Source organism: Mauremys mutica, chromosome 1 (assembly GCF_020497125.1).
Source record: "Mauremys mutica isolate MM-2020 ecotype Southern chromosome 1, ASM2049712v1, whole genome shotgun sequence".
NCBI lineage: Eukaryota > Metazoa > Chordata > Testudines > Geoemydidae > Mauremys > Mauremys mutica.
The window spans coordinates 361,413,550-361,485,638 of record NC_059072.1 but is presented as its reverse complement, the minus strand read 5'-3'; the positions used below and the strand labels follow the sequence as shown (position 1 = coordinate 361,485,638).

Genomic DNA, 72,089 nt, shown 5'->3' with positions numbered 1-72,089 from the left:
GTTGAAAGCTGCCATGAGGTGGTCGATGGAGAGATCTGGCTCAGAAATGCTCAAGGTGCCTGGGAAGGGAAAGAAGCACAGCGAGGGGGGTTACACTGTTTATAACAAATAGTACAATAAATATTTTACACTTATCACCAATATAGAAAGGGGGGTGAGGAGTGAGGTGTCAACATTTACAGATGGTGTCCAATTATTCAGGTCATTGCCAAGTCCAGAGAAGTCCTCAGAGGGAGATAATCAAGTCAGGTGAATGGGCACCATAATTGCACCTGAATTTCTCTGTCAATAACTGCAACGTGTCTGCCCATTGGATGGAAAACCTAGAACTACTCAAATACCTTACAAGGTTTTAATTTAACTCTATTAACTCAGGACAGGGACCTGGACATCATGACGCATAGCTCTGTGAAATCCTCCCCACAGTGCAAGCATGGCCAGATGTTAGGCAAAACCTTGGAATCTAGGAGAAGTGGGATGGGGAATCATACACAAAATACACTGCCACGAGATCGGTCAGTCAATGTCTCACCCTCATTTAGATTTCTCTGTACAGTACTGAGTACTCTTCTCAAACCTGACATTGCAGAACTAGAGTGGTTCAGGAAAGGGTAGAGAGAATGATCAAGGCCAGGGGGTGATATGTACTGGGACTGGTATTTTTATCTCTAGAACAGAAATTATTCAGAGGGGGAATGAGGAAAGTATATAAATTACTGACTGGTGGAGAGTAGATCAAGACTATGTCCTCCCTGTCTCATAACACATGATTAAGAGGACATTCAGTTAAGCTGAAATGTGGCAAATTCAGAACAGATAAGAAAAGAGTGCTTTCTTCACTCAATGCCTAATTAGACTGAGGAACTCATTGCCACAAGAGGTAGCTGAGGCCATGAGGTAAGCAAGAATAACAAAAGGTTTGGACATTTACATGGATACTGAGACTATGCAGTTACAGTAGTTACAGCTAAATAAATGTTGTGGAAAGCCCGTACGCCCACGTGTTTCAGAGAAAAAGCCTATCGATAGCTGTCAGGCATTAGGGTGGCACCCTCATCATGGCCAACTCACCCCCTATTTATCTACTGCTGGGTTCCTTACACCTTCTTCTGTAGCTCCTGATGCTGTCACTGTCAGAGAGAGGACACTGGACTACATGGACCATGGGTCTGATTCATGATGCAATTCCTATGTTGGAAAGGAGCCCAGTTTCCCCCATGGAAACAGAGATTTTCATGCTGGGCTATGACCTTTGTTCTTAACAGAATGGGGATGAAGGGCACATGGGTCTTGGTATTTAGGGCTACAGGCCTGCACCTCTGTTACTTCCCTTGTTTCTTTTTGTGATACAGTTTCTTGTAGGCACCCAGCTTTGTCTGAGGTATAAGTTACAGGTGTTAACTGACAAGTGTAAGCAGAGACATGTGTCAGCAACTCACAGCAGCTAACCCTTTTCATGCCTGAATTTTGATTAAGTTTTCAGAAAACATGATGATTGGGGGGTCGTAAATAATGAAGAGGGCAGGTCACATATTCAGAGCAATCTGGATTGTTTGGTAAATGAGGACGAAGCAAAGAATGTGTGTTCTAAAATAGCTATGTAGATATCTACATCTAGCAACAAAGAATGTAGGTGCTGCTTACATGGTGGGGGAGTATCGTGGGAAGCGCAATGACGCTGAACAAGAATTGGGGGCATGGAGGGATAATTAGCTAAACATGAGCTTCCAGTGTGACCCTGTGGCCAAAAGAGCCAATGTGATACTGTGATGATAACCAGGGGAATCTCAAGGAGAGGTAGAGAAGTTATTTTACCTCTGAATTTGGCACTCATGCTGGAATCCTGTGTCCAGTTCTGGTGTTCCCGGTTAAAGGCAGATGTTGAAACACTGAAGAGGGTTCAGAGAAGAGTTACAAGAATTAGTAAAAGATTAGAAACCCTGCCTTCCTGTGATAGACTCTAGGAGTCGATCTATTTAGTCAAACAAAGATGGTTAATGGGTTACTTGATAACAGTCTGTAAGCACCTACATGGGGAACAAATGATTAATAATAGGCTTTTCATACAGAGGTGTAACAGGATCCAATGGCTGCAAGATGAAGTTAAAGAAACTCTGAATGGAAATATATTTTAAATGGTAAGAGTAAGTATTGGAACAATTTACCAAGGGTCATGGCGGATTCTCCATCACTGAGAATTTCTGTGAGCTGTCACTGTGGGGGAAGGGAACTCCAACAGCAGCAGCAGTTCAGCCTGTGCAGGGAAGAAGAAAGGGACAGACCCGGTAGGAGGGAAAGGCGACATGGAGACGAAAAGGAGCCAGTGTGAGTAACTCTTCCTCAAAATGACACACAGCTTTGACATACTGCAGCCTGTTAGAAACCTGGACATATCTTCCTGAGGCTGCTTTTCTGTGCTGGAAATTGCTGATGTTACCACAAGGCTGTAGTGGGGTTGCTCACGGGAGGATGAATGGTCTGGATGGGGGATGGCGTCAGAGACAATCTGCTACAGTGTGGTCCACATTCCGTTACTGTCGGAGACACCCCTCTGCCCCAGCAGGCCTCATTACACCGCCTTGGTCTGTGTATTTGGCAGGGTGTCCATTCCTTATTTCACCCAGTTTCAGGACTCTGTGCCATTATGATTTGGATACTGCATGTCCCTGCCTTCCCTCCCTGCCCCACCTCCACAAATATACACTGCATTCCTGGAACTCCCCCAAAGAGATTTCCAACAGTGCCTGGTTTCCTCGAAGCCAGAAACACATTTTTATTTTTACTGCCTTTTGGTGCTTCTCATCCTCTCCAGACCCAGAGTTGCAGGGGCATGGAGAGAGCAGACCCCTCTCCCTCCCTGAAAAAAAATGTGATCCTAACTGTTTTAAAACTTTAAACCTGTTAGTTTGAGATTTCAGCAAGTCTCCTCTCCTGTCAGTTTTCCCTTGGACCAAACGAGCTCACCCATCTTTAGAGGCCATGGGACAAGTCCAGTTGAAGTCACTGGAGGCTCTTGATTTGTGTAAATGAAGCCATTTATTTAAATCCTTATATGTAGATTTAGGGTGATCTCAATGGTGCCGATGTTGCACCCTTAGTGTTTAACCCTTTTCATCTCCCAGCTGTGAATATCACGGCTTCGGGTCCTTCTACAGAGAGCACTGTTCTGTTAGGGTGCTGAAAGAATCTGAAGTAAATCCCTAGTTTATGTGGCATGTTGAGACTGGGCCTGAAAGATGGAGATTTTAAAACATGAGGGCCCTGATTTTGCTCTCATGGAAGACAGTGTCAATCTGGAGTGACCCTCTGAAGGAAGAATGTGAGGGCAGAATCTGGCCAATGTGTGACCCATTCTTGCAGTGAACCCTCCGGAAACATAGATACCCACTGCAGAAGCTTTTGTTATTCTATCTAACAGCGAAGTGAAGTTACTGAATTGGGAAACTTGAGCGAACCAGAGGAAAACCCACACCACCCAAAAAAAGGAAGCTACTGAGACAGATAAAAGGACACAGTAAGAGACAAGGAATTGATCTTAAAAACAAATATTTCTCTAAACTATTTTCAATACATTTGTAGTTCCAATTTTACCAGGTAAAGCCCTTGCTGTTTCTGACAATACTAAAGTCGCTGTCCTGGTGAATTCTTGCTCAGATTGTTCTTGACATGAACCCTGGAATTCTTCCTGAACCCTTAGAACTAACTTTAATGCAGAAACGCGCAACTCACCGGAATCCGACTCAGCAGAGAGAAGGAGTCTCCTTACTGCGACAGGAATGCAGAGCCCTGAGAATCGGCATATGAATCTCACGTCTGGCATTCACCGCACTGGGCAGCCTTTATGATTCCCCTGTACGTTCCCTGCGGACCCTCAGGTTGGCAGGACTCCCGGACAATTCCCTTAGCTCTGTGAGCAGCAGGAAGAGCAGAAAATACACCCCAGAGAACTATATCTTGAGATCTTCCCCAGGGAGTGAAGAAATAATTCACCACTAGCAGGAACTCAGATTGTCATGGCAAAATGAGTCTTGCAGACTGTTCAGCCTCGCTGTGAAGGATGGCTGTCTTTTCTGTGTGGAATGTGCTGCCATCTGCACTCTGTGTGGAAATGCTGCCACAGGATATGTGACCAAAAACCATTTCAACTGATTGTAGCTGTATACCACCGCATACTGCCCACGCAGTTGTAATATCCAGTCCATTAGCCTCTGAAAAGTCACTGTCACTGTTGGGATTTTGTGGTTCCCAATGAGCCAGATGCTGGGCAGAATCAAGGGACTTTGAGTTGATGTGATTCGGTTCAATTCGATGCAATTCAATAAGACTTTATTCAATGTTCACAAAGGGAGAGCCCCTGGTACCAAAAATCAGGCAGAGTCCCTCCAGCAAGGAGCCCCTCCCCTTGCTGTTTTATAGCACATGGCACTTACATAACAAGTTACATAACAAGTTACATGACACAAACCTCTAACCAATCAGATTTAACCTTTTCATATATGGATTTGTTTATTACATGCTCATAGTTCTCCATTTCACATGCTGAGCTCACCCCCCTCCCGCATAAGCACCCTGCAAACCACATTTTATCCAAAATTAACACAAGCATACTCTTCACTCCCCTGTGGAGGCCAAATTATATGATCTTGAACTGATGCAGGCTGAAGCGTGTGCAAAAGGCTTTCTTCTCCTAGGAGTCTGGCATCAAAGGTATTTGCCAGTATCCCTGCGTGAGGTCTAAAGTGTATATATATCTAGCAATCTCCCACAATACTAATAGTTCATGTACTATCTGCATTTGTTCTAGAGGGGAAAGGAAACCCTCTCACAAGGGAACCCCTAAACATCTGTGCTTTATAAGAACGGCCATCATGGGCCAGATCAATGGTCCATCTAGCCCAGCATCCTGTCCTCCAACAGTGGCCAAAGCCAGGTGCTTCATTGGGAATGATAAGAACATGTAATCAGCGTGTGCCCAGCTGGATGGAAAGTGTCCTGGCAGCAGGGTCCATTCCAGGAATATGTGCTGCAGAAGCAGTGGAGGAGATAATACTGGGAATAAAGGAGTTTCCCGCTGTACGCATTAAGAATAAAGCAGAATGGGGTAAAATTGAAGCATGTGTTAAAATTGTGGGGGATGAAGTGCCACCACAGAGACAACATAAATACCCTGTGCAAGCAGAGGCAGGAATTGAGACAATAATTGAATCGTCAGAACAACAGGGAATGACTGAAAAGGGGAATCCCACATACAATAGCCCAGTTTGGCCTGTACTAAAAGCCTCAGGAGAGTGGAGACTGACAGTGGATTTTAGACAAATTAATAAATTGGCACCAATTAATTATTAATTAATTAATAAAATGGCACCGATAGTAGCAGATCTACCTCAAGCAATGGTAAGAATACAGGGAGCTCCTAAATGATTCTCTGTCATAGATTTGGCAAATTGTTTTTTGTCACCCCATTGCATCCCGACTCTTGGGCCCACTTTGCATTTACTTTTAAGGGACAACAGGACTTGTTTAAAAGAATTCCCCAGGCTCTGCTCTGCACCTCAGCTATTGCGCACCAACATGTGGCATAAATGCGGATCAATTATCCAAAGAAGATTGGGAGACTGTCACTTCATATGTACATGAGATATTAGTGTGGGGGACACACTGAAGAGGAGGTGACTGAGCGGACTAAAAAAGTGTTGAGACACATCCAGGAAACAGGTTTCCAGGCTGATAAAGAGAAAGCCCAAGTAGTGCCGAGGAGAGTGAATTATTTGGGGGTGACCCTAGGGAAACAGGGAATTCAGGTGGATCAACAAAAGGTGAAATCATTAATGAATTTACCAAGGCCAGAGGATTCTCATGTGTTGAGGGTGATGTTAGGAGGGTGTAACTATTCAAAGAAACATATCTGGAATTTTGCCACTATAACTGGACCCTTGTGGCATTTACTAAACCAGAAAGTAGACTGGGAGTGGAGGCCTAAACAAAAAAAAACCTGTCTGTCATTTAAAACAAGTCTTGATGCAAGAGGCAAGATCCAGCATTAAAATTCCCAGAAAATATGAGGCCTACCATCAGTCAAACGTAAACCCCATCATGCCCCGCCCACCTATCACACTAAGATCCACCCCCTGGGGAATTTACCTCCAGGATCAAACTGGACACATGAATGGAACCAAAGGGTGCCATGTGACCATTCTAAGAACTCTTCCCACAGCCCTCTAACAATCAGGATGGGCTTTTCCCCCTGTAAGACCATCCCAAGAGGAGATTTGACCAATCAGGGGTGTTCCAGGGAAGAGTGACCGGGCTGGGAGAGGGTCGTGTGACCCCCTCTAAGAACTCCTCCTACTACCCTCTACCAATCAGGATGGGTTTTACCCCTGTAGGACTGCCCTGGGAGAAGATTTGACCAATCGTGGGGTATTTTGGGGTGTGATCAGTCAAGAAGTGGGTCATGTGACCCCACTGATAGCTCCTCCCATGACTCTCTGCCAATCAGGATGGGTTTCTGCCACAGAAAACCTCCCGTAGAGCAGATTTGACCAATTGGGGGGAGTTCCAGGGTGGGCTGACCCGCCCAGAAGAGAGTCATGTGACCCCCTGCAAGACCTCCTGGTACTACCCTCTACCAATAAGAGTACAGCACTGCCCCAGGAAGTCCCAGCGCCGTGCAGAAGAGGCCATTTTGTTCCAAGAAAGCATGTTTTAGAAATTGTGAATACACTGAGAGGAAACATGGAGTGCTTCACCACCCCCGTAAGAACTTTCTTTTAGTTCTGAAGGCATTTGACACCTGCGGAGAAAGCACTGCATCAGCGACAGTTACGAGCAGGAGGAGGGAGTGACCAACAGAAGCCCTTTGGCCCAGCCGTTGATGGATACACCGGAACCGACCACAAAACACAACTGCTTGTGAGGAAGACCGACGCGCATGATGGCCTCTTCGCGTCCACACACCCCCCCCAGAGGAGGAAAGTGACCGTGGCTTCTGGGAGTCATCGGTGGAAAAGGTGAACGGAAAAGACATCACTCAGGTAAATGAATGATGGTCGAGAATGGGGTGTAATGGGGTTAGGAACCGACCCAGGGTTGCATAAATCTAAAAACAAGCAGTGGGGGCTTACAGTTGTTGACTTTCTGAAAATCTCTTGACATCTCGACAATGCCAAATTCTTGATGAGGATGCTTAGGATGATGGCTATATTGATTTAAGGAGGAACTAACGGAGCCAGTGCCACGTTGTGAGCATAAAAAAGTCATGCATTCTATTGTACGTGTTTCTGTTTATGCTGTCCTTAATCACTGCCTGAGGGAAAAGATTTTCAAAGATTGTGAGGGCAGTGTCCTAGATACATCAGCCCAACGACACCATAACTGTGCGAGTTGGACTTCGGAAGATTTTTCGGGACCCTGACTGTGTAGTAAAGAAAATGACCAAACTGGAAGATGCCTGCTTACATCTGTCTGGTTATACTGACTGTCTGGTCCGCACAAAAAATTACAGAACCCGACTTAAGAAAATGATTATTTTTAAGAAATCTAAAAGGCTTAAGTTAGAGAATGGTCAGGGGACAAACATGATATAAAACTTGGTAGCTGTGTAGGGTGACCAGACAGCAAATGTGAAAAACTGGGACAAGGAGTGGGGGATAATAGGAGCCTATATAAGAAAAAGACCCAAAAATCGGGAAAGTCCCAATAAAACTGGGACATCTGGTCACCCTGTAGCTGTAAATAAAAATATCTATTGCAAAGGGCCTTATGACTATCTGTATTTCAGTTAGAAGTTCTGTGTGGCCCTTAAGATAGATACAAGTTTTGATGGGTCATCTTAGTTTGTTTTCAAGGGGCTGTATGTCTTTTAAATTAAAAAAAAATTGTGTGTGAAAAACTAGCTCTTGTGTCTTTGTGTAAAAGAGACCCATTTACAGCAAAAAGCTGAAATGTGTGGAGTAGAATCTTGTGGGGCCCTCCAAAAAATGTGTTTAAAATAAAAGCCAAAAAAAAAAAGGCTTCTATATAAAACAGAGACATTTGAGACAGGGGTCTGAATACAAGAGAGCTGACTCCTCCCGTTGAGCTGATGGTTTAACCACGCCCTCACTGAATAGCCAGGGTGACTCCATTGTGTCTCTAGGTCTAGATGTGATTAGCCATCAGGGTTAAACATATTAGTGATCAGTAATTAAGTTTGGTGGGTGAACACCCACAGTAAAGGAGATAGGATGGTGAGCTCTGATTAATAGTAAATGAATTAAAACCTCAGGAGTTTATAGACACTATTGGACAGTTTAAATATAACCCATTACTTGGTAGAACTCTATTGGACAGCTTAAATAAAGTTGGTTGAACACTATGGGTCACTCTTTCTAGCAACTCAAAGTCATTAAAATAACATATATGCAAAATTAAAAAGGGTCTAACCCAAACTTGAAAGGTTTCAAGGGTTCACAAACCTCCACCATACTTTTATAGGACAGGCATTTGCTGTAAAAACATTGAAAAGCGGTGGGGATTTGTAGGGTGTTTACTATGGTTGTGATACACCCATTTTAATTCAAAACAACCCAAAACACTAAGCATGAAAGAAACATGTTTAAAACCAAAACCAAGACATTGATTGATATCCGTAGCACTAAGAAATGTTGTGTATGGTGATGTACTGTTTAATACTGTAAGAAGGCTCTACAGTGCTCTGCTTTTTCATTGAAAAAGAAAAAAATTTATTTTAACTTTTAAAAAATAGCCCAAAGCAGCCCAGTTTTGCAGACAACTTAATTCCCCCACCCCTAGATCACACAGGGAACTTGGGGAGGGGTGCTTAATTTCCTTCAGTAGCTCTTAATCCGGAGTTGTAAGTGATCGAATCAACCTGCTACCTACAGACTCTAAAACAAAGGGTTGCAATGGTATAAAAACCTCATGTTTTTTTCAGACTGTCCTCTTTCAACAGAAACTATCTTGAGCAGAATAGCTGCTGGACTGCAAGACTGAGGTATGCTGTTTGTTTTTAATTCTGAAAATATATATTATGTAATGTCACTCTTTGTCCATGCTGCATAGTGATTTGATGCAATTGGGGAATAATACTAACTAGAATTTTACTTGTTCTTTAATCCAAAGGCCCAAATACACAGTACGGCCAAAACATGAGAGATCCATACACTCAGACAAGCTCAAATGGAAAAGGAAAGAGACAGCTGAAAAGGAAAATTCACCAGCATCAATAGCTGATGGATAGATGAAGCCCAGTAAATATATTTTGTTTATTGGTTTTGTTGTTTATCAGGTTTTGTATTTTAAGCAAATACACAGGTGTGGATGAGAAAGATGGTAAAGTTAAGTTTTGTAAAATGTTTATTAGATGCTAAATTGAAACACCTCTGTTTTTCTTAATCAGGCATGGGTGCCTCTCCTGACAATTCTCTAGTCAGAGCTACAGGGACACCTCTGCCAGAACCGCCCAAAACCTGAAATCTGTTCGGACACCTTTAACAACAACTGCCCCAATGCAAAACAGCACAAGAGCCCAGACAAAGCATCAGCGCAGTCAAGAACTTGTATACATCAAACTCAAGGACAAAACAAAATACTGCAGTAAAGAGCAACCATGCAAACATAACTCCAGTTCCTCAGCAAGTAGCAGCGTGCTCCCAAGACACGCACGGTGTTTTGTCATCAATAAACTTGCAGGATGTAAGCTCGTAATTGGGGGAAACAGGTACTGAAAGAGTTTGTCAGGGTCTTTCACGATGCTGGTATTGGGTAGGCTTGTTCTTTGGCCTAATTTACCTCACAGAGAATTTAAAATCAGTGTAGCAATTTGGCTCTTAGCGGGGTTCAACGTGATCTCCTGTTGGCATAAACGCATGCCTTTTTTCTGGTAGAAATTGTTAACATACTTATTTTGGTTTTCTTCATCTGTGCACCAGTTGGGATACCCTGAAGCCTCTTATTTTTCATGGCGGTATAATATTATGTACTCTGAAAAGAGTTTGTCAGATTTTTCTTCAAATGCCAGTTTTCAAGATTTTAGCCACCGCATACCTCTTCACTATGGCCGTGTTTAATTGCAGCGACGGCCCTCTCCTCGTCAGTATGGGTGCATGTCTCCTGCTGCTCGGTTTCTGCGCAGATTCATTATAGCGGGAACATACGTTTGCCACCCAATCTGACAGGTACCAATGGGAAAAAGAGGCCTCGTGGGGGCTACACTTTTACTTCCGCAATTCCAAAATAATTTGCAAGAGGTCCAAATTTGTCATGAACTATATTGGGTGTCCAATGGGAGATTCTTTGGTTTTGTTTATGAAAGGGTGCAGGCTGGTAAAATTATAATAGTGGATTTCTTCATGGGGGTTAGGTCTGTAATACAGGCGGATAGTGTTAGTTCCCCCCGCCCCCGAAAAAAAGCATCCCTAGGCACAAGGGGCTGAGGCAGCTGGGCTTCATTTAAGAAGTCTGCAATCTCCCTGTCTGTTTCTATCATCACCTCCCACTTGTGCTCCCAGAGGCTCCTCACTGCAAAACCAAGTCGTTTCAGATAGTCATGAGCTACATCTTGTAATAAAGAAACTCAAAAATAGTTCCCATCATAGGGTTCTGTGCTTTTTCACAGTAACAGGTGACAGAGCCATGGAAAAAACACCTATAAATCTCAAAGGCTGTGCATACCCCATGAACGATGGCATAACTGTCTAAAAGGTAGGGGCCTACCTTTAATTCCCCACCTCGTAAAGCATGCCATATCTGAATATTTTCTTTGTGAGCGATATACAACTACCACTGAATAGAGGAGGTTGAATATCTCTTTTTCTGCCTGTGATAGTTGTCTGGAGGAAGAAGAGCTACTGTGTTAGGCTGCAAAAACATGAACCTGTACATAGCCTTGCAGACAGATTCCAGCGTTATGTACCGGAAAGGATCTCAACACAATTTTATCTCTCTGACTCTACCAGGTCCTCTCTCTACGATATCCCCCGTCTCTGTCATTTTCATGATCTCGTCTCTGTACAGGATACAGCCCCGTCTCAAAATTTTGACATCTTGCTGACAATAGTGGGTGAGTTCTTTCTGCAAGTTAAACTGTCCCGATACCAGTCAAGAAATTCGGCTTTCCCTCTGGGCCTCATGCTCTCTACGTCATAGTGCTCCATCCTGGGCATAGGCCCCATGTAATTTTGGTTTTCTAAAGTGTTAAAGAAATGTGGAAAATACGCTTTGTAACCTTCAAACCACATCGCCTTCAGGCACTTGCTAAGCGTCATAGGCAAGAAGTTTAAAGAGTCTAAAAAAAGAATAGTATCAGAGTGGTAGCCGTGTTAGTCTGGATCTTTAAAAGCAGCAAAGAGTCCTGTGGCACCTTATACACTAACAGACGTATTGGAGTATGAGCTTTCATGGGTGAATACCCACTTCGTCGGATGCATGCATCCGACAAAGTGGGTATTCACCCACGAAGCAGCCGACGCAGTGGGTATTCACGCACGAAAGCTCATGCTCCAATACGTCTGTTAGTGTATAAGGTGCCACAGGACTCTTTGCTGCTTTTAAAAAAAGAATGCCTAGGGTCATAACTTCCACACACATTACACTGCTCTACAGCCGAAATGCTTCTGAAATAAATGTAGTCAAACTTTACTAATTCTGGGTCACTGAGAACGAAAATGATGCTTAAAATTGTTGATTGGCTCTAGTTTTCAAGATATGCTATTGGGTCAGTATATACGACCCTTGACTTGGGAATAGCGGAGGATAAGTGAGTTATAAAGGGAAGGGATCTCAATTTAAACCAGAAATGATTAAAATACATCTTTGACTGGATCTATGAATAAATCTATAACTGGGTTTGGACAGTACTTGCTTTTTAGGCAAAACAATGAATGATACAATCTGAAGCTGGTATTGCGTCATACATGATATGAATTGCATCATGTTATTCCTAGAAGTCATGGATGATGCAATCATAAGGAAGCTTACATCACTCTGCTGAACAAATTGCCCTATATCAGCTCTAGAAATCATACAGTGTCGTGCTCTCTTATTTGTCAGTGTTTGATTTTGCAAAGGGACACATTTCTGTTTAGCCAAAGTGAGCAGAGATGCCTCGTACTTGTGTGAACAGTGCAGATAACTTCTGCTATGTTTGTGGTGAAGTGACTTTTGCATCACAAAAGCGCAGTATAACCACTATGGTTAAGAAAGCCTATCACCTTTATTTTGGCTGCAAAATTGGAGATCAGGACAAGAGGTGGGCCCCACACATATGCTGCAACACTTGTGCAACAAATCTTCGCCAGTGGTTGAACAGGAAAAGGAAATCTATGCCTTTTGCAGTGCCAATGATTTGGAGAGAGCCAACAGATCATACCAGCAATTGTTACTTCTGCATAGTGCCTCCAGTTGGGAAAGGTGTGTCAAAGAAGAAAAAGTGGACTGGGCATTATCCAAACATTCCATCAGCTATACGCCCAGTACCCCACGGAGAAAGACTGCCGGTTCCTGATGCACCAGAATCATTCTCACTTGAGTCAGACGAGGAAGAGGAAGAGGATGAAACTTCTGGTCCTGAACCATCAATGTCACAGGACCCACATTTTCTCCCATCCTCCTCCTCTGAACCATACCTCATAACACAAGGTGAACTGAATGACCTTGTCAGGGATTTGGAACTACCCAAGAGTAAGGCAGAGCTGTTGGGCTCCAGACTACAGCTTCACCATTCTTTTAAAGACTGAGATCAGGGTATTTGCATGCAATGCCACACAGATGGCAGCATCTTTAGCCTCCAGCATCTTCATGCTCACACTGAAGCAATCAACTTGCTTGCTAGGGAGTTCCTATTCACAGATGGCTGTGCAATGAACACATACAGCTTCTATTCGACTGTTTTTCTCGATTGGCAGAGCAATTTGGACTGTCTGTCAGCCTCAATAAAACTGAAGTGTTTTACCAGCATGCTCCAGGAAAAATGTAGTATTCCCCTGAAATTGCAGTTGATGGCCCAGTGCTCAATGGGGTTGACAAATTTTGCTATCTTGCCAGCACTTTAATGACGCCAGGATCAACAATGGAATCGTGCACCACATTTCTAGAGCCAGCTCTGCCTGTAGTTGGCTTTTTGGCCACCTGTGAAATGTAAGAGGCAATTGACTTCATCCCAAGATTAGTGTCTGTTGTGGTAAACTCTAATTTCTATGGCTATGAAGCAGGCATTTGAAGCAACTAGTGTTTTCACATGTGATATCTGCATCTCATCTGTAGCATCAAGTGGTCAGACAGCATATCAAACATCAAAGTCCTGGACCGGTATTGTATGACTGGTCACCTCATATGTATAGATGATATGTGACTCTCCACAGCCATATTATATGGACAGTTGAAAATGGAAGCATGCATGGTGGGAGGCCAATGAAAATGATACATGGACACTCAAAGCTGTAGACTAAATAAAGTTCCCAGGAGACTGGATAGTGGTTATCAGCAGGAGCTGTGGGGAAGGGGAGGGAGAGAATAGGGGTGCAGTACTCCATGCCCTTGTTCCTGCATTGACTGGGGGAGATCCAGGAACACACAGTGTGTGGGGCAGGATGTGCAGTATCCAGATCACCATGAAGCGGAGTCCTGAAATAGGCAGGAATTCTGCTTGAGATTGACAAGAAAGCCTGGGGCCTCATATGGTCCTCATCCCTCTTGGTCCCCATCTGGGCATCTTACAATTAAAGGTTTTTTATCCTCCCAACCCCATGAGAAAGGGAAGTGGTGTCCCTATTTTACAGAGGGGAACCTGAGGTCACACAGGACGTCTGTGGCTCAGTGAGGAATTTGCCGCATCTCCTGAGTTCCAGCCCAGAGCATGATCCACTAGACCATAGCGAAAGCTTGTCAAAGGCACAAAGGCATCAGCGTCCCACTGAATGCAGATGCACATTGGACACCTAACTCACATCTGTGTCTCTGAACATCTCCCTCCACCCTCCCTATGCTAATTACAGCCTGTGCAGTGACTCTAGCAGTGCACAGGTTTCAGGGCACATGCTGATCACTGAAGGGGGCTCAGGAAACTGCTCCTGCCCATGGCACGATACTGCAGTATGGCAGGTTTATGACTGAGCAGGGGCAATCTGTGCTGCCCTAGGTCAGAGAGAGGCTATCAGATAGGAGGCACTATTATTCTGTGTTTGAAACAAGGATGTGCGAGAGCCTTTTCATTGCATGTAGCATTATCAGGGATTCAGCGCAGGGCACGTCAGTTGGGAGAGGAAGGGAAGATACACAGAATCTACGACTTTGAGCAACAGCACGGAAATGCTGATAGATAAATGAATACGTCTAAACTTTGGCTCTTCTTTTCCGCTCTGGTGATTCAGTAATGCCGGACCACTCTATCAAGTTTGCAAGACTCAGTTTGTCTTAACAATCTGGCCCTCTGTTACCAGTGAATCATGTCTTCACTCCCGGGGGAGTCTCTCATGCACTGCTCATTGAGCTGAGCAAATTGTCTGGAACTCCTGGCCAACCAGAGAGTCCACAGGGACTGTACAGGAGAATCATAAAGGTCGCTCTCCAGCACAGCGAGTGTCAGACATCTGAGATTCATGCGCTGATTCTCAGGGCTCTGCCTTCCTGTCGCCGTAAGGAGATTTCCTCTCTCTGCTGAGCGGGAGTTCGGTGAGTTGCCTCTTTCTGCATTAAAGTTAGTGCTAAGGGCCAGGAGCGGCACCAGGGTTTTTGCTGCCCTAGGCGGCAGTGCTCCTCCTCTGAGCATTCGGTATTGGGGGTCCTTCTGCTACGCGTCTTCAGGGCACTTCAGCGGCGGGTCCCGGAGCAAGTGAAGAACCTGCCACCGAATTTCTGCTGAAGACCAGGAGTGGAAGGAGCCCCCTCCGCCGAATATCCGCCCAGGGCGGCAAAATGCTTCCCCCCAAATCCTGCTGCCCTAGGCGACTGCCTAGGGTCGCCTAGTGGAAGCGCTGGCCCTGCTAAGGGCTCAGGAAGGGTTCCAGGGTTTAAGTCAAGAACCATCTGGGCAAGAATTCACTTGTGCAGCGACTTGAACTGTTTAGTATTGTCAGAAACACCAAGGCATTTACCTGGTAAAATTGGAACTACAGATTTATTGCAAATAGTTTAGACAAATATTTGTTTTTAAGATCAGTTCCTTGTCTCTTACTGTGTCCTTCTGTCTGTCTCAGTAGCTTCCTTTTTTTCATGGTGTGTTTTTTTCCTCTGGTTCACTCAAGTGTTCCAATTCAACAAGTTCACTGTCCTGTTTAGAAGTGCAGCCAAAGCCTCTGCAGTGAGTATCTCTGTTACCAGAGGGTTCACAACAAGAATGGGCCACACACTGGCCAGATTCTGCTCTCACATTCTGCCTTCACTCCAGATTGACACTGGCCTCCCTGAGAGCAAAATGAAGGTCCTCATCTTTACTCCCCGGTCTCAGAGTGCCACATAAACTTCAGACTCTTTCAGCACCCCTTTGTAGCAGGACCTGAACTCATGATTTTCACAGCTGGGAGCCGAAAGTTAAACACTAAGGATGAAATCTTGGTCCTACTGAAATCAATGGCAAAACTCTGAGCACGGCCAGGAGTTCACCCTAAATCCACATGTAGGGATTTAGATAAATGGCCTGATTTACACCAGCCACGAGCCTCCAGTGACTTCAACTGGAGTCGTCCCGTGGCCTTTAAGGACGGGTGAGCTCATTTGGACCAAAGAAGAACTGACAGGAGAGTTGCTGACATCTCACACTCACAGGCTTTGAGGTTCAGAACAATCAGGATACCAATTTTTTGTGGGTGGAGGGGACAGGGTTCTGCTCTTTCTGAGCCCCTGCATCTCTGGTTCTGAAGAGCACAAGAAGCACCAAAAGGCAGTAAAAAGAGAAGCATGTTTCTATCTTAGAGGAAACCAGGTGGTGTTGCAAATCTCACTGGGGGAGGGTCAGGAAAGCACTGTGTGTGTGTGTGTGTGTGTGTGAGGGGAGGAACATGCAGTATCCAGATTACAGTGGCACAGAGTCCTGAAACCGGGTGAAAGGCTGGAATGGATGGTGGATCATAATGTAGCAAATGGTCTCTGACACCATCCCCCACCCGGACCATCCCGCCTCCCGTGAGCAGCCCCACTACAGCCTCGTGGTAACATCAGCAGTTGCTGACATGGGAAAGCAGCTTCAGGAAGGGGTGTCTGGGTTTCTAACGGGCTGCAATACGTTAAAGCTTTGTGTCCTTGTGAGGGAGAGTTACTCACACTGGCTCCTTTTAGTCTCCATGTCCCTGCTCCCTCCCACCGGCTCTGTCCCTCTCTCCTTCCCTGCACAGGCTGAGCTGCTGCTGGGTTCCCTTTGCCCCTAGAGAGGCAGTTCAGGCTGATCTCCCCCTTTACCCAGGTGCAGGCAGCCACTGAGTTTAACCTCTTCGGCGGAGGTGTTGCTGTGAGCTGTTGCTGTAGGGTCTGGCACCTGGGTGAGGGGTATCGCTGTGTGGCAGGGCTGGAAGTTCTTTGGATGGGGGGCCTACATGGCCAAAGAGCCAGTACTGGGGGTTATGGAGGCAGGGAGTGGGGTGTACATGGACAGGTGGGCATCACGGGGGGTTGTGGGGCAGGCAGGCAGTGTACACCAATAAGCAGGCAGTGTTGGGATTTCTGGGGGCAGGCATGGGGTGTACATGGACTGGCTGATAAACCCTTGGGATTTTGGGGGCAGAGAGTAGCACATACACGGACAGCAAATCAGCGCTGGGGGTTGTGGGGCAGGCAGGGAAGTGTACACAGAGAAGCAGGCAGTGCTGGAGGTTGTGGAAGGTGTAAACCAGGGGTCGGCAACTTTTCAGAAGTGGTGTGCCGAGTCTTCATTTATTCACTCTAATTTAAGGTTTCGCGTGCCAGTCGTATATTTTAACGTTTTTAGAAGATCTCTTTCTATAAGTCTATAATATATAACTAAACTATTGTTGTATGTAAAGTAAATAAGGTTTTAAAAATGTTTAAGAAGAATCATTTAAAATTAAATTAAAATGCAGAGCCCCCCGGACTGGTGGCCAGGACCCAGGCAGTGTGAGTGCCGCTGAAAATCAGCTTGCATGCCGCCTTCAGCACCCGTACCATAGGTTGCCTACCCCGATGTAAACAAAGAAGCTGGCAGAATTGAAGGTTGTGGGGATAGACAGGGGTCTACAGGGGCTTGTAATCAGCACTGCGGATTGTGGGGCAGGAGGGCAGACATGGACAGGTTGGAAGCGCCTCTGAAATTAATTTTTTTTTTAGTGATTGCTGATCCAAGATTCTGTGTCCATTTGGATGGGTCTCGGGGTCATTTTCCCCTGGCAAACTACAGAAATGCAGCCTGGTTGTCACAACCTTTACTCAGTTTTGTTTCCAGTTGTTGTTGCTGAATGTTAATTATGTAACTTCAGTGCTTCTTTCCACTAGTAAAAAGTCTGATCTTTGCTCCTCAGTTGGTTCAATCTCCCCTCATACTCTGACCCCCTGTCTGTACTCTCGTTCCCCATCCCAGGCTGCCCCGATTACCAGTGACATCTCCATGCTCCCCAGTCATCCCTGACTCTCTGAACCTCCAAACTCCCCACACTCCCCACAGCTCTTCCTCTGCGGGGGGTGAGGTGACTCCCGTCACACCTGCTCCCTTGGCTGGGGGGAGATCAGTGACTGTCTACCGGTGAGAAATCTCACACAGAGAGAGGCAAATGCAAGAGCATCCATGCTGCTGCTCTTGGTGCACCCACACACTGCATGAAGCTTTGACGGCTGCTACACAGGAACAACTTGCAAGCTGAGAAGTTTGCACATTATATAATGAGAGTGGGCAACTCTGGGACATGTGAGGGCTGAGATAAATACAGCTGCCAGGTGCAAAAGCTACTGGCAACTGCCTGAAACAGTCAACACTGCGAAACAGACATTAAACACAGAATGCTCTGGGACCATTTGTTAGTCAACACTATTAACCATTAATGGCAAGGGTTATATATGGGGTCAAGTCATTATTTTTCTTACCTAAAACATTCATCCATGCAGTGCCTCCCGGGATCCCTCAGCCTCGTGAAATACACACCTAGTGTAATACTTTCAAGGCACCACAGTTACATGAGAATGTCTGCCCATGAGGCTAAATTCACCACAGTCATGAACAGAAAAAATGCTTTGGTAAGCTGAGGCATGAGCTTTCAGGCAAAATGCCTCGAGCTGACTCCTGGGGACATATTTGTAGATTCCAAGGTCAGAAGGGAACATTGTGATCATTTAGTCTATATAACACAAGCCTGAGAATTTCCCCAAAATTAATCCTCAAGCAGATCGTTTAGAGAAACGTCCAATCTTGATTTAAAAATTCTCAGTGATGAAGACTCTGCCAAAACCCTTGATAAATTGTTCCAATGGTTAATTATTCTCACTGATTAAAACAAGTATGCCTTATTTCCAGTAAGAATTTCTTTACCTTCAACTTCCAGCTATTGGATTGTGGTACGCCTCTGTATGCTAGGCTGAAAAGCCTATTATAAAATATTTGTTCCCCATATAGATACTTACAGACTGTTATTAAGTCATCCCTTAACCATCATTGTTAAACTAAATAGATGGAGATCTTTGAATCTGTAACTATAAAGCAGGTTTTCTAATCTTTTAATAATTATTGTGACTCTTCTCTGAACCATCTTCAATGTATCAACACCCATCTTTACTCAAGGACACCATAGCTACATTACAACACACACTGTTTGTTTTGCCCTAGTTTACCAAGCAATCCAGATTGCTCTGAATCAGTGACCCATCTTCTTCATTATTTATGACCCCCCCAATTTTCATGGCATCTGTAAACTTCATCAAAATTCAGGCATGAGAAGGGTTAGCAGCTGAGTTGCTGACGTGTGTCTGCTTACACTTGTCAGTTAACACCTGTAACTTATGTCTCAGGTGAAGCTGGGTGCCTGCAAGAAAGTGTCTCACCAAAAAAAACCAGGGAAGCAACAGAGGTGCAGGCCTGTAGCCCTAAATACCAAGACCCTTGTCTCCTTCATAGACATTCTGTTGAGCACAAAGTCATAGCCCAGCAAGATAATGTCTGTTTCCATGGGGAAAATTGGCTCCTTTCCAACATAGGAATTGAATCATGGATCAGACCTATGGTTCATCTAGTCCAGTGTCCTCTCTCTGACAGTGACAGCCCCAGGGGCTGCAGAAGAAGGTGTAAGAAACCGAGCAATGGGTGGATGGGGTGAAGACCTGCCTGTCATGAGGGTGTCACCCTAATGCCTAACAGCTAGAGATTGGCTTGTGCCTTGAAACACATGGGCATATCACCCGCCCACTTCCTGGATACCAACAGGAACACATGGGCATATCGGCTTTCCAAAATATGTATTTAGTTGTAACTTTTGTAACCGGATAGTCTCATTATCCATGTAAATATCCAAACAGTTCTTCATCCTTACTTAGCTCATGGCCTCAACTACATCTTGTGGTAATGAGATCCTCAGTCTAATTAGGCACTGAGCGAAGAAAGCATTCTTTTCTTATCTGTTTTGAATTCACCATATTTCAGTGTCATTGAATGTCCTCTTGATCTTGTGTTATGAGACAGGGAAAATACATTCTCCATGTACTGCCTATCAGTCGTTAATAGACTTTTCTCATATCCCCTCTTATTCATCTCCTTTCTAAGGAAACAAACCCATCCTGAGTATATATAATAGTTTTCCCAGGCCCTGGATCATTCTCATTGCTCATCCCTGAACTCCTCTAGTTCTTCACTGTCCTGTTTGAGAAGAGTGCTCAGTAGTGTACAGAGAAGTCTCGAGTAGGATGAAACATAGGTTGACTGATCTTATGGCATTGAATGATTCCCCACCCCACTCATCCTGGATCCCAAGGTTTTGCTTAGTTTCTGCCCATGCTTGCACTGTGAGCAGGGTTTCACAGAACTGTGCACCATGATGCCCAGGTCCCTGTCCTGAGTTCATACAGTTAAACTAGAACCTTGTGAGGTGTTTGAGGAGAACAAGCTTTCCACTCCAATGGACATACACATTGCTGTTATTGACATCAACGTTTATCTGCCATCATGCTGCCCATTTACCTGGCTTGGTTAGCTCCTGCTGAGGACTTCTCTGGACTTGATTATCATCTAAAGGGTCTGGTGACATCTGCAAATGTTGCCACCTCACTGCTCACCCCTACTTCTATAGTGTTAATAACTTTAAAATATTTACTGTACTATTTGTTATAATGTGTGTAACCCCCTCGCTGTGCTTCTCTCCATTCACAGACACCTTGAGCATTCCTGAGCCTGATCGACGCATCAAACACCTCATGGCAGCTTTCAACCTCACCCCCTCTGACCTTTCAACATTCATCCTGACAGGCATCCCTGGCCTGGAAGCTGCCCATATCTGGATTTCCATCCCTTTCTCTACGTTCTACATCATCAGTCTGTTGGGAAATTTCATGGTTCTGTTTGTTGTAGGCAAAGAGGAGACCCTGCACAAGCCGATGTACCTGCTGCTTTGCATGCTGGCGCTTACAGACATCAGCACATCTACCTCCGTCGTGCCAAAGGCACTGTGTATATTTTGGTTCAATTTGAGGGGCATTACTGTGAGTGGTTGCCTCACTCAGATGTTCTTCCTTCACACGGTTTCTGCTATGCACTCAGCTGTCCTTGTGACAATGGCCTTTGATCGCTACATTGCCATATGTAACCCTCTGAGATATGCAACCATCCTCACCAATACACGAATAGCTAAGCTAGGGCTAGTGGGTTTGATAAGATCTGTTCTCTTTATTCTACCAACACCCCTGCTCCTGAGCAGGCTACCATTCTGTTCCAACTACATTATCCCCCACACATACTGTGACCACATAGCTGTGGCAAAGATATCATGTGGGGACATCACAGACAACAGGATGTATGGCTTGGTGATAGCACTTGTAGTCATCGGGTTGGACCTGACGCTTATTGCCCTGTCATATGCTCTGATCATCAGGGCTGTCCTCAGAATCTCCTCCAAGAAAGCCCACCAGAAAGCCCTCAATACCTGCACAGCTCACATCTGTGTGATACTGACATCTTACACTCCATTCCTCTTCTCCAACCTGACACACCGGTTTGGTCAGGGCATTGCTCCCCACATTCAGATCATCATGGCCAACCTCTATTTCCTCATCCCCCCCATGCTCAACCCTATCATTTATGGTGTCAAAACCAAAGAGCTTCGTGAAAAAGTAGGCAAATACACTTGCAGAAGGTGATCGCTGGGGGCCAATGACTTTAAACCTGTGTGACAAGAGGAGGAAAATATATCTCCTCCTTAATCAAGGGTGCTCTGTCCCAGATTGCCTGAACGTGGCATTGTGGGAGTTCAAACTCTGAGAAGTTCCTCACACCTAACATCTTATCTCTCCATAACCGAGTACAACTCTCTCTGTTGCTGTGTTCCCTCTCTCTGTCTGTCACCTCCTCTTTCAGCATCACCCGTCAACACCTACCCCCACACACCCTGTCAGTCGACCTTTCCATAACTTCCAGACCGCCAGAACATACTGCACTTTTCTGACAGAAGGTGGGGTTCCATTAGTTCCTGTGTGAACAGGATTCTTGATCAGTTCAACGAAGTGAAGCTACACTTTCAGATAGCCAAAGACGAAGAAATAAACTACAATTCCAAACTTCGTAAGTGTGAAAGATTATGTTTATTGGGGTTAGACTGAAACAAGCATATCCATAGCTCTACACGCCAGCAGAGTCTGTTACCCAGTTTTCCATTCCCAGCTCTGATGCTGCAGAGTGCTTACCTCATTTCCCCCTTCCTAGCTTTGACCCTACAGACTCTTTCCTGTGTCCCCTTCCCATAAGCCCTATTCCCACCTCCTCCTTCTTAACAGGTCAAAATATACCTGCAGTGCATGCCCACAGTCCCACCCCTTTTGCACCCCATGGGAGACGTAAGGAGTGAGGTTGTGCTACGATCAGGGACAGACATTTCTTTAATCATTTAGTGTTTTATACCTTCCTCCCAATCCCCCTTTGCCCCTCCCAACTGGTTTTTTTGACCTTGCCTTGCGATAGGGGTGGAGGCAATCTTAAAGTGTGCATTCCAGTAACATTTTAACTGCTCTTTTCTGTTCCATTGTACTAACAAACCTCACTGGATAAGCAACATACACAATGTCTTTGTCCTTTGTTTACACGTTAGTAAGAATGCATGTGTATCAAAAATCAAACAGGCATGCATAACCCAAAAATACTATCGCAGGTGGAAATACAAGCCTGAGTCCTAAATTGGCACTAGCGCGCCTAGGAACCATATGCACGGTGATCCGGTGAACAAAATTAGCCTGATTTTCTTCCAGTTTTTCAGAAAGTCTGGAGGATAAACCAAATATTTTAGTTGAAAAGGGATAATACAGGAAAGCTGCTGCAGGAATTGAAGCCATTTTACTAGAGCTTGTGTTTTTGAGAATGAGACTGCTCTGTTAAACTACAAAATCACTTTTGAGTCAAATTACTTATCACTTTGTGCAGTAAATTTTCAACTGAGACCCTCAAAATACACACTAACTGGTCAAATGGTCGAAGACGTCAAAAGTAGGTGTCAAGATTTCATGTGGGAGTTTGTGAAACACATGAAACAGAGATTGCCAGGTGATTGAATCACTTTCAGTACTAAGTCCTACGACACTCAGCCCTGCACGACCTAGATTTGCTGATATCCCATTATTTTGTGGAGACCTTGGACTGTTGGAGGAGCAGGGTGTTCTTCTGGCGTTCACCCTTGTGCTTTATTTTACAGTGCCACTGTGCAATCCCCTATATCCCCCGACAGTTATCCCCTTTCCAACCCGTTCCAGGGTCTCTTGGCCCTTGAGGCTCCCTTCCTGTGGTGAGGAGACAGCACTGTAGCCTCCCATCCCCTCCCAGGCTCATCTCCTGACTGAGTTTGGTTCAGGGCTTTTATAGACCTCCCAGCCTTCAGCCCAGCTGTCACTGCTTAGCTCAGTCTATTGCAGTGAGCCAGCCCTCGTTAGGGCCCGCAGCTGGGCCTCTCTGCCTGAAAGCAGGGCTTAGCCAGCATTTTAGCAGGGCAGTCAAGGGGTTTTACCCCTGCCCTGCCACACAAGGGTACAAAAAGTGGTTCCCTCAGCAACCTGGAATCATTGTATGATGCACAGACAGGCATTGGCTGCCAAGAAGATGGTAGTGGAGCACAGCTGTATTCATTCAGGTGCAGTAAATATAAGCTTTATAAGGTTACTGCAGAGAAACTAAATGAATTCTTTGCAGTTGTCTTCACTGCAGAGGATGTGAGGGAGATTCCCAAACCTGAGCCATCCTTTTAAGTGACAGATCTGAAGAACGGTCCAATACTGAGGTGTCTTTAGAAGAGGTTTTTGAAACAATGGATAAATTAAACAGTGATAAGCCACCAGGACCAGATGGTATACTGGGACCACTACTGCTCAACATATTCCTAAATGATCTGGAGAAAGGGATAAACAGTGAGCTGGCAAAGTTTTCAGATGATACAAAACTACTCAAGATAGTTAAGTCCAAAGCAGACTGCAAAGAGCTACAAAGGGATCCCACAAAACTAGGTAACTGGACAGCAAAATGGCAGATGAAATAAAATGTTGAGAAATGCAAAGTAACATACATTGGAAAACATAATCTCAAGCATACATATAACAGAGAGACGGGCAGCAGGAATGCTATGTAAAGTTTGAACCAGATATGAAAACCATCAGATCATATCTAGAACTACTTTTAATAACCCAAATATATAAGTAAATTAGGAATGTTTAGGAAGACACGCTTAGGTTTATTTCTGTTTATTTTTTTAAGGCTTATGTACTCTTCTGTGCTAACTCGAGATGCTTTTGTTTGCTTGTAACCTTAAAGCTGAACCCCCAAGAAAGCTAGTTTGGGTGCTTAATTTTTGGAATTGCTCATTTAAAATCTAGCGAAAGCCTAAGTTCCAGATGCATTTGCTTCCTTTTTTTTTTTTTTTAATAAAATTTACCTTTTTTAAGAACAGGGTTGGATTTTTTGTGTCCTAAGAGGTTTGTGCATGTTGTTTGATTAGCTGGTAGCAACAGCTAACTTCCTTTGTTTTCTTTCTCAGCTCTTCCCTGGAGGGGGGTGAAAGGGCTTGAGGGTACCCCACAGGGAGGAATTCCCAAGGTCCAAGGGGTTCTTTTGCATTTGGGTGGTGGCAGCATTTACCAAGCCAAGGTCAGAGAGAAGCTGGGACCTTGGAAGTTTAATAGAAGCCTGGAGTGGCAAGTATTAATTTTTAAATTCCTCGTGGCCCCCCACCTTCTGTACTCAAAGTGACAGAGTGGGGATTCAGACTTGACAGTATTACACTGGTGAGCAGCAGGCAGTAGTGGCCTCAGGGGAGGGGAATGGAGGAGAGGCAGGACTCACTGAGCAGTGGGAGGGTGGGTGGAGGAGAGGAAGGACTTAGTGAGTGACAGGTGGTGGGGACCACAGGGTAGAGGGGTGGAGGAGAGGAGGGACTCAGCAAGCTGTGGGTGTGGGGGGCCAAGGTGGGTGGGGTGGAGAAGAGGAGGGAGTCAGGACTCAGGAAATGCCGTGGTGACCAAAGGCATCATGGGAGGCGGTGGAGGAGGGGAAACACTTGGCGAGGGGTGGAGCAGGGACAGGAACAGGTTAAGTGCCGGTTGGGCCACAGGGGGGAAAGCAGGAGGGGCATTGGGAATGGAGCGCAGGCCGGGACACCACGGCCCAGCCATATACTCTCTCTAAGGTGGTGGGTTGGCAGCTGGACCGCAGTGGAAGATCAGCCTCCCCTCGCCTATTATATGCACCACCTATATAAGGTGACCTATTCTCGGCCATTTTCTGCAGACATCCCTGTGAAAGTCTCAAGGTCTCCATCTGGAGTAAGGCAGCGTGAAAGGTGTCTGCTAACCAAAGGCAACTTCTGGTGGCTGCATGAAGCGAGGTCATTCTCCTTTCCTCTCCGGCAGAAACTGTTTCCTCCTGTGGTTTGGCCCAGCCTCTGAGAGCCATCTCAGTCCAAGGGCTCACCCCTGCTGGGGTAGTCCAAACAGCAAATAAATGGGAATCAATCAAATCCAGCATTCAGATGAGAGATGAAGGCTTCCCCCTCAGTCTGTCCCTGCAGCAGGCCCACCCTTCCCTCAGGAAAGGACCTTTAGGCAGATGTTCAGGGTGAGATTCTGCCTTTCCTAAGCTCATCTCCCCGGGAGCTGCCAGTCTCACTGTCTTCTCTCCTCCCTGATCTGCCACAAAACGAGCTGCTCCCCTGCCTTTTTGCCTTTCTCAAGCACTTCTCTTCAGAGTTGATTTGTCTGCCCCATTTTCCTGATAATTTACTTGCTGAACGTTTGGCTTCTTTGAACTCAATTTGAAATGTAGCTACAAGTTCAGTGGCTTTTGGAACTAGTACTGCTGCCTTGTATAGGTCTGTGTCTTTGGATTGTAGCAGTTTTGAAACAGCATTTACCTTTTTCCAGGATCTTTAATTGAAGCACAATGAAAAACACAAAACTAAACTTTTCCATTAATTTATTTAATGCTGAAGGCTCGTAAATATCATCAACATTTTTGCTCAGGAGAATTATTTCTGTGGGTGCCTTCCTGGTGTCTAACTACTGAATCTGAGAGGAAGGAGTGATTTATACTAGATGTATAAATGTATTGATCAATTGTGTAGTCAATTACTTGACCAAGCTGTCATTTGTTATTAAATATGTTCAAGAGGCCAAATAAACAATGTCACGTTTACTGCGCTAACCCCATAATAAAATAGTACAGGAAAAAGGTTTTATATGGCACCAGTCTCTGGGAAGCCATCTCGTGTGGTGATGTTACATTCACCTTACGGAGAAACTATGCTCCCCAAAGTTACACATTTCAGCTTTTATCATTTATGTGAAGGTTTCACAAGTTACAAGTCTCTTTACATGTCACTTAAAACCAACCCATCTGTTAGTCCCAGATCCCCAATGTAAGTGGGGAACTATTGTGGGGAACTTTCCTGGTTTCTGCTTTACCCCAGAGGAATTGTCTAGCAAAAGTGTCTGAGTCCTCACTCCCACTCCCTTTACCCAGAAGCCTACCTGAGCTAACGGACTCCCCTTCACTGTCCTTTGTGGCAGAGTCCTCATAATGGTGACACGGCTGGACCCAGGGTTCCTGGGAGCAGGGGCGGCTCTACAAATTTGGCCTCCCCAAGCAGTCATGCCCGGGAGGCGGCCCCGAGCCGCGGGAGCAGCGGACCTCCCACGGGCATGACTGCAGAGGGTCCGCTGGTCGCGCGGCTCGGCTGGACCTCCCGCAGCTGCGGGCGGTTCGTAGGTCCGGCGGCTCCGGTTGAGCTGCCGCCGGCATGCCTGCGGGAGGTCCAGCCGAGCCGCGGGACCAGCGAACCGTCCGCAGTCATGCCTGCGGGACGGCCACTGGAGCCGCCGGCCGAGCGTCCCCTCCGCAGTCATGCCTGCGGCAGGTCCGCTGCTCTCGGGGCTCCGGTGGACCTCCCGCAGGCATGACTGCGGCAGGTCCGCCGGCTCAGCCTGCCGCCCCCCCGGGAAAGGGCTGCCCCACGCGGGTGCTTGCCCCGCTGGGCTCTGGAGCCGGCCCTGCCTGGGAGGCTGAACCCCCAGTCTCACCATGGTCACTTAGGACAGGGGCTAGGGTGTCCCCACTCTGTGGTACTATCTTCACACCGGACACTTCCCTGACCCACTGATCACTACATTAAATTCAACCCAAATATTATTTATTAAACAGCAACTGTAAGAAAAATAAGGAAAAAATGGGAAAGGTTCAAGGAAACAAGGGAGCTGCTCTGTGGACATGGGAATATCACAAACAGCATCTCTGGGACATAAGAAAAGTTCACAGTCTGTTCCTCACACATCCCAGGCTCCTGCTCTGGCCCTGGCTGTGCAGTGGTGATACCCCACATACAGTACCTGCTCATGCCATAGCCAGGTGCCCTCAGGCTCTAGGTGGCAGGATCTTTCTCCCTCCCCCCTACATCAGATTCACGTCAGATTCAAGTCAGTGGATGCAGGCTAGCAGCTTCTGCAGGTGTATATCCCCACTTTGTCACGAAGCTCTTTGGTTTTGATCCCATAAATGATAGGGTTGAACATGGGGGGAAGGAGAAAATAGAGACTGGCCAAGATGATGAGAATATGGGGAGCGATATCCTGACCGAACCGGTGTGTCAGAATGGAGAAGAGGAAGGGAGGATAGGACGTCAGCATCACAAAGATGTGGGCTGTGCAGGTGCTGAGGGCTTTCTGGTGGGCTTTCTTGGAAGAGATTCTGAGGAGAGCCCTAATGATCAGACCGTAGGACAGGGCAATGAGCGTCAAGTCTAACCCGATGACTACAATTGCTACCACCAAGCCGTACATCCTGTTGATTGTGATGTCCCCACAGGACGTCTTTGCCACGGCTATGTGGTCACAGTACATATGGGGGATAATGCGGTTGGCACAGAACGGCTGCCTGCTCAGGAGCAGGGGCAGAGGCAGAGTGCAGAGAACTGCTCTCATCAAACCAATTAGCCCCAGCTTAGCTATTCGTACATTGGTGAGGATGGTGGTGTATCTCAGAGGGTTACAAATGGCAACATAGCGATCAAAGGCCATTGTCACAAGGATAGCTGAGTGCATCACAGAAGACGTGTGAAGGAAGAACATCTGGGTGAGGCAGCCACTCACAGTAATGCCTTTCAAATCAAACCAAAATATACACAGTGCCTTCGGCACAATGAAGGTGGGCGTGGCGATGTCTGTGAGCGCCAGCATGCAGAGCAACAGGTACATCGGCTTGTGCAGAGTCTTCTCTTTGCCTACAACAAACAGAATCATGGAATGTCCAAAAAGGCCAATAATGTAGACCATAGATAAAGGGATGGAAATCCAGATGTGGGAAGCTTCCAGGCCAGGAATGCCTGCTAGGATGAGTGTTGAAGGGTCAAAGGGGGTGAGGTTAAGAGCTGCCATGAGGTGGTCGATGCATCGATTGGGATCAGAAGTGCTCAAGGTGCCTGTAAAGTGAAAGAAGCACAGAGAGGGGAAGTTACATGCTTTATAACGAACAGTACGGTGAATATTTTATAGTTATTACCAATCTAGAAAGGGGGGTAAGCAGTGAGGTGACAACATCTGCAGAAGGCACCAGATTATTTAGAGCATAGTCAAGTACAGAGAAGTCGTCAGAGGGAGCTAACCAAGTGACGTGAATGGGCAGCATGATGGCAGATGAACTATGATAGCAATAACTGAAACGTGAATGCTAATTGGATGGAAAATCTTGATCTCCTCAAACACCTAACAAGGTTCTAACTTAAAGGTATGAATTCAGGACCGGGACCTGTGAGTCATGGTACACAGCTTTGTGAAACCCTGCTCAAAGTTCAAGCATGGACAGTAACTTAGCATTGGGATCCAGAAGGAGGGGAATGGGAAATCATAGAGAAAATACAATGCCATGAGATCAGTCAGTCAATGGTTCACCCACCTCTGGACTCCTCTGTGTAATACTGGGCACCCTTCTCACACAGGATATTGCAGAACTAGAGGGGTTCAGGGAAGGGCAATGAAAATGATCAAGGGCCCGGGGAAACAATCATACAGAGAGAGATTGAAAAGCCTGAGATTGTTACCTTACAAAGGAGATGAATTAGAGGGGACATGAGAAAAGTCTGTAAAATACTGACTGTTAGAGAGTAGATTGAGAATGTGTTTTCCCTGTTTCATGACATAGGATCAAGAGGACAATTAAATACACTGAAATGTGGCAAATTTAAAACAGAAAAAAGAGTGATTTCTTAGCTCAATTCCTAATTAGAGTGAGAAACTCATTGCCACAAGTGGTAGCTGAGGCCATGAGCTAAGTAAGAATCAGGAAGGGTTTGGAAATTTGCATGGACAGTGAGACTATCCAGTTACAATAGTTACAGCTAAATAAATATTTTGGAAAGCCTAGATACCAAAGTGTTTCAGGGCACAAGCCAATCTGTAGCTGTAAGGCATTAAGATGACAGCCTCTTCATGGTTAGGTTATCCCCCCATCCTCCTAGTGCTGGGTTTCTTATATCTTCTTCTGCAGCACCAGGGGCTGTCACTGTTAGAGAGAGGACACTGGACTAGATGGACCATAGGTCTGCTCCACAAGGCCATTCCTATGTTGGAAAGGAGCCACATTTCCCCTATGGAAACAGACATTATCATGCTGTACTCAACAAATGTGTATGAAGGGCACAGGGGTCTTGGTATTTAAGGCTACAGACCTGCACCTGTGGTAATTCCCTTGTTTCTTTTGGTGAGACGCTTTGTGGTAGGCACCCAGATATGTGTGACACTATGTCTGCACTACTGCAGTAAATCAACCTAAATTACGCTACTCCAGCTTGGTGAATAATGTAGCTGTAGTCGACATAACTTAGGTCAACTTACTGCAGTGCCTACACTGTGCTGGGTCAACAGAAGACACTCTCCCATCTACGTACCTTATTCTCCTCCTCTGGAGATTCATACTTCATACTCTTTGGCGTTTGGACCAGGGCAGGATGGTCCAGCTCTGGGTCCTAGGGTAGGGAGCTGGGAGACACCTCACTCATGCAGAGGAAGAGCTGTGGTGAGCATGGGGCAGCTCAGAGGTTGTGGGATCCAGGGATGACTGAGGAGCATGGAGAAGACACTGGTGACCAGCGTGCTGTTGGAATAAGGGCAGCCTGGGATGAGGAAGGCGAGTATGGAAAGGGGGTCAGAATATGATAGGAGTTTGAATCAGCTGAGGAGCAAAGTGTTACAGGTTCCCCATTGAGTGTCTCCTGGAACTGGGGTACCACTGAGCCTCTGACTCACCAGACTGGTGTCCCTCTTTCTATGTGCTGCCATGACAAGCTGCAGACCCGCTCCCCTCCTGCATCTCTACCAGCATTCAAACAGGCAGGACTCCCTGCCTTATATAGCTTTAGCATATGGTGGGAACCTTCAAACAGCTGCTCTCTGGCCAGCCACTGCATGAGACCACAATACAGAGGCTACAACCAAAATAACTACTAACTCCCTGGGCTAGGACCCAGAGTGGGACCATCCTTCCCTGGTCCAGACTCCGAACAGTATGAATTTGTTACCTGGTTCACCCCTGCCTCAATGTGGGGAGGACAGTTCACACTTGTGGTAACCAAACTGAAATTTGCCCCCCAGACACTTGTCTTAAAGACACACTGGTTTAGATTAAAATATAAAACAAGTGTATTAACTACAACATATAGATTTTAAGTTATTATTAGGGATAGCAAACAGATCAAAGCAGATTACCAAGAAAATATACAAAAACGCGAACTAAGCTTAAGACACTAATTGAATTAGCAGTTTCTCACCCTGATTGATGATACAAGCCGTCTGGCAGATTCTCAAGGCACAGATTCTCAAGGCACAATCTTCATTTGCTTTGCAGCCTGGGTTTATCTGGTTTGAATACACAGGCTAGAAATCCCTGTAGCCTGGGTACAACACTTCTTCCAATTCATTCTTTTTTCCTAACTTGTTTCCAGGAGTTGTCTACTGTGGGGAGTGAAGAACCACTGATGATGTCACTCCCTGCCTTATACAGCTTTAGCGGGAACCTTATGTTTCAACACTTGGTTCTCAGACCAGTTTGTTGGAAATGTACAGACTCCCCAAGGCGAAGTCCAGAGTTATGTGGCCTGGTCACATGCCCTTGTAGAGTCGTAGCTTCCACGACTTTTAGGTAAGGCAGTGAGTCTGTCACGGATGTCACGGTAGTCACAGATTCTGTGATTTTCCAGGACATCCATTGGCTTCTGCAGTCAGCAGGTGTGACTGACCCCATGGCCACCCGAGCAGCTCAAGCAGCCCCGGGGCCAACTGTACCACCCCCCACCCCACAACAGTGGCCGTCCTGGGCCCCCTCCGGCCAGCAGTGGTGGCAGCCCCAGCCCGCCCCATGCTAGCAGAAGCATGGTGGTCCTGGGCTGCCCCCTGCCAGCAGTGGCTGCTGTGATCAGGCCATCCCACCCCAAGCACCAGTGGGCACCCTGGAGCACCCCCCAGCACCAGTGGGTGACTTGGAGTCCCCTCCCAGTACCAGCGGCCTCCACAGAGCCCCTCCAGCACCAGCAGGTACCCCAGAGCCCACCCTCAAGAGCAGCAGCTATGCCCCCCAGAACACCAAATCTTAGCCTTACTTATAGGCTGTCGCAAGTGTTCTCAGGAAGCCTCATCAGGTGGGAGATCAGTTTTTTCCTAAGGCCTATTGTTTTCCCTAATGAGTCATTGCGCTGAGTAGGCCCTTCCCAACCAGCTATCTAGACTGAGAGCATCTTGCCTATTGAGCCTTACCCAGGTGTAACTACATGTGAAATACAGATATGAACTAAATATTCATAATTTCAGCTACTTCTTTCCACCAGTGAAATAACAACAACAGTAGGAAACAGAGTAAAGGTTGTGACATCCAGGCTGTATTTCTGTGGCAAATAGACCCTGAGATCCACCCAAACACACTCGGGGCTAGGAAAGGTCCCAGCATTGGCCTTGCACCAACAATCACAAAGAAAATTTTAATTTCAGTATCGCGGCCCATGCGTCCATGCACATGCTACTCCCCACCTCCACCACCCCAGTGGTGCTTGCCTACCCTGTACAACCCAGGCCTGTCCCCACCACCCTCAGCGCTGCCTGCTTCTCTTGGTACACCTCATTCCCTGCCCTAACAACCCTCAGCATTGCCCTCCTGTCTTTGTACACACCACTCCTCTCCCCCACAACCCTCAGTGCTGCCCACGTGCCCGTGTACAACCCGCTTTCTTTCCCAGAACCCACAGGGCTGGCCTCTTGTCCATGTAGTTCCTCGACCCCCACAACTTCCAGCCCTACCACACAGTGATACCCCTCACCCAGGTCCCAAAACAGGTGCCAGACCCCACAGCGACAGTGACAGCTCACAGAAGCATTTCCTCAAACTATGTTAAACTCAGTGTCTGACGGCACCAGGGAAAAGGGGGAGAGCCACCTGAACTGCCTTTCTGGGGGCAAAGGGAATCCCAGGGAAGGATTCCTGTGCAGGGAAGGAGAGAGGGACAGACCCAGAAGAAGGGAGAGAAGATGTGGACACTAAAAAGAGCCAGTGTGAGCAACTCTTCCTCAAAATGCCAAAACTTTAATTTATTGCAGCCTGCTAGAAACCCAGACACCCCTTCCTGAGGCTGCTTTTCCATGCTGGCAATTGCTGACATTGCCACTAAACTTTAGCGGGGTTGCTCCTGGGAGGCGGGATGATATGGATGGGGGACAGCGTCAGAGACCATCTGAATGAAAAATGTCCACATTATAGAATCATAGAATCATAGAATTCAAGATCAGAAGGGACCATTATGATCATCTAGTCTGACCTCCTGCAAGATGCAGGCCACATTAGCCGATCTACCCACTCTTTTAGCAAGCGACCCCTGCCCCATGCTTCGGAGGAAGGCGAAAAACCTCCAGGGACACTGCCAATCTGCCCTGGAGGAAAATTCCTTCCCGACCCCAAATATGGCGGTCAGCTGAACCCCGAGCATGCGGGCAAGACTCTCCAGCCATACCCTCTGAAAGAGGTTAAGAATATCATATCATTGACCCAATTTGACCCAATTAAGTACCAGTTTGGCACTTAATTGACCTATTGACTAAGCCCGTTATCCTATTATACCATCTCCTCCATAAACTTATCTAGCTTGAGCTTAAAGTCATGGAGGTCCTTCGCCCCTACTGTTTCCCTCGGTAGGCTGTTCCAGTATTGCACTCCCCTGATGGTTAGAAACCTTCGTCTAATTTCAAGCCTAAATTTCCTGACTGACAATTTATATCCGTTTGTCCTCGTGTCTACATTAGCACTGAGCTGAAATAATTCCTCTCCTTCCCTGGTATTTATCCCTCTGATATATTTAAAGAGTGCAATCATATCTCCCCTTATCCTTCTTTTGGTTAAGGAAAACAAACCGAGCTCCTCAAGTCTCCTGTCATACGACAGGCCTTCCATTCCTCGGATCATTCTAGTGGCCCTTCTTTGTACCCGTTCCAGTTTTAACTCATCCTTCTTAAACATGGGAGACCAAAACTGCACACAATACTCCAAATGAGGTCTCACCAACGCCTTATATAACGGGACTAGCACTTCCTTATCCCTACTAGAAATACCCCGCCTAATGCAACCCAAGACCGCATTAGCGGCCTTGTTACACCTCTTTGGTCTGTGCACTAGGCAGGATGTCCAGTCCCTATTTCACCTGGCTTGAGGACTCCACGCCACTGTGACCGGATACTGCATATCACACCTCCCCCCCCGCCAAACACACACACACACTGTGTGTTCCTGGACCTCCCCCACTGAGATTTCCATCACTGGCTGGTTTCCTCTAAGCCAGAAACATACTTTTGTTTTACTGCCTTTTGGTGCTTCTCGTCCTCTCCGGAACCAGAGATGCAGGGGCACAGAGAGAGACCACTCTGCTCCATCCCTGAAAAAAATTGTTATCCTAATTGTTCTGAACCTCTAAGCCTGTGAATTCGAGATTTCAGCATCTCTCCTGCCAGTTCTTCTTTGGTCCAAACGAGCTCACCCGTCCTTAGAGCCTACAGGACAACGCCAGTTGAAGTCACTGGAAGCTCATGACCAGAGTAAAGCAGACCATATTTTTAAGTCCCTACATGTAGATTTAGAGTGAAATCCTGGCCATATTGGAAGTTTTGCCATTGATCTCGAAGGGACCAGATTCACCTTTGGTGTTTAAGTTTAGGCTGTGAAAATCTCGGCTTCGGGTCCTATTATAGAAAGTGCTATTCTGTTAGGGAGCTGAAAGATTTTGAAGGAAATCCCAAGTTTATGAGGGGTTCTGAGAGAGTGCTACTGAGACAGATAGAAGGAGAAAGTAAGAGACAAGGAACTGATTTAAATATTTGTCTAAACTATTTCCAATACATTTGTAGTTCCAGTTTTACCGTGGAAATCCCTTGGTATTGCTGACAATACTAAACAGTTTAAGTCGCTGTCCTAGTCAATTCCTGCCCAGATGGTTCTTGACCTAAACCCTGGAACCCTTCCTGAGCCCTTAGCACTAACTTTAATGCAGAAACAGACAGCTCACCAAAATCCCACTCAGCAGAGTGAGGAAATCTCCTTACTGCGACAGGAATGCAGAGCCCTGAGAATCAGTGTATGAATCTCACATGTCTGACACTTGGCGTGCTGAACAGTAACCTTTATGATTCCCATGTGTAGTCCCTGTGGACTCTCAGGTTAATCAGCACTCCCTGACAATTCCCTCGGCTCCGTGAGCAGCAGGACCCTGGAGAACTTCAGCTGGAGAGCCTCCCTGGGGAGTGAAGAAATGATTTGCCGATACCAGGGACTCAGATTCTCAGGGGAAACTCAGTCTTGCAGACTGTTCAGCCTAGCAATTGATGATGGCTGTCTCTTCTGTGTGTAATATGTACTATGTGTGGGAATGTGGTCAAAAGATACGGGACCAAAAACCATTTTCAATTGATCGTAGTAGTGTACCACTTCATCTCACCCAGGCAGTCATAAAACCCAATCAATTAGCCTCTGGAAAGTCACTGCCATGTTGTGGAAGCCAAATGACATGATCCTGAATCAATGCAAGCTGAAGGGGGTGGAAAAGGCTTTCTTCTCTCAAGATTCTAGCATCAAATGTATTTGCCAGTATCCCTTTGTGAGGTCAAAAGTGGATATATATCTGGCAGCTCCCAACTGTTATAATAGTTCATCTACTCTCTGCATTGTGTAAGTATCAAATTTCAATTCTGTGTTGATCATTCAGAAATCAATGCAGAAATAAGGTTGTTCTATCCTGCATCAGAAGTAGCACCATGGGAATTCTCCACTCACTGTGTGACGTGGAGTTTATCTCATATGATATCCCACATTTTACAAGGGAACAGCCTCAAAGTTCCCCTGGTCGTTGCCCGCGGGATGCAGTCTGGGAGCCGTCAAAACTGTTGTGCCCCTCTAACTACCCAGCTGGGCTGGCTCCTTTTCACACTTCTTTGCTGGTGATTGTATCTCTCCAGGCCCTGTTATCTCCCAACACAACAGCAGATGACACCACACACAAACTGAGTTACCAGAGGGCTTTCCTAAACCATGAAAGTACAAACAATAGACATAAACCAATTTCCCAGTTCCAAAGGCTCATACCCCCCAACTGGGGTATAAACCCAAATTTATACTGTATTTCAATGCACAGGGATCTGTACAATGTAAGCTCCTTAATACTGTTCACCCTCCCCTCCATGCAACAAACCTGTGTTAACCAAGCTGAGATTTTCCCCAGATATTTCTCTCAAAGGCGCACTGGTTTAGATAAAGCAAAAAACAAGTTTAATAATAGCCCTGTTCTGTTCTTTCCGTCTGAAGCACCTGACATTGGCCCCTTTCGGAAGACAGAAACTGGACTTGATGGACCATCAGTCTGACCCAGTCTGGCCGTTCTTATCTGAGTCCCCTTTTTCTAATCTGGACACTGAATTTATTAGTCAACAGGACCCACATGCCTCACTACCTCAAATGGTCCTTACCATTGATTCAGTAATTTGAACAGCAAACTTGGTAGTAGCAATAACACTCAGTGATCCAGTTTGAACACTCGCAGCTCAACCCCTTTGTTATGGGCCTTCTCTGTACATTGAGAAAAATTCTTCTAGCAAATGCCCACAATGTCTTGAAGCGATATCTTAATTGAAGAATGTATAGGACTATGTTCATTGCCTAGAGTCTTTCCTCTTCCATGTTCCTCTAACAAGGTCTGGAAAGCAATTCAAAAGGAGAAAACTTGGAGACATGAGACACCTTCCTGATAACAAATAGGAGTTGGTCCCACTATTTGGAATCTGAGGCTACAAACTTCTTTAACATCACCATCAAAGTTCTGTGAAATCACTCTATCAACCCATCAGTTTGGAGATGGTAGATCGGCCTTCTTATCTTCTTTACCCTCAGTAGATCGCACAGTCCTTTCATTAATTGCAAAGTGAAGTTAGGTCCTTGATTAGAAAGGATTTCTTGGGGGATTACACCTGGGAATGTAATTCCATAAACTCATTTGCCCCTTTGGCTTACAGCCATGGTGCGAAGAGTAAGCCTTGGGGGCTATAAACATGGTCCAGTGCCTTCATCACCGAACCGTTCCTGTTGTCTTTCCTTATGAGTAACATCAAATTAGAAGGTTGCCTTATCTGTGAATACTGATAACTCTGGCGCTCCAATAAGAGAAGGACTGAGCAGCCAGAACAGCGTTCCCGAGGCAACAACATTCCAGTCTTCAGCACTTAACAACAGCCAGATGATACTCTTAGCCCAGGAGCGACCAACTCTACTGTCTGAAGCAAGTCAGCGACTGTTGTGACTCCCGCCCAAAAGTGTGGCCACTGCCTCAGTCGCTGGGGTTCCTCCACTTCCCCATTCACGACAATGAGTTGTTGATAGGTATCGCTAAGGATAAGATTATGTTACGGAAGTCACAATTTCCGTGACTTTCAGAGACCTCTGTGACATTTTCCACTCAGCCCCGGGGTGGCGGAATCAGAGCTGTTAGCTGGTGGGGGAGAGGGGGCCAAGCTCTCAGCTCTCATGGGTTTCCAAGGACCCAGCAGCTCTCAGCCACCAGAGACGGAGGGGGGATCTGGAGCTCCAAGTTGTCATGGGCTCTGGGGAGACCCAGAGGTCTGAGCCGCTGTGAGTGGCGGGGACCCCTGTAGCTCTGTAATGCTGGGGCTGTGGTAGGGTCTCCAGAGTGATGGCCACAGAGCTGTTAGCTGCAGCAGCAGCAGGCTCCCCTCATCCTCCTGACTTTGCTTTAATTGTCCCCCTGTCATTCTCACCCTGTTATTTTTAGTAAAAGTCACAGACAGGTCACAGGCTTCCGTGAATTTTTGTTTACTGCCTGTGATGCTCACTAAAAATAACCATGTCAAAATCTTAACCTTATGTTACCCGCTCACGCTTATGTTACCCGCCCACTTGCCTGGGCCCGATCCTGTTTTTCTTGCAGGATTGTTCTGACAGCTGCCTGAGCATTCCTCAATTTCAAACCTTTTGCATGCATGTTCCAATGCATTTTTCCTTGAAAAGACATAGGCTCACGGACCTCCATCTGCTACCCACTTTGCAAGGAGGGTTGGTTCCTCCTCCAGTTTCCACCCCTCCTGTTACCCAGGGTTCTTTCAACCCAAAGCTCTTCATAATTTTTTACTCTGTGCAAGGTGGTGTCTGGAAATGAATCAGGGGAGACACAGCCGTCTGACTGATGGATGGCTGCACAAACAGGATAACACAAGAGTGCTTTCACTTAAAGCTAAACTTTACTAGCCTCAAGCACTTACACACGTCCACAACAGGTTAGTAACACACCCCCAACCCTCGATAATTACTGAAACTGAGTGTGGCTCTCGAGTGGCACAGTGGCAGCCCATCTGCCAGTGGTGAATACAAGATGCATCCAGTGGGAGAGAGACCAGTCCAGACTTGAAGAGTCCCCCCTCCTTCAAACTTTTTCCTCTTATTTATAATACAACAACATGTCCCTTAAAGAAAACTTGTTACAAGTACTTACAATGGGCCAGCAAGAGGTCTCCTTCTGATTATTAATTAACCAGATGTGGGTTTTTCCCAGAGTTTGCAGCCTTGAGGCCCCAACAGACACATTCCTGAGGGCACATCCTGCTCTTCTAAAATGCATGCATCAGCAACTTCAACACAATTCTTATCAGGAAGGACACAAGGTCAAGCTGCCCTTTCTGTGGCCCAAAACCCCCTCCCCTCCTGCCTTGGTCAAGCTGAGGCCGCTGCATGGCCACCTTATGGCCTGCTGACTTGGCTGATTTTAGCAGTAAGCAATATTGGTTTCAAGCACTTTACTGATTTGCCAAAATCTCCCGTACAGTTCCCCTCCATAAATGTTACTTTTCACAAAATAGGGCCTTTATATGGTCACTGCCACACCTTTTCTGGATGCACCTGAGTTGAGATCCAATGAAAGCTCAAGGCTCTCAGCCAAGACTGAGCAAATGATCTTCTTGTTGGCATCCCATAGTTAGCACACCAGCACAGCAATTGACAAGTGATTGTTTTAGCCTCCTTTCCCATTTAAGGGATGGCCGACAAGTTGGCAGCCTGTATCAAGCGGAGTGCCCCAGGGTTCGGTCCTGGGGCTGGTTTTGTTCAACATCTTAATTAATTATCTGGATGATGGGATGGATTGCACCCTCAGCAAGTTCGCGGATGAGACTAAGTGGTGGGAGAGGTAGAGATGCTCTAGGGGGGTAGGGCACATGACTTATGAGGAGAAGCTGGGGGAACTGGGCGTATTTAGTTTGCAGAAGAGAAGAGTGAGGGGAGATTTGATAGCAGCCTTCAACTACCTGAAGGGAGGTTCCAAAGAGGATGGAGCTCGGCTGTTCTCAGTGGTGGCAGATGACAGAACAAGGAGCAATGATCTCAAGTTGCAGTGGGGGAGGTCTAGGTTGGATATTAGGAAAAAACTATTTCACTAGGAGGGTACTCAAGGAGCTAACAGAGGAGGTATCTGAGCCTCTAGCAATTGTCTTTGGAAAATCAGGGGAAATGGGAGAGATTCCAGAAGACTGGAAAAGAGTAAATATAGGGCCCATCTACAAAAAGGGAAATAAAAACAACCCAGGAAACTACAGACCAGTTAGTTTAACTTCTGTGCCAGGGAAGATAATGGAGCAAGTACTTAAGGAAATCATCTGCAAACACTTGGAAGGTGGTAAGGCGATAGGGAATAGCCAGCATGGATTTGTAAAGAACAAATCATGTCAAACCAATCTGGTAGCTTTCTTTGATAGTATAACAAGTCTTGTGGATAAGGGAGAAGCTGTGGATGTGGTATACCTAGACTTTAGTAAGGAATTTGATATGGTCTCGCATGATATTCTTATCAATAAACTAGGCAAATACAACTTAGATGGGGCTACTATAAGGTGGGTGCATAACTGACTGGATAACTGTACTCAGAGAGTAGTTATTAATGGTTCCCAATCCTGCTGGAAAGGTATAATGAGTGGGGTTCCACAGGGGTCTGTTTTGGGACTGGCTCTGTTCAATACTGTACCTCCCCCACTGCAACTTGAGACCATTGCTCCTTGTTCTGTCATCTTATTAATTTTGCAGATGATACCAAACTGGGAAGGATTGCAATTGCTTAGGAGGATAGGGTCAAAATTCAAAATGATCTGGACAAATTGGAGAAATGGTCTGAGGTAAACAGGTTGAAGTTTAATAAAGACAAATGCAAAGTGCTCCACTTAGGAAGGAACAATCAGTTTCACACGGACAGAATGGGAAGAGACTGTCTAGAAAGGAGTATGGCAGGAAGGGATCTAGGGGTTATAATGGACCACATGTTAAATATGAGTCAGCAGTGTGATGCTGTTGCAAAAAAAGCAAACGTGATTCTGGGATGCATTAACAGGTGTGTTGTGAGCAAGACACGAGAAGTCATTCTTCCGCTCTACTCTGCGCTGGTCAGGCCTCAGCTGGAGTATTGTGTCCAGTTCTGGGAACCGCATTTCAAGAAAGATGTGGAGAAATTGGAGAGGGTCCAGAGAAGAGCAACAAGAATGATTAAAGATCTAGAGAACATGACCCATGAAGGAAGGCTGAAAGAATTGGGTTTGTTTAGTTTGGAAAAGAGAAGGCTGAGAGGGGACATGATAGCAGTTTTCAGGTATCTAAAATGATGTCATAAGAAGGAGGGAGAAAACTTGTTCACCTTAGCCTCTAAGGATAGAACAAGAAGCAATGGGCTTAAACTGTAGCAAGGAAGGTTTAGGTTGGACATTAGGAAAAAGTTCCTAACTGTCAGAGTGGTTAAACATTGGAATAAATTGCCTAGGGAGGTTGTGGAATCTCCATCTCTGGAGATATTTAAGAGTAGGTTAGATAAATGTCTATCCAGGATGGTCTAGACAGTATTTGATCCTGCCGTGAGGATAGGGGACTGGACTCGATGACCTCTCAAGGTCCCATCCAGTCCTTGAGTCTACGAATCTATGTATAGTTCCACTTCGCCACCAGGACAACCTATTCTGTACTTCCGATATATTTTGAACCCTGGTATTACTGTGTTCCATTGATCATCCTCATTCCACCAAGTTTCTGTGCTGCCTAATATATCAATATCCTCATTTAATACTAAATACCCATCTTATTAGTTAGACTTCTAGCATTTTAATAGAAGCACTCTAAGAATGGTCACTTTTTAGTTTTGTCATTACACGGTGTAAATTAATGGGACTCTTTTTTATTTGACTGTTTCTCATCAGATCATACCCATATTTTATCATCTTCCATCCTCTCCTCCTTACAAAGACAGAGAATCTCCATTACGAGATGTATGGCTTTCTTTCCTTGAAACTGACTGGGAACTATTAACATCTGTTCGTCACGGCTTTACAGACAATAGCCCCAAGATTTCACGCTGTGAAACGCTTTCTGAAAAGTCCTAGAAAGACAGAGCTCTGTTGTAGGCTACAGCAAAGAGAGAAGCTGAGGTGCAGGACAAGGGGGAGCATAAGAGAGTTATACATAACATTGCCTCCGAATCCCCTGTCCAGTACAGTGGCCCAGCACGGCATCCACCTGAGATGGCAGCGCATGGTCCAAACGCTATGAAAATTCACCAAGCTCTGTTCTAACAATGTGGGATCCGTCTCACTGGCTCAAAGTCTCCGCAGAGAGTCTCAGACCGCAGGGTGGTTCTCCAAGTCTCTCTGATGCTCTAATGGGTGTTTCTTTGCTGATGAGGAATAAAACATGGAGCAAGACATTTGTGCTCCTTCCGTGGTAGCTCTGCCTAAACTGCACAAGGTGAATTGCTGGTGCGGATCAGCGGTGACAATCTTGGCTGCCTCTTTCACACACCAGCTCCAGCCCCATCCATCCTATGGGTGAAACCATTGTTGCTACCAGGGTTTAGGTATAATGTGGAAATGACACTTCCCCCAATCCTGGCCTGCAGCAGCCCCTGTGGGCACAATTCCCTCTGCCCATTGGGCACATGTGCATTCGCTGTGTATGGGATTGTGGGTTTGGCTGGGGTTTGTGCTTAGGTTCCCAGTTCTGGGAGCAAGATACACAGGCATGAAGGTGGAAGTTGAGGAGGGATTTGATGCTTTGTTGAGGTTTGGATGTTTTGATGAGGTTCTGAGCCATGCTCATCCTGGACACTGATTCCAGGTTCTAAAGAACAAGACTCCAATTGCTCCCATTTGACATGCCTCAGTGAGCTGCTCTGATTTTCTGGGAGTTACATCTTGTGCGCCACAATCCCAGCTTTAATTTAGAAAAGAACATCCCTGTAAATTCTTTTGCGTTTCTGTTTGCAAAGTGCACCAAGTGGAACATGTGCAACATTGTACCTTGACTGACCCTGCGCCTAACACACATACCACTATTGAGATCATTGGACATTTGGCCTTCAGTCATTTGCACGCAGCCTGAGACAATTTCTGTGCCGCTGTGCATCCTATCGGGGTGTTACCATGGAAGCCCAGTGATGAGCATTGAAGCAGTGACCCTGTGAAATATTCCACAGTTAAAGATGGGTGGGGGGGGGGAGTTTTTATAATGAAGATATCCACAAGCTACTGTGAGTGGCATCCAAGCACTGCAGAAGGGTGGTAGAGCCAAAAGCGATCAGAGGCAGCATCTGATCCTTCTGAAGCATCTGGTGCTGTTCACCATCAGAAGCACGGACTCTGATGTGACCAGCACCTAACACACATACCACTACTGATATCATTTCCACCTTTGGCCTTCAGTCATTTGCAGGCAGCCTGGGACAATTGCTGTGCCCCTGTGCGTCCTATCGGGATGTTACCACAGAAGCCCAGCGATGAGCATTGAAACAGTGACCTTGTGCGCTATTCCACTGTTAAAGATAGCAGGGGGGAGAGTTAGTATAATGAAGATATCCACCCACTACTGTGAGTGGCACCCAAGCACTACAGAGGGGCATCAGAGCCCACAGAGGGCCCTTTTTCCCAGCATCCACCCTCCCATTGGGTTCATGACCCCCACCCTTGAGTCCAACTTCAAGGCCCTGATCTCAGGCGATGTCTTTCTGCACTGGCCCCTCTTCCCATGGCCCCACCTTGCTCTCCACAGCTGCTCATCATGCTCAGAAGCCATGTTACCAATGGCATGGCCGGTGTCCACTATAGTGGTTCTTGCCCAACAGCTTCCTGCTGTAGCTCATCCCTGGCCCCCCATCAGCACAGCTGGTTTGTGCTGCCCCAGCTCTCGGCTCTGGTCTGCTTCAGCTCCCCAGCTGTGCCTCACTGCTGCTGCTCTGCCTCTGGCCGTGCTCTGGCTCTTCTGGCTCAGCTGCTGCTCATCTGTCTCTGGCCCAGCTCTGCCTTCTGGGCTGCTTCTCTGGCCCCTCTGGTCTGGCTGGCACGGCCAGATTTCTACTGCATTAATAGCCCAAAGTCACTTAAAACTAACCTAAAAGTAGCTCAATATATTTCCTGAAACAAAGTTTTGTTTAATTATTTTTTTTTATTCACACATTGGTCTTTCCATCAAGTAAAAAATGAAAGCTTTCTTTACATACCTAGTACAGATCTGATTTTTTTTAAAGAAAATTTCATACCCCAGTAGGAGTTCGTCCACATTAGCAACAAACCTTTGAGATGACAACCAAATTCAAAATTAAAACACCAGTACTGATACTTGTGTCCTGATTGAGGGTTGACAGGTGTTTCAAACAAAAATGATGGTGTTAAAAATAGCCCCAAAGTAGCGCAAAACATATGTAGTGACAAAACAACAATAATGTTGTGATATTATTTATTTCTAATTCCATTCAGTGATGTAAGTCAATTTCTACATTTTGTGTTGAATTCTTTTGTTACTGTTAGTCATTATTTGGTTTATCCTCCAAGTTTCCTGAAGGATTGGATGTAAAAAATTCAGGTAAATTTTGCTCACCGGGTCACTGTACATATGATAAAGAAGTTCATCATTGTAAAGTTTCTTTCTTTTCTTTTTGGCTATCTGAATGTGTAGCTCCTGTTCGTCAAACTGATCAAGAACCCTGTTCTCACAGGGACTAATCTTCCATCAGAAAGCTGCAGTCTAGGAGGTACAGAAATGCTGAGTGACAGGGTGTGTGGGGGTGGGGGTTGACAGGTGACAATGAAAGAGATCAGGTGATGGTCAGAGAGAGGGAACTCAGCAAGGGAGATGTTAGTATATAGACTTGTTTGTCAGCCTGAGATCAAATTTTGGGTTTGACTCTTTGATACTCTTCTATCTTACATTAATATGTGTGAACAAAGGACAAAGACACTCTGTGTGTTGCATCTGCCTGACCAGATGGGTTTGTTAGTATAATAGGAAGAGATAAGGGATAGAACTAAGAATGTTACAGGGTCTGGTGGGAGTGTCATATATGACTATACACTGAAAGGCTGCCTGGCTCCTTTCTCAAGCCAAGGTCAAGCAACCTGTTAGGAGGGGCAAGAGAGGATGCGGGGGGAGGCATAATAAACACTAAAAGCCAAAGAACAGACTGGCCTTGGCCAGAACACAACCTCACTACTTACCGCTCCCATGGGGTACAAAAGGGGTGGGATGAAGACCGCAAACTCACGAACCTCCAAAATGGAACATGGCCATAAGTTGTAAGGGGTGGGACTTGGGGTGTGCACAGCAGGTATATTTGGGCCTGCTAAGAATGAAGAGATGGATAAATGAGAATGGAAAATGGGAACACAGGCAACGTTCTGTGGCATTAGCGCTCGGAATGGAACACTGGGTAACATACTCTACCAGCATATAGAGCTATGGATATGCTTGCTTGGAACTAACCTCCACAAACATTGCATTGCCTGCACTTTGGACTTCTGGTCTTCTGCTTCCTGTCCGCGTGACAAGAACCAGGGGAGGGGTGAAGGAAAAGCCCTCTATGGGAAAGACCAGTGCTTGGTGATGGAGTGATAAGCCATTAGGTGTGAGGAACTTCTCAGACTGTGAATTCCACAATGATCGATCAGACAACATGGGACAGAGCACCCTTGATAAACAAGGAGATATCCTTTCCTCTTCTTGCCACACAGGTTTAAAATCAGTGGCTCCTAGCAATTACCTTCTGCAGGTGTATTTGCCCACTTTCTCACGAAGGTCTTTGGTTTTTACCCCATAAATGATAGGGTTGACCATGGGGGGAACAGTGAGATAGATGTTGGCCAAGATTATGTGAATGTGTGGAGCGATGTTCTGACCGAACCGATATGTCAGAGTGGAAAAGAAGAAGGGAGGATAAGAAATCAGCATCACAATGAGGTGGGCTGTGCAGGTGTTGAGGGCTTTCTGGTGGGCTGTCTTGGAGGAGATTCTGAGGACAGCCCTGATGATCAGAGCGTAGGACAGGGCAATGAGAATCAGGTCTAACCCGATGACTACAAATGCTGCCACCAAGCCATATGTTCTGCTGACTGTGATGTCCCCACACGACATCTTTGCCACAGCCATGTGGTCACAGTACATATGGGGGATAACGTTGTTGGCACAGAACGGCTGCCTGCTCAGGAGCAGGGGCATGGGGAGAACAAAGAGAACAGGTCTTATCAAACCCACTAGCCCTAGCTTAGCTATTCGTGCGTTGGTGAGGATGGTGGTGTATCTCAGAGGGTTACATATGGCAATGTAGCGATCGAAGGCCATTGTCACAAGGACGGCTGAGTGCATCATAGTACCAGCATAAAGGAAGAACATCTGGGTGAGGCAGCCACCCACAGTAATGCCTTTCAAATTAAACCAAAAAATACACAGTGCCTTTGGCATGATGGAGGTAGTTGTGCTGATTTCTATGAATGCCAGAATGCAAAGCAGCAGGTACATTGGCTTATGCAGGGTCTGCTCTCTGCCTACAACAAACAGAATAGTGAAATTTCCCAACAGGCCGATAATGTAGAACATGGAGAAAGGGATGGCAATCCAGACATGGGAAGCTTCCAGGCCAGGGATACCTGTTAGGATGAATGTTGAAGTCTCAGAAGAGGTGAGGTTGAAAACTGCCATGATGTAGTCGATGTGTCGATTGGGCTCAGAAATGTGCAAGGTGCCTGTGAAGGGAGAGAAGCACAGTGAGGGGTGGGGAGGTTACACACTTTATAACAAATGATATATATTTTATAGATTTCCGAGTGGTAGCCGTGTTAGTCTGTATCAGCAAAAACAATGAGGAGACCTTGTGGCACCTTATGAGAGCCAGGAATGACTGAGGAGCCTGGGACTCCCCCAAACACGCTCATGACCAGGGAAGGTCCCGGCCCTGGTCTTGGATCAACAATCACAAAGAAAAATGTAATTTCAACAACACTGCCCGCCTGTCCGTGTACTTGCCGCTCCACAGCCCATACCCCCCAGTGCTGCCCACCTGTCCCTATAGCTTCTTCCTGTCCTACAGCCACAGGAGCTGCCCGCTTGTCTGTGTACATGCTACTCTGTGCCCTCACAACCCTCAGCGCTGCTCGCCTGTCCCTGTACAGCACCAGCCTGCCCCACAACCCTCAGCCCTGCCCGTCTGTCCCTGTACGCCCCAGTCCCGACCCCACAACCCCCAGTGCTGCTTGCATGTCCCCGTACACAGCCTGCATGCCTCACAATCCTTAGCATTATCCCCTGTCCCTTTACATCCCCTCCCGTCCCGCCACAAACCCCAGCATTGCCCTCCTGTCCATGTACACACCATCCCTACCCCCCACAGCCCCCAGCACTGCCCCCTCCCCTAAACCCCCCTGCTGCCCCACAACCCCTTGTGCTGGCCACTTGTCCATGTAGGTCCCCCACCCTGACAATTTCCAGCCTGGTCACACAGTGATACCCTTCACCCAGGACCAAAACCAGGTGCCAGACCCCACAGCGACAGGTCAAAGAAACACCTCCACAGACTAGGTTAAACTCAGTGTCTGTCTGCACTCGGGGAAAGGCGGAGATCAGCCTAAACTGCCTTTTTGGGGGTGCAGGGAAGGAGAGAGAGACAGACTCAGGGTGAGGGAAAGAGCACATGGAGACTAAAAGGGGCCAGTGTCAGTGACTCTTCCTCAAAACTACGCAAAGTTTTTATACGTTGCAGCACATTAGAAACCCGGCCATCTCTTCCTGCGGCTGCTTTTCTGCGTTGACAACTGCTGATGTTACCACGACGTTCTAGTGGGGTTGCTCACAGAAGGAGGGATTGTCCAAATGGGGGACACTGTCAGAGATAATCTGCCACAGTGTGGTCCACATTCCTTTAATGTCTGAGACACCCCTACCCCAGAAGGCCTCGTTATGGCTCCTGGGTCTGTGCATTAGGCAGGATGTTCATTCCCTATTTCATCCAGTTTCAGGACTTCACGCCACTGGGATCTGGATACTGCATGTCCCTCCTCCCTCCCTCCCTCCCACCCCACCACACACACACACACACACACACACACACACACACACACACACACACACACACTGTGTGTTCCTGAACCTCTCCCAGTGACATCTCAAACACTGCTTGCCTTTTGGAGCTTCTAGTCCTCTCCAGACTCAGAGGCATGGAGAGAGCAGACCCCTCGCCGCTCTGAAAAAAATGGTTATCCTCATTGTTCTGACCCTCTAAGCCTGTGAGCTTGAGATTTCAGCAACTCTCCTGTCAGTTCTTCTTTGGTCCAAATGAGCTCACCCGTCCTTAGAGGCCACGGGACGACTCCAGTTGAAGTTGCTGGAGCATCCTGGCCGGTATAAATCAGACCATTTATTTAAATCCCTACATGTGGATTTAGGATGAACTCCTGGCCATTTTTGGAGCTTTCCCATTGATCTCAATGGGACCATATTCATAGAATCATAGAATCTCAGGGTTGGAAGGGACCTCAGGAGGTCATCTAGTCCAACCCCCTGCTCAAAACAGGACCAAACCCAACTAAAGCATCCCAGCCAGGGCTTTGTCAAGCCTGACCTTAAAAACCTCTAAGGATGGAGATTCCACCACCTCCCTAGGTAACCAATTCCAGTGCTTCACCACCCTACTAGTGAAAAAGTTTTTCCTATTGTCAAACCTAAACCTCCCCCTCTGCAACTTGAGACCATTGCTCCTTGTTCTGTCATCTTCTACCATTGAGAACAGTCTAGATCCATCCTCTTTGGAAACCCCTTTCAGGTAGTTGAAAGCAGCTATCAAATCCCCCCTCATTCTTCTCTTCTGCAGACTAAACAATCCCAGTTCCCTCAGCCTCTCCTCATGTCATGTGCTCCAGCCTCCTAATCATTTTTGTTGCCCTCCGCTGGACTCTCTCCAATTTATCCACATCCTTCTTGTAGTGTGGGGCCCAAAACTGGACACAGTACTCCAAATGAGGCCTCACCAGTGCTGAATAGAGGGGAATGATCACATCCCTCGATCTGCTGGAAATGCCCCTACTTATACAACCCAAAATGCCATTAGCCTTCTTGGCAACAAGGGCACACTGTTGACTCATATTTAGCTTTTCGTCCACCGTAACCCCTAGGTCCTTTTCTGCAGAACTGCTGCCCAGCCATTCGGTCCCTAGTCTGTAGCAGTGCATGGGATTCTTCCGTCCTAAGTGCAGGACTCTGCACTTGTCCTCGTTGAACCTCATCATATTTCTTTTGGCCCAATCCTCTAATTTGTCTAGGTCCCTCTGTATCCTATCCCTACCCTCCAACGTATCAACCACTCCTCCCAGTTTAGTGTCATCTGCAAACTTGCTAAGGGTGCAGTCCACACCATCCTCCAGATCGCTAATGATTCACCTTTATTGTTTAACTTTTGGCTCCAAACTGTTAAAATTACGGCTTTGGGTCCTGCTCTTCTCAGGGTGCTGAAAGTGTCTGAAGGAAAACCCCAGTTTATTTGGCATTCTGAGATCGGGTATGAAAGATGGGGATTCCAAAACACATGGGCTTTGATTTTGCTCTCAAGGAGGCCAGTTTCATTCTGGAGTGACCCACTGTAGGCAGAATGTGAGAGCAGAATCTGGCCTGTGTGTGACCCATTATTGTTGGGAACCCTCTGGTAACACAGATACCCACTGCAGAGGCTTTCACTTTACTACCTAACAGGGCAGTGAAGTTGCTGAACTGGAAAACTTGAGCAAACCAGAGGAAAAAACCACACCACCAAAAAAAGAAGCTACTGAAACCGATAAAAGAACAAAGTGTGATGAAAGGAACTGATCTTAAAAACAAATATTTGTCTAAACTATTTACAGGAAATTTTTAGTTCCCATTTTACCAGGTAAATCCCTTGTTGTTTCTGACAATATTAAACAGTTCAAGTCGCTGCACAAGTGAATTCCTGCCCAGATGGTTCTTGACTTGAACCCTGGAACTCTCAGAAACAGGCAACTCACCAGAATCCCATTCAGCAGAGCAAGGAAAGCTCCTTTCTGTGACAGGAATGCAGAGCCATGAGAATCAGTGTATGAATCTCACATATCTGAGACTTGGCGCACTAGACAGCAAGCTTTATGATTCCCCTGTACAGTCCATGTGGACTCTCAAGTTGGCCAGGGCTCCCAGACAATTCCCTCGGGTCTCTGAGCAGCAAGAAGAGTAGAAAATAGACGTGAGAGCCTCCCCTGGGAGCGTAGAAGTGATTCACCAATACCAGAGGCTCCGATTTTCAGTGCAAACTGAGTCTTGCAATCTGTTCAGCCTAGCAACTAGCAATTGCTTTCTTTTGTGTGTGTAATATACTGTTACATGCACTACATGTGGGAATGCTACCAAAATATATGGATCCAAAAACAATTTTCAGTTGATTGTAGCAGCACAGTGCTGCATACCGGCCAGGCAGATATAATATCCAGTCCATTAGCCTCTGAAAAGTCACTGCCACCTGTGGAGGCCAAATGACATGATCCTGAATTAATGCAGGCCAAAGGGCATGGAAAAGGCTTTCTTCTCCCAGGACTCTGGCATTAAATTTTTTTGCCAGTATCCCTTTGTGAGGTCTAAAGAAGATACATATCTGGCAGCTCCCAACTGTTATAATAGTTCATCTGCTCTCTGCATCGGGCAACCATCAAATGTCAATACTGTGTTCATCTTTCAGAAATTGATGCAGAAATGGGTTCTGCTATCCTGCATCAGAGATACTACATGTGGACTTCTCCACTGAGCCATGGAGTTTGCCTGGTCTGTTGCCCCGGGGCCATTTCAGCATGTTGGTATTTTAGGTGGCTGTGTCCTGGTTGGGTGAGAACACAGTGGGAAAGGAATCAAACAACTGCTCCCCCTGGATATTTTGTTCAGGCTACAGTCCCTCTCCCATGCTTGCGTCATAGGTGCCTGGGGTCCTAATTTGGGTTCCAGGGGGGTATGAGTGTGCTGGGTTGTCACCCCCGGGGTGCAGTCTGGGAGCCGTGGGAACTGCTGAGCCCCTCTCACCACCCAGCTAGGCTCGTCCTTTTTGACACTGCTTTGCTAGTGATTCAAATTCTTCAGGCTCTGTTATCACCCAAACCGACAGCAGATGGAGAAGCACACCCACAATGAGCAAGCCGAGGAGTTACATAAGGGGGCAAAGTACGATAAGCAGACATGAGCCAATTTCCCCTCTCTCCAGGCTCACACAGCCCACTGGAGTCTAAACCCCAAAGTATACTGCTTTGCACTGCACAGGGATTTATACAATATATGTTCTTTAAAAGAGATCACCCTCCCCTCGACGTGGGAAGGACATGCAACAAGCTGCTCTTAACCACGCTGAGATTTTCCCCAGGCACTTCATTCAAAGGCAAGCAGGGTTAGAGAAAACAAAAAAAACAAGTTTAACTACAAAAAAGATTTAAGTGATTATAAGTGATAGCAAACAGGTCAAAGCAGATTACCTAGCAAATAAACAAAACCACAAACAAAGCCTAAGGTACTAGATAGATTGGATACGAATTTCCAATTTCTCACCCTGACTGGTGATATAAACAGTCCACCAGGTTTCCATATACAGGATGTGATTGCAGAGCCATTGCCCATTATCTTTGAAAACTCCTGGGGATCTAGGGAGGTCCTGGACTATTGGAAAAAGGCAAATACATTGCCCATCTTTTAAAAAGAGAAGAAAGAGAATCTGGGAAACTACAGACTGGTCAGCCTCACCTCAGTCCCTGGAAAAATCACGGCGCAGGTCCTCAAGGAATCCATTTTGAAGCACTTGGAGGAGAGGAAGGTGATCAGGGACAGTCAATATGGATTCACCACGGGCAAGCCATGCCTGACCAACCCAATTACATTCTATGATGAGATAACTGGGTCTGTGGAAATGGGGAAAGTGGTTTACATGATATACCTTGACTTTAGCAAAGCTTTTGATACTGTCTCCCACAGTATTCTTGCCAGCAAGTTAAAAACATATAGACTAGATGAATGGACTATAAGGTGAATAGAAAGCTGGCTAGATCATCAGGCTCAACGGGAGGTGATCAATGGCTTAATGTCTAGTTGACAGCTGGCATCAAGCGGAGTGCCCCAGGGGTCGGTCCTGGGGCCAGTTTTCTTCACAATCTTCATTAACTATCTGGATGATGACATTAAGCAGGGGGAGAGGTAGATATGCCAGAGGGGGCTGGGGCACATAATTTATGAGGAAAGGCTGAGGGAACTGGGGTTATTTAGTGTGAAAAAGACAAGAGTGAGGGGGGATTTGATAGTAGCCTTCAGTCACCTGAAGGAGGGTTCTAAAGAGGATGGAGTTAGGCTGTTCTCAGCAGTGGCAGAAGACAGAACAAGGAGCAATGGTCTCAAGTTACAGTGTGGGAGGTCTAGGTTGGATATTAGGAAACACTATTTCATTAGGAGGGTGGTGAAGCACTGGAATGGGTTACCTAGGAAGGTGGTGGAATCTCCATCCTTACAGGCTTTTAATCCTTGACAAAGCCCTGGCTGGGATTATTTAGTTGGGGTTAGTCCTGCTTTGAGCAGGGGGTTGGACTAGATGACTTCCTGAGGTCTCTTCCAACCCTAATCTTCTATGATTCTATGATTCCATATCTCTAATCATTTTTGTTGCCCTTTTCTGAACTTTTTCCAAATCGAGTAGATCTTTTTAAAGATGAGGTGATCATATCCGATTGCAGTAGTCAAGAGATGGGCTTACTATAGATTTATATAGAGATAATATCATATTTTCTCTCATATTATCTATCCTTTTCCTAATGATTCCCAAAAGTCTATTACCTTTTTTCACTGCCGCTACACACTGATTGGATGTTTCAGAAAACTATCCACAATGACTCCACCATCTCTTTCTTGAGTGGTAACAGCTAATTTAGGCCCCATCATTTTATAGGTATACTTGAGATTATGTTTTCCAATGGCCTTTACTTTCCATTTGTCAACATTGAATTTCACCTTCCATTTTGTTGCTCTGTCACCCTGTTTTGTGGGATCCCTTTTTCACTTTTCATAGTCTGCTTTGGCCTTAACTATTGTGATAAACTCAGAAAAGATGCTGTTGAGGGGATGGAAAACAGTGCCAGAAGGTTAATAGGCAATCCTTCCTGTCAACTGAGGAGGGGTGACTACAGGTCAATCAGGTTCAGCTGAGAAGGGGTTACCAGAGATGAATTAGGATCAGATGAGAGGGAGTTACCTGCGGTCAATTAGTATCAGCTGATTCCAAATAAGGGCTGCCTGACACCTTTTAAAACCCTCCCGTGTTGGGAGAAGGAAAAGGAGAGAAAGAGAGAGAGAGAGAAAGAGAGAGAGAGGGAGGGAGGGAGTCAAGCTAACAGTTGGTGAGTAGCAGCAAGGGAGTAAGCCTCTCCAGGAGGGGAGGCTGCATTCCCTCCCATAAGGGAGAAAAACAAGGCCAAAACACTGGCTGAGAGAAGATGGACTGCCCCTGTGCAGCCAAGAGGGACTGTTTTACCCCCAAGCCTGTCTCACCAAGGCAAAAAACAGTTGAGGCTGGTGAGACCAAGAAGGTTCTTGGCCACTCTATCCTGAGTAGTTTTGGATCATCTGCAAACTATGCCACCTCACTGTTTACCCCTTTCTGCAGATTACTTATGAATATATTGAACAGGAGTGGTCCCAGTATACCATCTGGTGCTGGTGACTTATTACTGTTTAATTTATCCATTTGTTGCAAACCTCTTCTACTGACACCTCAATCTGGGATAGTTCCTCAGCTTCATCACCTAAAAAGAATGATTCAGGGTTGGGAATCTTCCTCACATCCTCAGCCATGAGGACTGATACAAAGAATTCATTTCATTGCTCTGCAGTAGCGTTATCATTTCTGAGTGTTCCTTAGCATCTCAGTCAGACAGTGGCCTCACTTGTTGTTTAGCAGGCTTCTGACTTCTGATCTACTTGAAGCCTGTGGGTGTTGGAAGCTTGGGCCCGCTGGTCCTGTTCAGTGATTCCCTCTATGTGGTGGAGGGCATCCGTAATTGGATATGGCAATGGGAGCGGGATGGTTTGTGCTCCATAGATGGCAAGGCATTGGTCCATGCTGAGGAGTGGAAGCAAATGTTCCAATATGTCACCAACAACTCTGGGCTGATATACATAGGTCATGTGCTTGGGCATCACCTCCCCTGATGCCCTCTGGAATTGTAAATGAGACACCTTGAGCAAAACTAATGTTGTCAGTGTGGCGGAGACACAGGGGGCCATGCGGCAACGGTTGCAGTCAAGCTACTCTGAAAGGACCCCGGTAGTCATGCCGGGTATATGGGACAGAATAGACCTACTCTGCTGGGCCCATAGCTTTGCTCATGAGGGGGTAGAGAACACTCTTGTTTGCCGTAAGACTGTCTCCCAGTGGCCACAAATGAAAAAGGATGTAACCCATTGGGTACAAAACTGTTTGGTGTGCGCGGGCAACAACGCCCGAAAAACAGGAGAATCTGACAAAGCCCTACTGCTGCTCCATCAGTGGTCTGAGGGCAGTCCATGGTCCCACAAAAAAGTGGATTTCATAGAGGGCCTACCCAGAGGTCCCCAGGGACAGACTAGTCTGTTCGTGGTCTTCGATTCCTTTAGTGGGTGGGTGGAGGCTTTCCGCATACCGCTGCTCAAGCAGCCAAAAGGTTGTTTCAGGAAATTATGTGCCGGTATGGGACTCCTGTGGTTATTGACTCCAACAGAGGGCCCCAGTTCGTGGGAGAAATGTGGGAAGCATTGGGCATCAAGGGGTGGCTGAATATTCCCCGCCACCTGCAGAGCTCAGCACTCACAAATTAAGGAGGCTCTTAGGAAGGTCCTTCAAGACCAAGGGGGATCATGGGTGGATAAATTAACAATAATCTTGGCAGCCATCCACAGCAGACAACAGCTGAACTCCCAAATCACTCCCTATCAGTTGCTTTTTGGAATTTTAATGATGCTTATGTGGACCCCGGAAGAGAGCCCCTCACCACCTGCCCCAGAGAAGCTACACCGATTGCAGTGGTACAGACTCCTCCAAGAGGAGCTGCCACAGCTGCAGTCACAGATAACTGAACAAATCCTGAAGGCCCAAAATAAAATGGACAAGGATCGACCCACTACTCCAGCCCTTTTAAGTGTGGCTGACCAAGTTATGTATCAGAAGTTCACCACTTCCTCACTGGGGGCCCTGTGGGAGGCCCCTACTTCATTACCAACATGGGAAGCCTGAAGGTGATTTAATTAAACAAGGGGCCCCATGGCAAGTGGGTCCACAGGGGCCAGCTTAAGGCTATAGGAACTCCTGCCCCCATAAACGGACTCTGGTGAGGGAGGCAGAAGAAAGGGGGAGAGAACTAAAATATTGCTTTTCTGTCTCCCCTCCACAGATCACTATAGGAGGCCTTCTGGGATTGACCATGGGAGGGTGGAAACTCCGTCTGTACCCACCACCTTGCGAGAGAATGCCGTTGCTGGATATGACCACTGCTCAATGAATTTACCACCCTAAACTCAACAGGTTTTTCATGTGTCAAGATGCAAAATCCTATCCGAAACAACCAGAGGCCCACTTCCTCCATTTCCAATTGCTTACACCCAGTGGAAATCCCTTGCCAATCCATGACCCATGTAATATGTTGGCCTCACATTCTGGGGGTGACTCATGGATCCTTCCTCTGCAATGTACATTGGCCAAACTGGACAGTCTCTACGTAAAAGAATAAATGGACACAAATCAGACATCAAGAATTATAACATTCAAAAATCAGTTGGAGAACACTTCAATCTCCCTGGTCACTCGATCACAGACCAAAAAGTCACAATATTACAATAAAAACATTTCAAAGACAGACTCCAATGAGAGACTGCTGAATTGGAATTAATTTGCAAAATGGACACCATTAAATTAGGCTTGAATAAAGACTGGGAGTGGATGGGTCATTACACACAGTAAAACTATTTCCCCATGTTTATTTCCCCCCACACACTATTCCTCACAACTTCTTGTCAACTGCTGCAAATGGACCATTTTGATTACCACTACAAAAGGTTCTTTTTTCTCTCCTGCTGGTAATAGCTCACCTTAACTGATCACTCTCGTTAGAGTGTGTATGGTAACACCTATTGTTTCATGTTCTGTGTGTGTGTGTATATATATATCTATAGATCTTCCTACTGTATTTTCCACTGCATGCATCCGATGAAGTGGGCTGTAGCCCACAAAAGCTTATGTTCAAATAAATGTGTTAGTCTCTAAGGTGCCACAAGTACCCAGTTCTTTTTGTGGATACAGACTAACACGGCTGCTACTCTGAAACCTATTATATAAATAGCCTCTTTTAATAAAAGGTACTCAAGTTCACCAATCATATTATTTAGACTTCCAGCATTTTAATATGAGCCCTCTAAGAAATAGTGATTTTTAGTTGTCTGTCATTACACAGTGTATTTAATGGGACTCTTTTTCATTTGATTGTTTCTCATCAGATCCTACCTGTATTTGATCGTCTGCCATCCTCTCCCCCTTACAAAGACAAAGAGAATCTCCATTACGAGATGTATGGCTTTCTTTCCTTGAAACTGACTGGGAACTATTAACATCTGTTTGTCATGGCTTTACAGACAATAGCCCCAAGATTTCACTCTGTGAAATGCTTTGTGAAAAGTCCTGGAAACACAGAGCTCTGCCCTGGGCTCCAGCAAAGAGCGAAGCTGAGGTGCAGGACAAGGGGGAGTGTAAGAGAGTTATACATAACATTGCCTCCGAATCCCCTGTCCAGTACAGTCGCGCAGCACAGCATCCACCTGAGATGGGCAGCGCATGGTCCAAGAGCTATGAAAATTCAACAAGCTCTGTTCTAACAATCCGTCTCACTGGCTCAAAGTCTCCGCAGAGAGTCTCAAACCCCAGGGTGGTTCTCCAAGTCTCTCTCATGCTTTGCCGGGTGTTTCTTAGCTGATGAGGAATAAAACATGGAGCAAGACATTTGGGCTCCCTCCATAGTAGCTCTACCTAAACCGCACAAGGTGAGTTGCCAGTGGGGGTGAGCAGTGACAGTGCTGGCTGCCTCTTTGACGCACTGGCTCCAGCCCCATCCATCCTACGGGTGAAACCGCTGTTGCTACCAGGGTTTAGGTATAATGTGGAAATGACACTTCCCCCAATCCTGGCCTGCAGCAGCCCCTGTGGGCACAATTCCCTCTGCCCATTGGGCACATGTGCATTCGCTGTGTATGGGATTGTGGGTTTGGCTGGGGTTTGTGCTTAGGTTCCCAGTTCTGGGAACAAGATGCACAGGCATGAAGGTGGCAGTTGAGGAGGGATTTGATGCTTTGTTGAGGTTTGGATGCTTTGATGAGGTTCTGAGCCATGCTCATCCCGCCACTGATTCCAGGTTCTGAAGAAAAAGACTCCAAATGGACCCATTTGACGTGCCTCAGTGAGCTGGTCTGACTTTCTGGAAGTTGCATCTTGTGTGCCACAATCCCAGCTTTAATTTAGGAAAAAACCCAACCCTGTAAAGTCTTTTAGTGTTTCTGTTTGCAATGGAACTCCCCCCATCATGAACCAAGTGGAACATGTGCAGTGATGTACCTTGACTGACTCCGCGCCTAACCCACATACCACTACTGATATCATTTCCACCTTGGGCCTTCAGTCATTTGCAGACAGCCTGAGACAATCGCTGTGCCCCTGTGCGTCCTATCGGGGTGTTACCACAGAAGCCCAGCGATGATCATGGAAACAGTGACCTTGTGAGCTATTCTACTGTTAAAGATGGTGGTGATGGGGGGGAATTTTTACAATGAAGATATCCACACGCCACTGCCAGTGGCACCCAAGCCCAACAGAGGGGTGGTAGAGCCAACAGCGATCAGAGGCAGCATCTGATCCCTCTCAAGCATCTGGTGCTGTTCACTGTCAGATACAGGCTACTGGGCTAGACAGACTCTGATCTGAGCAGTTCCTAACACACATACCACTATTGATATCATTTCTGCATTACCCCTCAGTCATTTTCAGACAGCCTGAGACAATTGCTGTGCCCCTGTGCGTCCTATCGGGGTGTTACCACAGAAGCCCAGTGATGAGCATTGAAACAGTGACCTATGAAATACTCCACTGTTAAAGATGGCAGGAGGGGAATTTGTATAATGAAGATATCCACACACTACTGCGAGTGGCACCCAAGCACAACAAGGGGGCAGCAGAGCCACAGACGCTATGGGGTAGGGCCCTTTTTCCAAGAAGCTGCCCTTCCCTTGAGTTCATGCTCCCGACCCCCGAGTCCAACTTCAAGGCCCTGACGTCAGGTGATGTCTTTCTTCACTGGGCCGTCTTCCCATCGCCCCACCTTGCTCTCCGCAGCTGCTCATCACACTTGGATGCCGTGTTACTTGTGGCACGGGTCGCGTGCACTATCTTAGCTCTTGCCCAGCAGGAACCTGTGGTACTTCATCCCTGGCTCCCCACTGGCACAGCTCGTTTGTGCTGTCCCAGATCCCAGCTCTGGTCTTCTCCAGCTCCCCACCTGGGCCTCAGCACTGCTGCTCTTCCTCCGGCCCAGCTCTGGCTCTTCTGGCTCAGCTGCTGCTCTGCCTCTGGCCTTCTAGGCTGCTTCTCTGGCCCCTCGGGTTCTGGCTGGGGTGGACAGATTTCTACTGCATTAATAGCCCAATGTCACTGAAAAACCACTTAAAAGTAGCCCCATCTATTGCTTGAAACAAAGGGGTTTTTATTCATACATTGGTCTTTATGAGATGATAATCAAATTCAGCCCCCCACAACTGGTACTTGTGTCCCTATTGAGGGTTGGCAGGTGTTTCAAACAAAAAATGGCAAAGGATGGCGTTAAAAGTAGCCCCAAAGTATCCCCAAAAATATGTAGTGACAAAACAACAATACCGTTATTGTATTATTTATTTCTAATTGCATTCAGTGATGTAAGTCAATGCCCACATTTAGTGTTGAATTGTCTTGTTACTGTTAGTCGTAACTCGGTTTATCCTCCAGGTTTCCTGAAGGATTGGACGTAAAAAAATCAGGTAAATTTTGCTCACCAAATCATTGTACACATGATAAAGAAGCTCATCTTTGTACAGTTTCTTTCTTTCCTCTTTGGCTATCTGAATGTGTAGCTTCTGTTGGTCAAACTGATCAAGAACCCTGTTCTCTCAGGGACTAATGGAAAGCCACCTTGCATCAGAAAGCTGCAGTATCTTCTGTAGTCGAGAAGTTATGGAAATGCTGAATGACAGGGAGTGTGGGGGTGGGGGCTGATGGGAGACAATGAAAGAGATCAAGTGATGGTCAGAGAGAGGGAACTCAGGAAGGGAGATGTTAGTATATAGACTTGTTTGGCAGCCTGAGATTGAATTTTGGGGTTGACGTTTTGATTCTCTTACATCTTACATTAATATGTGTGAATAAGGGACAAAGACACTGTGTGTGTTGCTTCTGCCTGGCCAGATGGGTTTGTTAGTATAACAGGAAGAGATAAGGGTTAGAACTAAGAATGTTACAGGGTCTGGTGGGAGTGTCATATCTGAGTATACACTGAAAGGCTGCCTGGCTGCTTTCTCAAGCCAAGGTGAAGCAACTAGTTAGGAGGGGCAAAAGAGGATGTGGGGAGACATAATAACACTAACACCCAAAGAAAAGACTGGGTTGGCCAGAACACAACCTCATTCCTTCCCCCTCCCATGGGTATAAAAGGGGTGGGATGAAGGCCCCAGACTCACGACCCTCTAAAATGGAACATGGCCATAAGATGTATGGGGTGGGACTAGGGGTGTGTATGGCAGGTATATTTGGGCCTGCTAAGAAGGAGGAGGTGGAAAAATGGGAATGGGAAATGGGGACACAGGCAACGTTCTGTGTTAGAGCGAGGAAGGGGGACACGTGAAAAAGGCTCTGGAGAATAAGACCTGGGAATGGAAAACTGGGTAACAGATTCTACCAGCATGTTGAGCTATGGAGATGCTTGCTTACAACTAACCTCCATATATATCTCACTGCCTGCACTTCGGACTTATGGTCTTCTGCTTTCTGTCCACGTGACAAGAACCAGGGGATGGGAGAAGGAAAAGCCCTCTATAGGAGAGAGCAGTGCTTGGTGATGGAGTGATAAGCCATTAGGTGTCAGGAACTACTCAGAGTATCAACTTCCACAATGATCAGATCAGACAAACTGGGACAGAGCAATCTTCATAAACAAGGAAATATCCTTTCCTCCTCTTGTCACACAGGTTTAAAGTCACTCGCCCCTGGTGATCACCTTCTGCAGAAGGTGTATTTGCCCACTTTCTCACGGAGGTCTTTGGTTTTGACCCCATAAATTATAGGATTGAGCACAGGTGGGACAACAAAACCGACATTGGCCAAGAAGATGTGAATATGGGGAGCGATGCCTTCACCGAACCGGTATGTCAACGTGGAAAAGAAGAAGGGAGGATAAGAAATCAGCATCACAATGAGGTGGGCTGTGCAGGTGTTGAGGGCTTTCTGGTGGGCTTCCTTGGAGGAGATTCTGAGGACAGCCCTGATGATCAGAGCGTAGGACAGGGCAATGAGAATCAGGTCTGACCCAACAATTACAAATGCTGCCATGAAGCCGTACAGCCTGCTGACTGTGATGTCCCCACACGACATTTTCACTACAGACATGTGGTCACAGTACATATGGGGGATAATGCGGTTGGCACAGAACGGCAGCTTGCTCAGGAGCAGGGGCAGGGGCAGAACAAAGAGAACAGCTCTTATCAAACCCACTAGCCCAAGCTTAGCTATTCGTGCGTTGGTGAGGATGGTGGTGTATCTCAGAGGGTTACATATGGCAACGTAGCGATCAAAGGCCATTGTCACGAGGATGGATGAGTGTACCATGAGACCAGAGTAAAGGAAGAACATCTGGGTAAGGCAGCCACTCAGAATAATGCCTTTCAAATTAAACCAAAATATACACAGTGCCTTTGGCAGGACGGAGGTAGTTGTGCTGATTTCTGTGAATGACAAAATGCAAAGCAGCAGGTACATCGGCTTGTGCAGGCTCTCCTCTTTGCCTACAACAAACAGAATCGTGAAATTTCCCAACAGACCCATAATGTAGAACATAGCGAAAGGGATGGAAATCCAGAGGTCAGCATCTTCCAGGCCAGGGATGCCCGTTAGGATGAATGTTGAAGTCTCCGAGGGGGTGAGGTTAAAAACTGCCATCATGTGGTTGATGAGTCGATTGGGCTCAGAAATGCTGAAGGTGCCTGTGAAGGGAGGGAAGCACAGTGAGCCGGGCGGGGGTTACACACATTGTAACAAATAGAATGGTAAATATTTTATACTTATCACCAATCTAGAAAGGGGGGTGAGCAGTGAGGTGACAACGTTTGCAGATGGCACCCGTTTATTTAAGTCACAGTCAAGTCCAGAAAAGTCCTCACAGGGAGCTAACCAGCCAGGTGAATGGGAAGCATGATAGCAGATGAACTTCGATGTCAATAACTGCAACGTGTCCCCCCATTGGGGGGAAAAGCATGAACTCCTCAACCACATTACCAGGTTCTAATTTAACTGTATGAACTCAGGTCAGGAATCTGGGCTCCATGGTACACAGCTGTGTGAAACCCTGCTCACAATGCAAGCATGGACATAAACTAAGCAAAACACTGGGATCCAAGAAGAGTGGGATGGGGAATCCTGTAGATAATACAATGCCATGAGAACATCCAGTCAATGTTTCACCCTCCTGTGGACTCCAATGTGTAGTACTGGGCACTCTTCTCACCAAGGATATTGCAGTACTAGAGGGGTTCAGGGCAGAATAATCAAGGGCCCAAGACAACTCTCATACAGAGAGAGGTGGAAAAGACTGGGATTGATACCTTAAAGGGAGATAACTGAGAGGGGTTATGAGAAAAGTCCGTATAAAAAGTACTGACTGGCAGAGAGCAGATCGACAATGTGTTCTACCTGTCTCCGAACACAAGATCAAGAGGACATTCAATAAACTGAAATATGGCAAATTCAAAACAGATACAAAACAGATGCTTTCTTCACTCAGTGCCTAATTAGACTGAGGAATTCATTGCTAAAAGAGATAGTTGAGGCCATGAGCTAAGGGAGAATCAGGAAGGGTTTGAACATTTACATGGATAGTGAGACTGGCCAGTTACAATAGTTGCAGCTAAATAAATATTTTGGAAAGTCTATATACCATTGTGTATATGGGCACAAGACAATCTCTAGCTGTTTTGCATCAGGGTGACACCCTCAGAACGGTCAAGTCACGATCGCCCCATCCACCTATTGCTTGGTTTCTTATGCCTTGTTTTGCAGCACCTGCAGCTGTCACTGTCAGAGAGAGGACACTGGAGTAGATGGACCATAGGTCTGCTCCACAAGGCCATTCCTATCTTGGAAAGGAGCCAGTTTCCCCCATAGAAACAGACATTATCATGCTGGTCTATGACTTTGTGCTTAACAGAATGGGCAGGAAGGGCACAAGGGTCTTGTTATTTAGGGCTACAGGCCTGCACCTCTGTTACTTCCCTTGTTTCTTTTGGTGAGACACTTTCTTGCAGACACCCAGCTTTGTCTGAGACATAAGTTACAGGTGTTAACTGACAAGTGTAAGCAGAGACGTGTGTCAGCAATGCAGCTGCTAACCCTTTTCATGTCTGAATATCGATGAAGTTTGAAGATGACACAAAAATTGGGAGACTGTAAATAATGAAGAGGACAGGACAGAAATTTAGAGCAATCTGGATTGGTTGGAAAATGGGGTCAAAGCAAACAACATATGTTCTAATATAGCTCTGTAGATATCTACATATAAGAACAAAGAATGTAGATGATACATACATGATGGGGGACTCACACGGATAGCACAATGACTCTGAGTAAAATTTGGGGTTTGACGGGCTAATTAGCTAAGCATTTGTTCCGAGTGTGACCCTGTGTCCAAAAGAGCCAATGTGATCCTGGGATAATAACCACGGGAATATCAAGGTGAGATAGAGAAGTTATTTTACCTTTCTATTTGGCACTGGTGTGACTGCTGCTGGAATCCTGTGTCTAGTTCTGGTGTCCCTGGTTAAAGATGGATGTTGATATGCTGAAGAGGGTTCAGAGAAGAGTTACCAAGAATTAGTAAAAGATTAGAAAACCTGCCTTATAATGATAGACTCAAACATCTCAATCTATTTATTTTAACAAAGACGGTTAAGGAGTGACTTGATAACAGTCTGTAAGAACCTACACAGGATACCAATATTTTATATTAGGCTTTTCAGCCTAGCATACAGAGGTGTAACAGGATCCAATGGCTGGAAGTTGAAGTTAAAGAAATTCGGACAGGAAATAAGGCGTACATTTTGTAAACAGTGAGAGTAATTCAATCTTGGAATAATTTACCAAGGGTCTTGGTGGATTCTCCATCACTGAGAATTTTTAAATCTAGTTTGGATGTTTCTCTAAATCAGGGATGAGCAAACTTTTTAGCCCGAGGGCCACATCTGGGCACTGAAATGTCATAGCGGGCCATGAATGAATTGAGGGATGGGGTGCGGGAAGGGGTGAGGGCTCCGGATGGGGGTTTGGGCCCTGTGGTGGGTCCAGAAATGAGGAGTTCATTTTGCAGGAAGGGGCTCCGAGCTGGGGCATGGGGTTGGGGGGGTGAGGGCTCTGGCTGGGAGTGCAGGCTCTGGGTTGAGTCTGGGGATGAGACTTGGGAGTGCAGGAGGGTGCTCTGGGCTGGGACCAAGGGGTTCAGATGGCAGAAGGGGGATCAGGGCTGGGGCATGGGACGGGGACAGGGGTGCAGGCTCCAGGTGGTGCTTACCTCAAGCAACTTCCAGAAGCAGTGGTATGTCCCCTCTCCAGCTCCTACACAGAGGCTCGGCCAGGCAGCTCTGGGCACTGCTCTGTCCACAGGCACCGCCACTGCAGCTCCCATTGGCCATGGTTCCCAGCCAATGGGAGCTGTGCGGGTCGCACTTGGGAGGGGGGCAGCATGCGGAGACCCTTCACTGCCTCTATGTGTAGGAGCCAGAGCGGGACATGCCGCTGCTTCCAGGAGCCGCGCGGAGCAGGGCAAGCCCCCTACTCCACTCCCCAACTGCAGCGCCAAAGTGGGGCAAGCCCCAGACCCTGCTCCTCGGTGGGAGCTCAAGGGCCAGATTAAAATGTCTGAAGGGCCGGATGCCATAATTTGCCCACTCCTGCTCTAAATGATCTGCTCTAGGAATAATTTTTGGGGGGAAATTTCAGGCCTGTGTTATACAGACGAGAAGATCACAATGGTCCCTTTTAGCCTTGGAATCTTCGAACATGTCCCCAGGAGTCAGCTGGGGGCATTTTGCCTGAAAGCTCGTGCCTCAGATACCAAAGGCATTTTCTCTATTCATGACCGTGTTGAAATTAGCTCTGTGGGGAGAAATTCTCATGTAACTGCAGCGCCTGGGAAATTTTACACTAGGTGGGGATTTCACGAAGCTGAGGGATCCTGGAAGGCACATTTTAGGTGACAAAAATAATGACTAGATCCTGTAAAATCTCCATAGTGAGGAATGAATGAATGAACAACTGTTGCCATGAATGACTAGTATGGGGGGTAACAAGAGAAGCCGCACAGGTACCTCCCTGGCCATTTGCCTCATGTGAGACATAGTCACTCAGCACCCCAAGCCAAGGAAGCAGGTGTTTTGGGGGCACCTTACCTTACCCATACAGAGGAAGAGCTGTGGTGAGCATGAGGTAGCTTGGAGGTTGTGGGAGCCAGAGATGCCTGGGAAGCATGGAAAAGACACTGGTGAGCAATGTGCTGCTGGAATCCAGGCAGCCTGGGGTGGGGAAGGAGAGTACAGATAGCGGTTCAGAGATGAGAGACTGAAGAAGCTGAAGAAGAAAGATCAGGCATTTTAGCAGTGGGAAGAATAACTGAAGATATAGAATTAACATTCAAAAACAACCACTGGAAACAAAACTGAGTAAAGGTTGTGACACCCAGGCTGCAGGTCTGTGGCTTGGCAGAGCAAAGGGAAGCTGAGACTCCCTCAAACATGATCTGGGCTAGGAAAGGGCCCAGCCCTGGCCTTGGACCAACAATAACAAAGAAAAAAAAGCAGCAAAGAGTCTTGTGGCACCTTATAGACTAACAGAAGTATTGGAGCATGAGCTTCCGTGGGTGAATCCCCACTTTGTCGCATGCAGGACTCTTTGCTGCTTTTACAGATCCAGACTAACACGGCTCCCTCTCTGATACTTGACACAAAGAAAAATAATAATTTCAACAACACTGCCCGCCTGTCCGTGTACTTGCCGCTCCACAACCCATGCTCCCCAGTGCTGCCCACCTGTCCCTATCACTCCTTCCTGTCCTACAGCCACAGGAGCTGCCCGCTTGTCTGTGTACATGCTACTCTGTGCCCTCACAACCCTCAGCGCTGCTCGCCTGTCCCTGTACAGCCCCAGCCTGCCCCACAACCCTCAGCCCTGCCCATCTGTCCCTGTACGCCCCAGTCCCGGCCTCCACAACCCCCAGTTCTTAAGAACATAAGAAGGGCCATGCTGGTTCAGACCAAAGGTCCATCAAGCCCAGTATCCTGTCCTCTGACAGTGACCAATTGCAGGTGCCCCAAAGGGAATGAACAGACAGGTTACCATCAAGTGATCCATGCCCTGTCACCCAATCCAAGCTTCTGGCAAACAGAGGCTAGAGACACCATTCCTGCCCATCCTGGCTAATAGCCATTGATGGACCTATCTTCCGTGAATCTATCTCGCTTCCTTTTGAACCCTGTTATAGTATTGGCCTTCACAACAGCCTCTGGCAAAGAGTTCCAGAGGTTGACAGTGTGTTGCTTGAAAAAATACTTTCTTGTGTTTGTTTTAAACCTGCTACCTATTAATTTCATGTGGTGGCCCCTTGTTCTTGTATTATGAGAAGGAGCAAATAACACTTCCTTATTTACTTTCTCTTTACCGCTCATGATTTTATAGAACTCTATCATATCCCCCCCACTTAGTCGCCTCTTTTCCAAGATGAAAAGTCCCAGTCTTATTAATCTCTCCACATACGGAAGCCGTTCTATACCTATAATAATTTTTGTTGCCCTTTTCCGATTCCAATATATCTTTTTAAAAATGGGATGACCACATCTGCATGCAGTATTCAAAGTGTTGGCGTACCATGGATTTATATAGAGGCAATATGATATTTTCTGTCTTATTATCTATCCCTTTCTTGGTGATTCCCAACATTCTGTTTGCTTTTTTGACTGCCACTGCATATTCAGTAGATGATTTCAGAGAACTATTCACAATGACTCCGAGATCTCTTTCTTGAGTGGTAACAGCTAATTTAGACTCCATCATTGTATATGTATAGTTAGGATTATGTTTTCCAATGTGCATTATTTTGCATTTATCAACATTAAATTTCACCTGTCATTTTGTTGCCTCATCACCCAGTTTTGTGAGATCCTTTCGTAGCTCTTCGCAATCTGCCTGGGACTTAACTATCTTGGGTAGTTTTGTATCATCTGCAAATTTTGCCACCTCACTGTTCATCCCTTTTTACAGATCATTTATGAATACGTTAACTATGACAGGGCCCAGTACAGATCCCTGGGGGACCCCACTATTTACCTCTCTCCATTCTGAAAACTGACCATTTATTCCTACCCTTTGTTTCCTATCTCTTAACCAGTTACCAATGCATGAGAGAATCTTCCCTCTTATCCTATGACTGCTTATTTTGCTTACGGGCCTTTGGTGAGGGACCTTGTCAAAGGCTTTCTTAAAATCTAAATACACTATATCTATTGGATCTCCTTTGTCTGCATGCTTATTGACCCCCTCAGAGAATTCTAGCAGATTGGTGAAGGCTGATTTCCCTTTACAAAAAACATGTTGACTGTTTCCCAACAAATTATGTTCATCTATGTGTCTGACAATTTTGTTCTTTACGATAGTTTCAACCAATTTGCCCAGTACTGAAGTGAGGCTTACTGGCCTGTAGTTGCCAGGGTCACCTCTGGATCCTTTTTAAAAATTGGTGTCACATTAGCTGTCCTCCAGTCATTTGGAACAGAAGCTGATTTAAATGACAGGTTACAAATGACAGTTAGTAGTCCTGCAATTTCACATTTGAGTTCCATCAGAACTCTTGGGTGAATACCATCAGGTCCTGGAGACTTATTACTGTTTAGTTTATCAATTTGTTCCAAAACCTCTTCTAATGACACCTCAATTTGGGATAGTTCCTCAGATCTGTCACCGAAAAAGAATGGCTCAGGTTTGGGAAGCTCCCTCACATGCTCAACAGTGAAGACCGATGCAAATAATTCATTTAGTTTCTCCACAATGGCCTTCTTGTCTTTGAGTGCTCCTTTAGCATCTTGATTGTCCAGTGGCCTCACTGGTTGTTTACCGGGCTTTCTGCTTCTGATGTATTTAAAAAAAAAGATTGCCATTACTTTTGGAGTCTTTGGCTAGCAGTTCTTCAAATTCTTTTTTGGTCTTTCTAATTATAGTTTTACATTTCATTTGAGCTCTAAATTAGCTGTTACCACTCAAGAAAGAGATCTAGAGAGCCTTCTGGGGCATTTTCTAAATCATACTCTGTGTGAGAGTCAACATCGCCCCGCAGGTCAGATTCTGCCTCCCCATCCTAAGATACACCTGTTTGAAAACCTCCAACAGAAGACATCTCCTTTTGTTTTGTTTTTTTCTGCTCAGCACCTCTTTGGCCTTTAAAAAAATTTTTACACTGACCCTCGCCCGTAACCTTTTGGCAGTCATCCATTTACCCCCCAAATACTGTTCCTTATACCTTAGCTGGTATACCCTTTTGTTTATACCTTAGCTGGTATATCCTTGAGGATGCCCCTTTTACCCAAGCCCCTTTCCACAACTAGTCGTGCCTGCTCAGAGCCACCCTCTGGAAAACTAAAATATTTTTCAAAGTCACACACAAGAGAGATTGCATTTTTCATGTAGCTTCCAGTTATCCTTCCTTTGAGAACCCCTGAGGATACAGCAACTATCAGTTTTCTGAACGAAGAGTCATATCTTTCCCAAATCTTTTTAGAATACCAGAGTTGTGCTTAGATTATGGAAGTGGGAGAACAGTTCATAACAATTGTAGGATACTTCATAAAGAGATACCCCTGCATTACAGGAGCTTTCAGTCCTTGGTTTTTTTTCACAACCCCTGAAGCGTGTACTCTGGGTTTGTGAATGTGTGTGTTTTCATTCACTGTTTTCATAGGGCTTGGTGTGGTGTTGACCGCTGAGAAACTGGAATTGTGTTTGTGTTGTTGTTTTTTACCAGAGTCTTTTGTTTTGTCCTTGGGTTTGATGTATCATAGAATCATAGAATAATAGAAGATTAGGGTTGGAAGAGACCTCAGGAGGTCATCTAGTCTAACCCCCTGCACAAAGCAGGACTAACCCCAACTAAATCATCACAGCCAGGACTTTTTCAGGCCAGGCCTTAAAAACCTCTAAGGAATGAGATTACACCACCTCCCTGGGTAACCCATGCCAGTGCTTCACCACCCTCCTAGTGTTACCTCACAGCTCTGTGTTCTTGGGGAACCAGGGTGCAGAAAGTCTGTCCCCCTCTCGCCCCCCCAGTCACTGCTTGAACCAAATCTGCATCAGAAGAAAGACTTACAAAAAGCAATGAAAAGGCAGTGGGAGACACACCTAAATCCTTGGGATAAGGGTGACACGATTAAGGAAACTCCCCTAGCTTCATTTGCTTCAAAGATGGGACAAAGAGGCATTTCCATTAGCATACAGAATGGAGAACAGAGATTCCAAGGCAAGAACTGCACTGAACTCTGGGACCTGAAAAGCAGAGAAGCAGTGCATGATGGGGGATCTCTGTTCCAGCTGTTAATGAGCCCAGGCCTGCACACACCCAGCTCAGGACTTATCAGACCAATTCTAGTAATAAATCCTTTATTGGTATCCAAAATAGAGAAGCTCCCCAATTGCATTGTGAGCTCCCACCAAGGAACACCGTCCAAAGCCAGGAATGATCAGCTCCCATGTCTAGCCTGAACAAAACAACTTTGGTATACTCTCTTGTTTACACATAAACAAATCTAGTGTCTCCCTTGAACCATTGTTGTTTTTCTACATAAACCCTACCCATGCTCAGGAAAGTGTTCCGATGCCTGGATCCAAAATCTGCATCAGTTCCATTGAGACTTCACATTCTCCTGACTGATCATGCTGGGGGCTCTGCCTGTCTGAAGCACTCCGGACACTCGGCTACCACCACCACCTGGGAAGCCCAATTGATTCAAGCTTCCTGGAGTGGTGAGAACCCAGCTCTCTCACGCTCTCTCTCTCTCTAAGAAAGTGGGGATAGAGACATGCTGAACCTGGGACATATGAGGGTGGCAGCTAGGAAGTGCTGCTTGGCCTAGTCTGCTGTGTTCAGGGGCATGTGAGGGTGGTAGATTGAAAGTGCTGCTCAACCCAGCCTGCTCAGGCGTGCTCTATTCCAGTGTGGTGCTCAAGGCATATGAGGGTGACAGATTGGAGGTGCTCTTCGACCCAGCATACTGAGTCCAGGGACATATAAGGGGTCAGCTTGAGAGTGCTGATTAACCTGGTCCTCTCAGACGCACTCTGTTAATGTGTGTGTGTGCGTTCATCTGATTTTGAGGCTGGAAGAACCTTGGTCCTGCAGGAGAGCTCCATTAGGAGGGAACCTGCAGCAGGGAGAAGTAGAGTGTCATATGAGAACACAAGTGACACAAGCAGCACACTGATAGAATTACAGAACCATCCCACCCCCCGCAGAACTGTAACCCTAATAAATGAGCATCCCCCAAAGTAATGGGTAAAGCCGGTAACACTAGTGAAATAGTTTTTCCTAACATCCAACCTAAACCTCCCCCACTACAACTTGAGACCATTGCTCCTTGTTCTGTCATCTGCCACCACTGAGAACAGCTGAGCTCCATCCTCTTTGGAATCCCCCTTCAGGTAGTCAAAGGCTGCTATCAAATCCCCCCTCACTCTTCTCTTCTGCAGACTAAATAACCCCAGTTCCCTCAGCCTCTTCTCGTAAGTCATGTGCCTCAGGCCCTTATAATTTTCGTTGCCCTCCGCTGGACTCTCTCCAATTTGTCCACATCCCTTCTGTAGTGGGGGACCCAAAACTGGACGCAATACTCCAGATGAGGCCTCACCAATGCCGAATAGAGGGGAATAATCACTTCCCTCGATCTGCAGGCAATGCTCTTACTAAGGCAGCCCAATATGCCATTAGCCTTCTTGGCAACAAGGGCACTGTAACGGGGTGGTTACCCCTCCCCTGCCCTGAAGGGCTTAAAGCAGCCCAGGAGAGGGCTGTGGCAGAGAAAAGCTGGGCTGATGGGGAAAGCAGCCACAGCTGTAGCCACAGCAATCAGGGCCCAGCTGGCCTTATAAGAGGGCAGTGAGCCAGAAGCAAAGGGAGTCTCTCTCTAGCTGTATAGGGAGCTGGGCCTGGCTGCAGGGATCTGAGCAGAGTACCTGAGTGGAGCAGGGCTGGGGAAAGGCAGAGGAGCTGGGGAGCTCCAGCCTGGAAAGCCCCAGGCTGCGGCCTAGCACAAGGCCAACAGGTACTGGGGGGTTGCAGAGGGCAGCCGAGGGGTAGGCAGAGGCAGCAGGTCCAAACCCAACCTTGCCAGTGATGAGTGGCTGATACTGCAGTCTGCCCCAGGGCACGGGGGCTAGACGATGACTGGCAGTAGCCTTATACTGAGGCGAGGTGGGGATAGTGAGTGGGGGCTCCCCAGGGAGAGGAGACCCAGATCGGAGGGATTCCTGCCAGGGGGCAGCTCCCAGGTAGAAGGGCACCGGGTCCAGGGAGGGACACGGGGGGCCAGAGGACAGGCGGATCACTGGCCTGAAGAGGGCACTCTTGAGCTGGAATGAGCTAATTCCCAGAAGTCACCAGCAGGAGGCGCCACAGGGGTGAGTCTGCTCATCTACAGATTCCTTTGGCACCGTGTTCTCACCCCACCAGGGAACATCCACCTAAAATACCAACATGCTGAAATGGCCCCAGGGCAATAGACCAGGCAAATTCCATGGCTCAGTGGAGAAGTCCAATTGTAGTAGCTCTGATGCAGGGTAGCAGAACTCGTTTCTGCATCGATTTCTGAAAGATGAACACAGTATTGACATTTGATGCTTGCCCGATGCAGAGAGCAGATGAACTATTAGAAAAGTTGGGAGCTGCCCGATATGTAACCTCTTTAGACCTCACAAAGGGATACCGGCAAATACTTTTCATGCAAGAATCCAGGGAGAAGAAAGCCTTTTCCATGCCCTTTGGCCTGCATGAATTCAGGATCATGTCATTTGGCCTCCACAGGGTGGCAGTGACTTTTCAGAGGCTAACGGACTGGATATTACAACTGCCTGGGCGGGATCCAGCACTGTGCTGCTACAATCCATTGAACATTGGTTTTGGTCCTGTACATTGTAGCAGCATGCCACATGTAGTGCACATGAAGGTACATTACATACACAAAAGAGAGCAATTGCCAATTGCTAGGATGAACCGTCTGCAAGACACAGCTTGCCCTGAAAATCTGATCCCCTGATATTGCTGAATTATCTCTACACTCCCAGGGGAGGCTCTCAAGCTGAAGTTCTCCAGGGTGTATTTTCTGCTCCTCCCTGTGTTCACAGAGCCGAGGGAATTGTCCAGGATTCCTGGCCAATCTGACAGTCCACAGGGACTGTACAGGGGAATTATAAAAGTCTCTGTCTAGCGTGCCGAGTCTTAGACATGTGAGATTCATACGCTGAGTCTCAGGGCTCTGCATTCCTGTCGCAGTAAGGAGATTTCTTTGCTCTGCTGAGTGGGATTTTGGTGAGTTGCCTGTTTCTGCAGTAAAGTTAGTGCTAAGGGCTCAGGGAGGGTTCCAGGGTTCAAGTCAAGAACCATCTGGCCAGGAATTCACTTGCACAGTGACTTGAACTCTTTAGTGTTGTCAGAAACAAGAAGGGATTTACCTGGTAAAACTGGAACTAAATATTTACTGTAAATAGTTTAGACAAATATTTGTTTTTAAGATCAGTTCCTTGTTTCACACTGTGTCCTTTTATCTGTCTCAGTAGCTTCTTTTTTTGGTGGTGTGGTTTTTTCCTCTGGTTTGCTCAAGTTTTCCAGTTCAGCAACTTCACTGCCCTGTTAGGTAGTAAAGTGAACGCACCTGCAGTGGGTATCTGTGTTACCAGAGGGTCCCCAACAAGTGTGCGTCACACACTGGCCAGATTCTGCTCTCACATTCTGCCTACAGTGGGTCACTCCAGAATGAAACTGGCCTCCTCGAGAGCAAAATCAGAGCCCACATGTTTTGGAATCCCCATCTTTCATACCCGGTCTCAGAACATCACATAAACTGGCATGCATCCGACAAAGTGGGTATTCACCCGCGAAAGCTCATGCTCCAAAACATCTGTTAGTCTATAAGGTGCCACAAGACTCTTTGCTGCTTTTACATAAACTGGGGTTTTCCTTCAGACACTTTCAGCACCCTGAGAAGAGCAGGACCCAAAGCTGTAATTTTCACAGTTTGGAGCCAAAAGTTAAACCCTGAGGGTGAATATGGTCCCACTGAGATCAATGGGAAAGCTCCAAAAATGGCCAGGAGTTCACCCTAAATCCACATGTAGGGATTTAAATAAATGGCCTGATTTACACCGGCCATGAGGCTCCAGCGACTACAACTGGAGTCGTCCCGTGGCCTCTAAGGCCGGGTGAGCTCATTTGGACCAAAGAAGAACTGACAGGAGAGTTGCTGAAATCTCACACTCACAGGCTTAGAGGGTCAGAACAATGAGGATAACCATTTTTTTCAGGGGGGCGAGGGGTCTGCTCTCTCCATGCCTCTGGGTCTGGAGAGGACGAGAAGCTCCAAAAGGCGAGAAGTGTTTGAGATGTCACTGGGAGAGGTTCAGGAATACACAATGTGTGTGTGTGTGTGGTGGGGAGGGAGGAGGGACGTGCAGTATCCAGATCCCAGTGGCATGAACCCCTGAAACTGGGTGAAATAGGGAATGAACATCCTGCCTAATGCACAGACCCAAGAGCCATAACGAGGCCTTCTGGGGCAGGGGGGTGTCTCAGACTTTAAAGGAATCTGGACCACACTGTGGCAGATTATCTCTGACAGTGTCCCCCATTTGGACAATCCCTCCTTCTGTGAGCAACCCCACTAGAACGTCGTGGTAACATCAGCAATTGCCAACGCAGGAAAGCAGCCTCAGGAAGGGGTGTCCGGGTTTCTAATGTGCTGCAATATATAAAAAAATATATAAAAACCCAGAAAGGCAGCTCAGGCTGATCTCTCCCTTTTCCCCGGTGCAGACAGACAGTGAGTTTAACCTTGTCTGAGGAGATATTTCTATGAGCTGTTGCTGTGGGGTCTGGCACCTGGTTTTGGTCCTGGGTGAGGGGTATCACTGTGCGGCCGGGCTGGAAATTGCAGAGGTGGAGGGCCTACTTGGCCAGCTCTGAGGGCTGTGGGGCAGGCAGGGGGGTTTAGGAGA

General features: G+C 46.6%; 4 protein-coding genes across 4 annotated transcripts in view; 1 reads left to right on the top strand and 3 right to left on the bottom strand.

Annotated features, from left to right (window-relative positions):
• The window catches only part of LOC123371838 (olfactory receptor 52N4-like), a 961-nt gene extending 924 nt beyond the window's left edge, over positions 1-37 (bottom strand). Inside the window, exon 1 of the mRNA XM_045019703.1 lies at positions 1-37. This exon is cut by the window's left edge and continues 924 nt beyond it. Within this exon, the coding sequence (XP_044875638.1) occupies positions 1-15 (15 nt within the window). The 5' untranslated portion in view covers positions 16-37.
• A 20,300-nt stretch (positions 38-20,337) lies between these two features.
• LOC123355327 (putative olfactory receptor 52P1) lies at positions 20,338-21,276 on the top strand. Its single transcript, XM_044997675.1, has one exon. The coding sequence runs from the start codon at positions 20,338-20,340 to the stop codon at positions 21,274-21,276; it is 939 nt and encodes a 312-aa protein (XP_044853610.1).
• A 5,814-nt stretch (positions 21,277-27,090) lies between these two features.
• Positions 27,091-28,032, bottom strand: LOC123362203 (olfactory receptor 52B2-like). Its single transcript, XM_045002595.1, has one exon. The coding sequence runs from the start codon at positions 28,030-28,032 to the stop codon at positions 27,091-27,093; it is 942 nt and encodes a 313-aa protein (XP_044858530.1).
• A 16,198-nt stretch (positions 28,033-44,230) lies between these two features.
• LOC123375386 (putative olfactory receptor 52P1) lies at positions 44,231-45,169 on the bottom strand. The gene has a single exon (XM_045026217.1). It carries the CDS (start codon positions 45,167-45,169, stop codon positions 44,231-44,233), a length of 939 nt encoding a protein of 312 aa, XP_044882152.1.
• Between the last annotated feature and the right edge of the window lie 26,920 nt (positions 45,170-72,089).

Coding starts and splice junctions, on each gene's coding strand:
- LOC123355327 (XM_044997675.1), top strand. CDS start 20,338: ATGGCAGCTTTCAACCTCACCCCCTCTGACCTTTCAACATTCATCCTG.
- LOC123362203 (XM_045002595.1), bottom strand. CDS start 28,032: ATGGCAGCTCTTAACCTCACCCCCTTTGACCCTTCAACACTCATCCTA.
- LOC123375386 (XM_045026217.1), bottom strand. CDS start 45,169: ATGGCAGTTTTCAACCTCACCTCTTCTGAGACTTCAACATTCATCCTA.